We start from the raw sequence: 72,089 nt of genomic DNA, 5'->3' as shown, positions 1-72,089 counted from the left end.
GCTGGAAGGACCTAATCGAGGAAGTCGATAAGGACCCATGGGGTCTGGCTTTTAAAATCGTAACTAAGAAATTAGTGACGAGGCAAAAGACCCCCGGCCTGGACAATCCCGATTGGGTCAGAAAGATAATAAGTTCTTTGTTTCCTCCTGCGGAGCCATACCTTAGAAGGGACTGGAGTTTTTCCAAAGTCGAAGAGGAAAAACTCTTCACACTTAGTGAACTGCAAAAAGCAAGCAAAAGATTGAAAACAGGCAAGGCGCCTGGAATCGATGGGATAAGTAACGAGATCCTAAAGTTGGTAATCGACACTTCACCCCAGATTCTGCTTCGATGCTTCAATCTTTGCCTTGAAGAGAGTTCTTCCGCGACTGGAAGCGACAGAGGTTAGTCCTCCTAAGGAAAGGTGAAAAACCTCTAGATAAGGTTTCATCGTACAGGCCTATATGCCTGTTGGATACGATGGGTAAACTTCTAGAGGATATGGTTCTGCAGAGAATGCAAAGCCACTTGACCAAAGAGAATCGTCTATCCGATCACCAATTTGGTTTCCGTAAAGGCAAGTCCACAGTTGATGCCATCCAGGCAGTTGTGGACATAGCCAAAGCAGGAAAAAACAAGTTGGGACCTGGGAAAAAGAAGAGCTTCTGCGCGTTGGTAGCAATTGACATACGCAACGCGTTTAATTCCGCAAGATGGAAAGATCTCATCGAGTCGATGGAAAAGAAAAATATGCCGCCCTACTTGTTGCGGATAATGGATAATTATCTTAGCGACAGGTGGGTTATATATGAGGGAGACACCTGCACTCTCAGGGAAGAAATGCAGCGTGGGGCTCCTCAAGGCTCGAGGGTGGGTCCATTTGTATGGAATGTATCTTACGATGATTTTCTGCGAATGGATCTACCCGAAGGTGCGGTGATCATCGGCTTTGCGGACGACGCGTTGTTCGTGTGCACTGCCGAAAGTGAGGAGGCTCTTGGGACATTGGTGAACGAATGTCTGCGACTAGCAAAAAGCTGGCTGGATACCAGAGGTCTTGAAATGGCCCTGGAAAAGACCGAGGCACTGCTGGTCACAGACAGACGTGGTTATGAGCTCCCACGAATCGTGATAGACTGATTCGAGGTCAAGTGGAGTAAGCAAATTAAATATCTTGGTGTGGAGTTGGATGGAAGGTTAAACTTCCACCACCACATGGCTACGGCGTCAAATAAGGCGATCGAGTGTGCGGCTAATCTTTCACGGTTAATGCCAAATGTAGGCGGACCCCGTGAACACAAACGGAGACTGGTGGCAAGTGTCGCCCACGCTAAAATGCTCTATGCAGCACCAGCGTCGGCCCCATCCCTGAGGTGCAAAAGATGTGTGATCATCTGTGAAAAGATACTGTCGGCGCAGAGATCGATAACAACGCGTATCATCTCTGCATATAAGACGGTATCTACGAGTGCTGTGCAGGTCCTTGCATGTGTCCCGCCAGCAGATCTTTTGGCGAGGGAAAGGGAAGAAATGTTTCTCTTTTCTAAAGAAAGAAGTTCCTTGGATGAGGAATTAAGACCAAGCAAGGGCCTGATCCGCAAAGAAGCGAGGCACAGGCTCATAGAAAGATGGCAAGAAAGATGGGATGGTGAGGAAAAAGGTCGATGGACTTATCGCCTTATCCCGGCACTCGCCACCTGGATAAATAGGAAACACGGTCAGGTTTCCTATTATATGACTCAGGCGCTCACAGGTCACGGGTGTTTTAACTGGTACCTGTGTCGCTTTAAATTACGCGAGGACGAGGTGTGTGCATATTGCCAGTTCCCTGAGGACAACGCGGAGCACACCCTCTTCTCATGCAAGAAATGGGACTTGGAGAGGCAGGCCATGTTCGAAGGTGTAAACAGTCAAGTTACACCGGAGAACATGGTATCGCTGATGACCCAGTCAGAGGAGAATTGACGGCAAGTCGAGAACTTCATAATCTCGGTTATGTCGAGGAAGGATCTCGACGGCCGCCAAAAAGCGTAATTTAAACAGCTTTTAATTTATTCGTTTGTTTTTTATTAATTTATTTTGTGATTTATTTGTCCTTATACATTTTTTAATTGTTTGTGTTTTTTATTCATCTTTGTACAGTTTTATGTTTTCAATTTTTTATACGCATTTATTTTTTCTTTTTTTTATATATCTGTTTATAATTTTATCTTCTGACTTTTTACACTTAATTACACATTTGTTATTTTTAATTATTGTTGTGCTGTTAATTCCGCTTTATATTGAAATAGTTTTAAATTTTTAACTATTAACGCAGGATGACCGCAGAGAAAAGCAGAAAGTCGCATTAGCGACAGAGTTGGAGCGCCACCCTCGAAGGCTAAAGTCTTACGACAGTTCCGAGGGAGGGTAAAGGGCTCCAGAAAAAGGGTTACGGGTTTTAGTGGGTCGGGCTGGCAGTAGGTCGCCAGTTTATTAAATTTACTATTTAATATATTTATTTTTCTTTTTTTTATCTCCTTTCGTTTTATCACACCAACCCCACATAACCTTGGAGTGCGGAATCCAAGGTATCTGTAGGCAGATTTCGCAAAAGTCCCTAAGCAAAAAAAAAAAAAAAAAACTTCCACCACCACATGGCTTCGGCGTCAAATAAGGCGATCGAGTGTGCGGCTAATCTTTCACGGTTAATGCCAAATGTTGGCGGACCCCGTGAACAAAAAAGAAGACTGGTGGCGAGTGTCGCCCATGCTCGAGGGTGGGACCATTCTTGTGGAATGTATCCTATGATAACTTCCTGCGAATGGGTCTACCTGAAGGCGCGGTCATCATCGGCTTTGCGGACGATGCGTTGGTCGTGTGCTCAGCCGAAAGCGAGGAAGCCCTTGGGACATTGGTGAACAAATGTCTGCGTCGAGTTAAAAGCTGGCTGGATGCCAGAGGTCTTCAAATGGCCTTGGAGAAAACCGAAGCTCTGCTCGTCACAGACAGACGTGGTTATAGTTTCCCACGAATCGTGATAGACGAATTCGAGGTCAAGTGGAGTAAGCATATTAAGTATTTAGGAGTGGAGCTCGATGGAAGGTTAAACTTCCATCACCATATAGCAACGGCCTTGAACAAGGCGATAGAGTGTGCGTCAGACTTGGCACGACTTATGCCAAACGTTCGCGGACCACGTGAAAGGAAAAGGAGACTGGTGGTTAGTGTTGCCCACGCTAAGCTGTTGTACGCAGCAGCAGCGTGGGCTCCCTCACTTAAAACAAGAAGCAAAACCATTTGCGATAATATGCTGTCTGCGCAGAGATGTGTTACTACCCGTATCGTCTCTGCGTATAAGACGGTCTCGACGAGTGCTGTGCAAGTCCTTGCAAGTGTCCCGCCGGCAGATCTTATGGCAAGGGAAAGGGAGGAAGTATTTCTTCTTTTTAAAAGAAGAAATAATCCCGAGTACCCAGAGGAAGAAAGACCTAGCAAGGACCGCATCCGCAAATACGCGAGAAACAGACTTATCGAGACATGGCAGGACAGATGCACTTGAAGCACGCAGCCGACCTATCTACTGCTTGGCAGTCTCGACCTATATGGCCATAGCCAAGGCACCTGTGGCACCTTGTGACGATAACTCTTCTACTTATTCTGCAGGACACAAAACCGATTTTAATCTGCCCTATCTTCTCCAGCCTGTTAGCGTCCTCTTGGGAGGTGACCACGACAGCGAGCTTAATACCTCGCTTATTTGGTCCGAGGACCGTCACCTTCCTGCTTCCGTAGATAGTTTGTCCAGGGCTTCTTTGACATCCTCCTGTTCGGTAAGGGTGTCCATGTCGCGGATCTCCAGCACAGTCTGCCGATCCGCCATCTGAACCTTACCTAGATCGCCGATCACCTTTGTCACCTCCTCGGTGAACAACTTCCTGTTCGAAGACCCCCCAATTTTAATAAGGAGGTCTCCCTTTTTAGTGGGTACAGCTCCCACAAACCTTGTCTGGCTGGCCTCCAAGTCAGCCTCTTTTCGAACCTTCGCCAGCACCTCGGCAAAGGTAGTTCCTTCAGCCACTTTGACGACCATTGTGGCTCTTCCCTTCTTATCTGAAGTTGTCTTTGGTGCCGTTTTCATCTCCTTGCCTTTGGATCTTTTAGGAGGTCCCTCCTCCCTTTTCCTTTTTGGATCCTTCGCAAGCTCAGGATCACTTCTCTTTCGCTTCTGAGCATCCAAGACGACGTTTCTCAACACGATCGCGTTACAGCGATCTCGTCTAACTCTACAATCTTGTCTGGCCTCTTCCGACCAAGTCAATCCCTGGTAGAGACTCTCATCCTTTTTCGTAGCTGCTACGTGCTTCTCCTTGATCTCCTGTATGAGCGATTTCATGCTTTTGAGTTCGTCCTTGATTGTCATATTGACATTCTTCTGGACCTCGCAGGACTTCATCATCTTGTTAACCTCTTCCTCCATTGCTAGAATGCATGTTGCCTCTTCCTCCCGCAGCTTAATGCATTCATCCCGATCTTGGTTGCAGCTTGCAATGTCCTTTGCCGAGGCATTACTGAAGACAGAAATGCAGCTGGCTTGACTCGTCACGCTGCTCGTACTCCCTCGTCTCTCCGACCTGTCCACGATGATCTGTGGCACTACCAACGCGTTGTTGCCCTCCTGCATCCTTGGGCCACTGGCCACCGCCCTCACGCTCGAAAGCGCTTGACGATCGGAACCAGTAAGGGATTTAGCCGTAGCATTACCCCGCAGGTACTCTTCCTCGTTTTTACAATCGCTCATGATGGATGTTTCTTGTTTGCTGGTTTTGGTCCGCGTCAAGTATTTGATTTCCTCGATACCACCTATTTCTAGGAAGCTAACCTATCCGCCACCTGGCACGCGTCCGATAGAGGACCAGCAACCCCGCGCAAAAGAACAGCTCTAATGCGCCCCAGGTAGAACAAAAGTTCCAATTAGAACAAAAGTTCCAACCGGGCACGGAAATAATAATAATAATAATAATAATAATAATAAGTGGGTCGGGCTGGTAGTAGGTCGCCAGTTTGTTAAATTTATTATAACATTTATTTATTCTTCTTTTTTTATATTTCCTTTTGTTTTTTTATCATACCAACCCCACATAACCTTGGAGTGCGGAATCCAAGGTATCTGTAGGCAGATTTCCCAAAAGTCCCTAAGCAAAAAAAAAAAATAATAATAATAATAATAATAATAATTAAAGGCAAGTCCACGGTTCATGCCATCCAGGCAGTTGTGGACATAGCCAAAGCAGGAAAAAACAAATTGGGACCTGGGAAAAAGAAGAGCTTCTGCGCGTTGGTAGCAATTGACATACGCAACGCGTTTAATTCCGCAAGATGGAAAGATCTCATCGAGTCGATGGAAAAGAAAAACATGCCGCCCTACTTGTTGCGGATAATGGATAATTATCTTAGCGACAGGTGGGTTATATATGAGGGAGACACCTGCACTCTCAAGGAAGAGATGCAGCGTGGGGCTCCTCAAGGTCCATTTGTATGGAATGTATCTTACGATGATTTTCTGCGAATGGATCTGCCCGAAGGTGCGGTGATCATCGGCTTTGCGGACGACGCGTTGTTCGTGTGCACTGCCGAAAGTGAGGTGGCTCTTGGGACATTGGTGAACGAATGTCTGCGACTAGCTAAAAGCTGGCTGGATACAAGAGGTCTTGAAATGGCCCTGGGAAAGACCGAGGCACTGCTGGTCACAGACAGACGTGGTTATGAGCTCCCACGAATCGTGATAGACGGATTCGAGGTCAAGTGGAGTAAGCAAATTAAATATCTTGGTGTGGAGTTAGATGGAAGGTTAAACTTCCACCACTACATGGCTACGGCATCAAATAAGGCGAGCGAGTGTGCGGCTAATCTTTCACGGCTAATGCCAAATGTTGGCGGACCCCGTGAACAAAAAAGAAGACTGGTGGCGAGTGTCGCCCACGCTAAAATGCTCTATGCAGCACCAGCGTGGGCCCCATCCCTGAGGAGTAAAAGATGTGTGACCATCTGTGAAAAGATACTGTCTGCGCAGAGATCGATAACAACGCGTATCATCTCTGCATATAAGACGGTATCTACGAGTGCTGTGCAGGTCCTTGCAAGTGTCCCGCCAGAAGATCTTTTGGCGAGGGAAAGGGAAGAAATGTTTCTCTTTTCTAAAGAAAGCAGTTCCTTGAATGAGGAATTAAGACTAAGCAAGGGCCTGATCCGCAAAGAAGCAAGGCACAGGCTCATAGAAAGATGGCAAGAAAGATGGGATGGTGAGGAAAAAGGTCGATGGACTTATCGCCTTATCCCAGCACTCGCCACCTGGATAAATAGGAAACACGGTCAGGTTTCCTATTACTTGACTCAGGCGTTCACAGGTCACGGGTGTTTTGTCTCGTACCTGTGTCGCTTGAAATTACGCGAGGACGAGGTGTGTGCATATTGCCAGTTCCCTGAGGACAACGCGGAGCACACCCTCTTCTCATGCAAGAAATGGGACTTGGAGAGGCAGGCCATGTTCGAAGGTGTAAACAGTCAAGTTACACCGGAGAACATGGTATCGCTGATGACCCAGTCAGAAGAGAATTGGCGGCAAGTCGAGAACTTCATAATCTCGGTTATGTCGAGGAAGGATCTCGACGGCCGCCAAAAAGCGTAATTTAAACAGGTTTTAATTTGTTCATTTGTTTTTTATTAATTCATTTTGTGATTTATTTGTCCTTATACATTTTTTAATTGTTTGTGTTTTTTATTCATGTTTGTACAGTTTTGTTTTCAATATTTTATACGCGTTTATTTTTTCTTTTTTTTATATATCCGTTTATAATTTTATCTTTTGACTTTTTAAACTACTTAAAAGATTTTGTTTTTTATTGTTGTTGTGCTGTTAATTCCGCTTTTATTTTGAAATAGTTTTAAATTTTTTAACTATTGACGCAGGAGAACCGCAGACACAGAACAAAGTCGCAGCAGCGATAGAGTTGGAGCGCCTCCCTTGAAGGCTTAAGTCTTACGACAGTTCCGAGGGAGGGCAAAGGGCTCCAAAAGAAGGGTTACGGGTTTTAGTTTAGGGCCCATCCTGGCCAGATGGTAGTACCTTGTTAAGGCCCGATTGTCCCTCGACACGGGACAAAGAAATAAAAAAAAATGAATGAAATGGACAAAATTTTAAATGAAATACTCCAAGTGGGTACCTCGAAAGAGGGTAATCCCACCACCGATTCTGATCGGGTGCAAGCCCCGATAGTCGGTGTAGATGGCTCCAAGGATTTTGGAGGGAGCCAAATAGATAGCCAGCTGACATGCTACGAATCAAATGTCGCAAATCAGTTCCTGGCTATTCCCGGGATTTTTAAGAGCGTGCACCAGGCATTCAAGCGCCAAAAGAACGTCAGTCGCGACATCCAGGATGGCGTGGCGGTTTTAGAGAGTGCGTTCTTAACAATTTGTAGGAATCTGCGTTTTATCCCTGAACCGTTCAGGGATCAGGAGCCACGGACTTCAACTGTGGGAACTCTAAGGCAAAAGAGGAGTGCTGCTGCAACTCTTGATAGTGCAGCAGCTACAGATTCTAATAAGGGAAAGAACGTAAATAAGCGCCCCAGAGAAGGTATTAGCCCGGATAAGAGTCCCCAACAAGTGACTCGGAGCGAAAAGAGGATTAAGCGAAAGGATGCTCTACCGCTTAATTCTGAGTCACTAGTTGGAGAAAAAAAGGCGTCCTCAAGTAGTCCTAGCCAGACGTATGCTAAGACCGTCTTAAAAGAAGGAGCAGACAATAAGGACGGCTTTAAGGTTGTTGGAAAAAGAAGGGAACGGGCTCCAAGAAAGAAGCCCCCAGGCGAGAAAACAGAGCTCTCAAAACGCCCTTTGAAGCTTAGAACCACGGAAGCGGTAAAGATCACGGCAAGAGACCCAAAATCTTATGAGGGTATCTTGCCGCTGATAAAATCAAAGGTTAAACCAGAAGACACTGGTACCGTGATTCATAAAATCAGGAGAACCTTTAAACAGGAGGTTCTTGTGATAGTGAAAAAGGGTGGAGATCCCTTGAAGTTTGCGGAAGCACTGTCCTCGGCTCTGCATGGCGCCTTGCCATGCGAGGTCACTGCCCTCGTAAATAAAAGGTCTCTTGAGATCAAGGAGCTGGATGAAACCACGACGGAAGATGAGGTGATTTCAGTTCTGAGAGATAAGCTGGGCAAACCTGATCTGAAGATAGAGTGCCACCTTTTGACGCGCTTTAGAAGTACTAAGGTGGCTCTAATCCGCTTAGCAGAAGCAGAAAGTGACATTCTGCTTAAAATTGTCAGAATCAAAATCGGCTGGATAAATGCTCAAATTCGCGAGCATGTTGAAGTAGCTAGGTGCCAAAAGTGCCTAGGTTACGGACACAGAACCCTATTCTGCCAAGGCCCCGACAGAAGTAAAAGCTGTCGGAGATGCGGCGGAGAGGGACACCTCGCGAAGAGCTGTAACGTTAAGCCGAAGTGCCTTACATGCTTGGACCTGGGAAAGCCAGAAACAAATCATGAGTCCGGAAAGAGAGCCTGCCCGGTTTACTGGGAAGAACTGCAAAAGATTAAAAGGGCAAATCCTTAAAATTTTTGCAGGTCAACCTGCATACAAGTAAGGATGCACAGTTGCTCCTAATGCAAACGGCAAGGGAAAATGAGGTCGATATCCTGTTCTCAGTCTCGATGGGAGACACACGAGGAGAAAAAAGACAGGATGTTCCTTGTCGCAAAACCTCCTCGTGGAATATGAAGAGACTCGAGAAGGAAAAGTTCGGCCGGTCCCTAAGATAAGCCCTTTTGATTGAGGACTTGGGCTGGGTAAAGAGGCCGAGCAGTCTGGATGGGAAGGTGCGAGCGGTGAGAAACATGATAGTCACCGCTTGCAATGCGTCAATGCCACGCAAAGGCGCCATTCCCGTAAGAAAATCCTTGCACTGGTGGTCAGAGGAGCTAGTCTCCTTGAGGAAGGAATGCCTCAAAGCAAGAAGGACATATACCCGATCTAAGGGAGATCCCTTGCTGAAAAAGGCTTTCAAGGAGGCGAAAAAGAACCTCAAGAAAGAGATCCGCAAGTCGCGACGCCGTAGCTGGAAGGACCTAATCGAGGAAGTCGATAAGGACCCATGGGGTCTGGCTTTTAAAATCGTGACTAAGAAATTAGTGACGAGGCAAAAGACCCCCGGCCTGGACAATCCCGATTGGGTCAGAAAGATAATAAGTTCTTTGTTTCCTCCTGCAGAACCATACCTTAGACAGGTCTGGAGTTCTTGCAAAGTCGGAGAGGAAGAACTCTTCACACTTAGCGAATTGCACAAAGCAGGCAAAAGATTGAAAACAGGCAAGGCGCCTGGAATCGATGGGATAAGTAACGAGATCCTAAAGTTGGTAATCGACACTTCACCCCAGATTCTGCTTCGATGCTCCAATCTTTGCCTTGAGAGAGGAGATTCTTTGTCCTTATACATTTTTTAAAATTTGTTTAATGTTTGTATTTGTCTTTATACAGTCTTATGTTTTCAATATTATACGCGTTTTTTTTTCTTTTTTTTATATATCCGTTTACAATTTTATCTTTTGACTTCGTACACTTAATCAAACATTTTTTTTGTATTTATTGTTGTGCTGTAAATTCCGCTCAGACTATGAAATAGTTTTAATCTTTTTTAACTACGGACGCAGGAAAACCGCAGAGAGAAGAAGAAGGTCGCATTAGCGACAGAGTTGGAGCGCCACCCTCGATGGCTAAAGTCTTACGACAGTTCCGTGGGAGGGTAAAGGGCTCGTGAAAAAGGGGTTACGGGTTTTAGTGGGTCGGGCTGGCAGTAGGTCGCCAGTTTATTAAATTTACTATAATATATATATATTTATTTTTCTTTTTCTTTATATTTCCTTTAGTTTTATCATACCAACCCCACATAACCTTGGAGTGCGGAATCCAAGGTATCTGTAGGCAGATTTCCCAAAAGTCCCTAAGCAAAAAAAAAAAAAATAATAATAATAATAATTCCGTGCCCGGTTGGAACTTTTGTTCTACCTGGGGCGCATTAGAACTTGTTCTTTTGCGCGGGGTTGCTGGTCCTCTATCGGACGCGTGCCAGGTGGCGGATAGGTTAGCTTCCTAGAAATAGGTGGTATCGAGGAAATCAAATACTCGACGCGGACCAAAACCAGCAAACAAGAAACATCCATCATGAGCGATTGTAAAAACAAGGAAGAGTACCTGCGGGGTAATGCTACGGCTAAATCCCTCACTGGTTCCGATCGTCAAGCGCATAGCGTGGGGACGGTGGCCAGTGGCCCAAGGATGCAAGAGGGCAACAACGCGTTGGGAGTGCTACAGATCATCGTGGACAGGGCGGAGAGACGAGGGAGTACGAGCAGCGTGACGAGTCAAGCCAGCTGCATTTCTGTATTTAGTAATGCTTCTGCGATTGACATTGCTAGCTGCAATGAACATCGAGATGAATGCGTGAAGCTGCGGGCGGAAAAGGCAGCAAGCTTTCTAGAAATGGAAGAAGAGGTCAGCAAGATGCTGAAGTCCTGCGAAGTCCAGAAGAATGTCAATAGGACAATTAAGGATGGACTTAGAAGCATAACATCGCTCATACGGGATATGAAGGAGAAGCACGCAGCAGCGTCCAGAAAAGATGAGAAGTTCTACCAGGGGTTAGCCTGGTCAGAGGATGCACGAAAGGACCGAAGAATGAGACGTGACCGTTTTAATGCAGTAATGCTTAAAAACGTTGTCCTGGAGTCTCAAAAGCGGAAGAGAAGTGATCCTGAGAGTACGAAGGACCCAAAAAAGAAGAGGGAGGAGGGACGTTCTAGAAGGTCCAAAGGTAACGAGACCAAACCGGCACCAAAGCCAAATCCAGTTAAAAAGGGAAGAGCCACAGTGGTCGTCAAAGTGGCTGAAGGAGCTACCTTCGCCGAAGTGCTGGCGAAAGTTCGAAAAGAGGCTGACCTGGAGGCTGACCAGTCACACAAGGGTTGTGGGAGCTTTACCACTAAAAAGGGAGACCTGCTCATTAAAATTGGGGGGTCTTCAAACAAGAAGTTGTTCACCAAAGAGGTGACAAAGGTGATCGGCGATCTGGGTTGCAGATGGCGGACCGGCGAACTACATTGGAAATCCGCGATGTGGATGCCCTTACAGAAAAAGATGTCGTACTGTGTGCCCTGGAGAAAATTTCTACGGTACCAGCAGGAAGTAGGAAGGTAGGAGTGCGGAGAAGCTGGCCATAAGGCAGCAGATTGTAAGAAGAGCCCATGCTGCTTCTTATGCCAGGAAAAGTTCGGCGAGAAGAAAAATATCCAGCATGTCGCCGGATCAGGAGGTTGCAAGGTCTTCAGAACTGCCCTCGAGGAAGCAAAGAAGACTTTGTCAAGGACAAGGAGGAAATAATGCCAGAACAAGAGCGGCAAGAGACGGAAGACGATGTTGACCGGAGGAGTCCAGTGCTCAGCTGTGTGTGGGTGTGGGGGGGGAGGAAATCATTTAGTTTTCCTCCCACCCACGTTCCGACAAAGCTAGAGCGGATTATGGCCCAGTTAAGGAGTAGGACAAGGGGACCACCATTTTCGAAGTTGAAGGCCTGACGGTAGTTCCGCAGGTGGATCAAGTGTCCCAAATTAAGACGGGAGTGGTTTTTAGTGGGTAGACCAGAACAAGAGCGGTCACCCCCACATAACCTGGAATTCATTACCCAGGTATCTGAATTCGCAGATTTTCCACTTCCGACTACAAAAAAATAATAATAATAATTCCGTGCCCGGTTGGAACTTTTGTTCTAATTTTTTTTTTTTTGCTTAGGGAATTTTGGGAAATCTGCCTACAGATACCTTGGACTCAGCACTCCAAGGTTATGTGGGGTTGGTGTGATAAAACAAAAGGAAATAAAAAAATAGAAAAATAAATATATAAAATAGTAAATTTAATAAACTGGCGACCTACTGCCAGCCCGACCCACTAAAACCCGTAACCCTTCTTCTGGAGCCCTTTACCCTCCCTCGGAACTGTCGTAAGACTTTAGCCTTCGAGGGTGGCGCTCCAACTCTGCCGCTAATGCGACCTTCTTCTTCTCTCTGCGGTTTTCCTGCGTCCGTAGTTAAAAAAATGATTAAAACTATTTTATAGTCTAAGCGGAATTTACAGCACAACAATAATAAAAAAATCTGTCCGCGCAAGCGCAGACACATTCTCATCCGCGCTTCGCGCGGGGGCTCGCTTCGCTCGCAAGTTTCAGCGCGCCTCGGGACGCGCGAATATTGATCGTCGCGCTTCGCGCGCAAATTGCTCGCTTCGCTCGCAGTGGTCTGCAACTGTTGTGCATTATTTGTGTTCTTGTTATTATTTCCTATTATATGTTTAATAAAACATTTTTTCTTAAAGTTACTACGACTTTAAGGATTACATTCTCATCACATGTTTTTCTTTGATGATGACTGCGAGATTAAGTGGATTAAAATGTATGTTTTTGGTAGAGATGTGCGAAAAGCTCGAAATGTCGATCCGAGCCAAGCCGAAATTTTTTCGAGCCGAGCCAAGCCGGCTCGATGTATCAAGTACTCGACATTTTCGAGTACTTGAGTGACTTCAAGTACTCGAAAAATTCGAGTACTCATGTAAATTCGAGGACTTGATTAAATTTGAGCACTAGAGTGAATTCAAGTATCCCTTCCCTGTCACGCAATTTAATGCTATTTCACATGCAAAAATACAGTAGAGTATATAGTAGAGACCCCCCCTGCCCCCAAAAACGTGACATCATTTGTGAACGCTCCCTAAGCTGACTGACCCAAAAACTTAAAAAAAAAAAAAAAAAGTAGTTTCTGACGAAAATAGCTAGTTTACGAACTTAGCCTTCATTTTTGCACCAACTTTAAGTGCGTTAAATTTAAAAACGATCGGATAAGTTTTTCAAAAGTTATCATGGGAACAACATTTTGTGTCTACAGACAGACATACAGACAGACACCATCGCCAAACCATGTTTTTTTGGGTTCAGGGGACCCCCAAACGTAAAGATTTCATACAATTAGCAAAAGTCAAAATTTGCATAAAACTAATACCTTCTCATATGATGAGAATGTAATAAAAATTACTTTTTTTGAAAATAACTCGAAAAGTATAGGGTTTGGCGAAATGGTGTCTACAGCAAAGTTGTAGCTGAGAATGAGACGAGAAAAAAAGTCTCTAGTAGCAAGTTTCCATATGGAATAGATTCGGAGATAATTGAGTCAGAATATCGATTTTTTGCCAAAAAAGTAATAATATATATATATATATATCCTCGTTCTTTAAAGACATGATTGACTCGGGCGAAACGGGTGCTGATTAATTCTGGATGGATTCTCTCTCTCGATCCTGATTCGAACCTTCACGTGTGAACTCCACCAAATCAATTAATTTGTTAATCGCCTTCATACGATTCTGAGTTGTTCCACTATTTCGACCCACGCTGCCAAGTCAATCTCTCCCGCCCATTTTACAACAACGCGCCACACTAAATAAAATGTACAAAATTGATAATTGAAAAATTTAAATAAAATAAAATTACAAAACGAACAAAATTAACAATTAAGAAATCAAAAGAAATCCACAAAATTTAACAAACAAAATACCGAGGCGCAGGAATTCATCCCATAAGACATTTGATCACTTGGCCATAGGATAGAAAGGCATTTGATAGAATGGTCATTTGATCGATAATAAGTCATTTGATAGAAAAGTCATTTTATAGAAGAGTAATTTGATAGAATGGACATTAGATAGAAAAGTCACTAGATAGAAAGGTCAATTGATAGAAAGATCAGTTGATAGAAAAGTCATTTGATAGAATGGTTATTTGATAGAAAATTCATTAGATCGAAAAGTCATTTTATAGAAAGGTCAATTGATAGAATGGTCATTTGATAGAAATATCAGTTGATAGAAAAGTCAATTGATAGAAAAGTCATTTGGTAGAAAGGTCAGTAGATAGAAAAGGTATTAGAAAGAATGGTTTTTTTTATAGATAAGTCATTTGTTCGAAAAGTTATTTGATAGAAAAGTAATTTGGTAGAAAGGTCAATTGATAGAAAAGTCATTAGATCGAAAAGTCATTAGATCGAAAAGTCAATTGATAGAAAAGTTAATTCTTAGAAGAGTCATTTGATAGAAAAGTCATTTGTTCGAAAAGTTATTTGATAGAAAAATCATTTGATAGAATGGTCATTTGATAGAAAGATCAGTTGATAGAAAAGTCATTTGATAGAAAAGTCATTTGATCGAAAAGTTATTAGATAGAAATGTCACTAGATAGAATTTTTTTGTTGTACAAGTTTCCTTTCCTATGTTATACTCAATCATAGTCTCTATTTACCATTTGTTCTGAGTGTTTAGAAGGTTCAATGTTTACTCAACAGGTGGAACCACATGTTAGTTGGGAAGATATATATGAGGTATTTTCTATTTCAAAACCAAAAAGTACTCTGTTAAACAACTTTAAGTGCTTGAAAAATTTCAAATAATTATTTCTCCTAATTAAATAATATAGTATTTAATTATAATAAAAATTAATTTAATCATTTGTTTTCATTAAGTAAATATTTATTTGATAATAAAAAAATGTGTGTTTTTTTTAAATAGAAACTCATGTATAAAAAATTTTTTGGAATTCTGTCTCATTAAAACGAGTTCGACAAATTGGACATATCCGGTATTTTTTTTCATTATAGTAATATTCCCAACAATTATCACAAAGTGATACATGACCACATCTATTTAAGCAATAAGTTGGTAAGGCAGATTTACAGGTGCAGCATCGCGGGATGAAATCTAGATTTCAATTCCAATTTCAATTTCAATTTAATTATTTTTCCATAGGAATTAAGATTTTAAAAAGTTTCCAAACCTTTTAAAATTTAATAAATTATGAAAACATTGTTGTACTGTCACTTTTTCAAAATTATTTTCGTCATTTCAGTTCAATTATTGTAACTTATAAAAAATTCAATTATTATTGTTTAAAACTTTAACAGAAATTAATTTTTAATTAAAAATTCTAGAAGAATTCAATTATTTGTATACAAAAATAAACATAAATTTATTAAATACCCAAACAGTATATATGTAATATTACCTTAAAATGAAGGCAACACAGTAAATCGTTAGGTATTAAAATAACACCAAAAAGGATTAAAATAATCGAATTTAGTGTTATTTTAATCCATTTTGGTGTTATTTTAACACCTAACGATTTACCGTGAATATTTCTTTAGATTCCCCTGGAGTATTTCAAATATCTAATCTAATATTGCCTTTAATTAAAGGTCATATAACATGCTCCTTGGGTAATTGAATGTTTATTAGAATTTTATTCATGTAAAAAATTTTATAAATAAATTTTTTTATTATTGAATTCCTTGAGGAACAATTTATTAAAATAGTTCATGTATTAAAAATCATTGTATGTATTAAAAAACATTTTTTGAAAATAATTGAAATTTGCCATGAATTTTATCCCAATTTTTTAAAATAACTAAAATTTTCTTTTTAAATCTGAATCAGTGAAATTCCACTGAAAATCAGTCAAATTTCACTGATTTAGTTTTAGAGAGTTTGCGAAGAATTTTATTTACAATAAAGACCACATTATGCGGACTTATGGATACAGCAACGTTTATTGTTAAAAAATTCAAAGCTTCTGGTATTAAATTGTTATAAACTTTATCATTAAAAACAAAAAAAATATTTAAAATTTGCCCGGATAATTGAAAATCCGGATAATGGGGTCTCTAATTGTAATTATGAAAATAATTTAATTCTTTCGAAGAATAGCGTTAATTCACAAGAAGGTCTTACACATTTTGGGACCATTTTGTTATATTTTAGCTGCACACTGAAGGGGTTAATAAATTATAATTATAAATAAAAAATTCTTTCTTTACAATATAATTATATTTTATATATTTAGTTATAAAAATAGTTTCTAAAAAGTATCAAATTAACAACGCCGTTTCCGTTCTCACGAAAACTGCATGCAATCAGAAAAGTCAGCATAATGCAAAGTCCAATGGGCCTCAAGAACATCCCTACTTCTAATTCTAAAAATCCTTAGTTGACAAATTTACCCCACTTTGGCATTAGGACAAGGAGTAGAGGCTTGTCGCAATATTTCCATCGCTGCTGTACAATTTTCCTCTTCAAGCGATCAACACCTGTCCTGGCTGCGGCCTGACAGATCTGTTGATCGCAAGAAAGTAGGAAATGCCGCGACTAAGCCCGTCTGCGCGTCGGACCCCCGCGTATAACATATCAAGTACAACGCGAAAGGCAGACGAAAAATTTAATAGAATCTTTTAACCGACGGAGTCCAGTGAGAGCTGTTTTGAGTGAGATTCCAATTAATTAAATATTTAACAATTGTGAATCTTGTTTCTTAACCCGGCCAGTCCGTACGTGTAGTACCTGCGCCGTCTCAATGCAGTGGCCCCACATAATTCGCGAGTTCGCGTAAATAAAAATTGGTCGCATAGACGACTTAATTTTCGACTTTCAACTTGTGTTTTGCCCGATGGAGGATCCCTGTTTCTCGACTGGCCAGTCCGTACGCGCAGTACCTGCGCCGTATAAGAGAAATTATGCCCTGTCGGTAGGATTAAGGATTTTAGCGGTAAGTCTGTATCGTTTCAATAATTTAATGTTACTTTCAACTTTAATTCTCTTTCAAACATGTGCAAGTTTGTAAATTTCTTAATATCTTGTTAAAATAAAATTTTAATGTGAATGCCAAATCTGATTTTATTTATTTTAAAACTCCTGAAATAAATAAAGTAAATTGAAATAATTATTTATCAGAGTTAAAACAAAGCTATTCCGGTAACTTTTAAAATTGGAAAAACGATCCCGCATAATTAAACAAGGTCTTTTAAACTTTGGCAGCTTGGTGCCTCCCCAAACCACAGAACTACGAGCCATCTCAAAAGCTCGGTATTTTTAAATAAATAAATATTTCAGGTTTGTAACAAACACAAAAAATATAAAAACAAAAATATGTCAAAACATAAAAAAAATAAACAAATAGGTGCCGACTAAGGACCACCTGTTTGGTGCCGACTCAGGACAATCACCAATGTATACAAATTTCACATCATTACACAAACAACAAAATTTTAATTGAAAAATTGACATAACCCATCAGTTACAACATTAAATGAAGAAACCAGAACAATCATTTATTTGAAATTTCCAAAATATTTACTTATCTGCAGCTACTTCCGTGTAAAGGAGGAAAATGATATTCAGTTTGTGGAAAAAAATAAAAACGTGCTCACGATGAGTAGATTAAACAAGAATAGAAATTTTGTGCATAAATTATGTCCGTGTCTATTAACATGTAAAATCACAAAATTTTCGAATCGACATGTGAACCATCTTTGCAAAAAAGGGGGGTGCCGACTTTACCCACAGTGCCGACATAAGACCACATTCCCCTAATATTCCCAACAATTATCACAAAGTGATACATGACCACATGTATTTAAGCAATAAGTTGGTAAGGCAGATTTCCAGGTGCAGCATCGCGGGATGAAATCTATAAAGAAAAAAAGGTAAATAATTACTATTAATTATTTTTCCATAGGAATTAAGATTTTAAAAAATTTCCAATTCAAACCTTTTAAAATTTAATAAATTATGAAAACATTGTTGTACTGTAACTTTTTCAAAATTATTTTCGTCATTTCAGTTCAATTATTGTAACTTATAAAAAATTCAATTATTATTGTTTAAAACTTTAACAGAAATTAATTTTTAATTAAAAATTCTAGAAGAATTCAATTATTTGTATACAAAAATAAACATAAATTTATTAAATATCCAAACAGTATATATGTAATATTACCTTAAAATGAAGGCAACACAGTAAATCGTTAGGTATTAAAATAACACCAAAAAGGATTAAAATAATCGAATTTAGTGTTATTTTAATCCATTTTGGTGTTATTTTAACACCTAACGATTTACCGTGAATATTTCTTTAGATTCCCCTGAAGTATTCCAAATATCTAATCTAATATTGCCTTTAATTAAAGGTCATATAACATGCTCCTTGGGTAATTGAATGTTTATTAAAATTTTATTCTTGTAAAAAATTTTATAAATAAATTTTTTTATTATTGAATTCCTTGAGGAAAAATTTATTAAAATAGTTCATGTATTAAAAATCATTGTATGTATTAAAAAACATTTTTTGAAAATAATTGAAATTTGCCATGAATTTTATCCCAATTTAAAAAAAAAAACTAAAATTTTCTTTTAAAATCTGAATCAGTGAAATTCCACTGAAAATCAGTCAAATTTCACTGATTTAGTTTTAGAGAGTTTGCGAAGAATTTTATTTACAATAAAGACCACATTATGCGGACTTATGGATACAGCAACGTTTATTGTTAAAAAATTCAAAGCTTCTGGTATTAAATTGTTATAAACTTTATCATTAAAAACAAAAAAATATTTAAAATTTGCCCAGATAATTGAAAATTTGGATAATGGGGTCTCTAATTGTAATTATGAAAATAATTTAATTCTTTCGAAGAATAGCGTTAATTTTTTTTAAATAATATGAAATATTACGCCCGCCAGCGCGCGAAATGTGGCATTCAATTTATTGTTATTGTTCAAATTACAAAATTTTTTACTTTCAAATATGAATTTTTGAATAATTTTATAATCAAAAATTTGTAAAATTCACTTATTAAGTAGATAATTAATTTGTTTATATTTATAATATTTAAAATATTTTCAAAAATTTTAATATGATTCTTTGTAAGAATTGGATTATTTTTTTTATAAATAATAAGATTCTTTGAAAGAATGCAATTATGTTTATAAATCTCTTATTATATTAAGTTGAAGAACGACCGACCGACCGACCGACCGACCGACCGACCGACCGACCCTAGCCGTATATATATGTATATCTTTTAAAAATAATATTAACACAAATGTATACATATTCACAATGTCACGCATGCGCAGTAGTGTTCTGTCAATGTTACGCATGCGCAGTAGTGTTCTGTCAATGTTACGCATGCGCAGTAGTGTTCTGTCAATGTTACGCATGCGCAGTAGTGTTCTGTCAATGTTACGCATGCGCAGTAGTGTTCTATCACTGTTACGCATGCGCAGTAGTGTTCTATCACTGTTACGCATGCGCAGTAGTGTTCTGTCAATATTACACATGCGCAGTAGTGTTTTATCACTTTTACGCATGCGCAGTAGTGTTCTGACAATATTACACATGCGCAGTAGTGTTCTATTAGTGCCACGCATGCGCAGTAGTGTTCTGTCAATATTACACATGCGCAGTAGTGTTCTGTCAATATTAGGCATGCGCAGTAGTGTTCTGTCAATATTACGCATGCGCAGTAGTGTTCTGTCAATATTACGCATGCGCAGTAGTGTTCTTTAAATATCAGGCATGCGCAGTAGTTTTCTATGAATATCAGGCATGCGCAGTAGTGTTCTATCAATGTCAGGCATGCGCACTATTGTTCTATGAATGTCAGGCATGCGCAGTAGTGTTCTATCAATGTGAGGAATGCGCAGTAGTGTTCTATGAATATCAGGCATGCGCAGTAGTGTTCTATGAATATCAAGCATGCGCGCATAACACCCACACATGTATACTCACACATATACACTAATCACATGTACATGTATACTCACACATGTTCATAAATTACATACACATGTATACTGCTCATATGCAGATATAAACTCCTACATATACACAAATCACATATATGTATAGATTTAATAAACGATTGATAATATAAATTGTTGAATTTTTTAAGGTTCGTTGATGCACGTAGTGTCTGTTGAAATTTTTTTAAATATACGTAAATACCTCACTTGCTAATGCTGCGCTGTCTGTGTTGTAATGGAACTTATTTATTTACTTGTGTATTTACTTATTTATTTCAGGGTTGCCACAAGACATCGATTTTAAAATTCCATGACTTTTCCAGGTTTTCCAGACCATTTCTTAAAAAATTCCAAACCAGAAATAAAATTGTTTTGGTATGTTTTTAGCTAATTACGACAAAAAGTATAAAATCCTTTAAGTAAATTGTTAACAAAATAAGTTATTAATTTTTAATTTCATTATTAACAAAAAATTAAGTTAAAATTTGTAAGGTTATTTGAGATACTCTCCGAAGAAAGATGAGGAGCAAATCTTTTTAAATTTAAAAATTTAGTTAAGTTTAGAATTTTTCACAATTATTAAACCAGTATTTTAAAAAGCATTTTAATAACATTTTATGAAACTGAAGTTACCTACGTTTATTCAATGACAATTTTTTCTTTGCTAATTATTTATTTTAATGTTAGAAGCCTTTTAAAAAATTTTAAAAGATCGAAGTCGGGGAAATTATTAATTTTGATTTTTTACACAGATTTTCGAAAAATCCATATATTATTTAAACAAAATTATTATTTCCTCACCTCATAAGCAATTTTTTCTTTTACAAATTATTTATTTTAATGTGACAAGTCATTTAAAAAAATTGTAAGAGGATCTAAGGAAGGCAAGGAAATTAGTGATTTTTAAATATTTTTTCGTAGATTTTCCAAATATCCCGAAATTTTAACTAAATTATTATTTCCTTGCTTCAGAAGCAATTTTTTTCGATTGCAATTTTTTAAAGGGCTTCTTACATTAAAAAACAATTAGCAAAAGAAAAAATTTTCATTGCATAAAAGTTGGTAGCTTCAGTTTCATAACATTTTGGGGTTTCTAAAATGTATTAATTTAAAAATTATTTAAAGGAAGATAGAGACCAAAAGAAACTAAAATTTAGAAATGCCATATTGATTTCAATTGTAAGCACTAAATTTAAAATCAAAAAGTTGTATGTCAACTTGAAAACTTGAAATTTTTACGACTCAAATACAAAAAATTGAGCTTTTAGTATCAGGCTTCATAAAATTCCCTGACAATTCCAGATTTTTCAGGTTTTCCATGACTGAAAAAAAATTCCATGACAATTCCGGGTTTCCCAGGTTTTCCAGGTCCGTGGCAACCCTGTATTTGTTTGGCAGACATCAACAATAATTTTTTAAATGGATAATCAGTGAAAAATGACTTATATTTCTGTAAGTTAGTGTTTCACTTCGATCCGCGAATTTCATTTTTTCGAGCGATTATTTGGTTATCGTCTTTGGTTTTCAAACGATCATCTTGTTTATTCTTTTGTTAATTGTCAAATCGTATCGTCTAATTTTCTAATTGTCATCGACCGAACTTCTCGACTGCTTCTCGACTTTCCCATAACTGACAACTAAAAATAATACAATAATAACCTATTTTTTGAAAAAAATCGATATCCAAAAACATTTAAATTCTTTTTTATTAATTCTATTAAAAACTAAAATTAAATTCATTTTAGTGAATTAAAATTATTATATCAAGTTAAAAATTAATTCAAGGTGTCTAGTGAATTATTATTTTTAAATTCCCGGACCAAAAATAAATATTCCCGGATTGATTTTTTAAAACAGCAATTACTATAAAATTTAAATATTAATACTTTTAATAAAGAAATTTTTAAGAAAATCAATTTTAAAAAGTCAATAGACATCTTTATTTAGAGAAATATATATAATATTACTTGTTATATATTACTTAATAAATCTATAACATTGTAATAGTTGGATCTAAATTTAAAATTAACCTACTTTTTTATTTTTCTATTAGTTGGGCTTTTTTGCGGAGTATTATTATTATTTTTAATTGTGTATTTAAATAATAAAAATTAAAAATAATTATTTTTAATTTTTATTATTAAAAAAAAAAAGTTGTCTGTTCATTGAACAAGACCTACATGTCTTATAGTATTTTGGCCCCCTGAATACGAATATGAAGTCAGAATTGCTCCATCACCCTCTGTTTTCTTTTAAATCGAAAAAACTACCCTTAAGTCTAAAATTCAAGAATTAAAGTAAAAAAAAATAAAAACACGGCTTTCTTCGGAGTAGAAGAATATATTTATGCGTTTTCTTCTTTCAACAACTCAAATAATGTCAAAATTGCTCCACCACCCCTACTTTTTTTTAAATCGAAGAAAGTACCCTTAAATCTAAAATTCAAGAACTAAAGTGAAAAAAAATGAAATAACCGGTTTTCTTCGGAGTAGAAGAATATATTTATGCGTTTTCTTCTTTCAACAACAAATAATGATAAATTAACTCTGATTCTGCTTTTTAGTTATGAGAACAAAAATAAAGGAACGTATGCTTTTGCTAAAAACTAATTGTTTTTATTGTTGTTAGTATACTCTGGGTTCATACTTAAAGGGGTAGTTTTTTTAATATAAATCAATAAGAGGGTGATGAAGCAATGCTGATGCTTTTTTAAAAAGTACATAAATATATTCTTCTACTTTGGAAAAAACCTGTTATATCATTTTTTACTATAATTCTTGAATTTTAGATTTAAGGGCAGGGGGTGATGGAGCAATTTCGTCATTATTTCTAAATTGTTGAAAGAAAAAAACGCATAAATATATTTTTCGACTTCGCAAAAAAACTGGTTATTTCATATTTTTTTACTTTAGTTCTTGAATTTTAGATTTAAGGGTAGTTTCTCCCATTTAAAAGAAACAGGGGTGGTGGAGCAATTTTGACATTATTTCTGAGAGGTTAAAGGAAGAAAACGCATAAATATATTCTTCTACTCCTAAGAAAACCGGTTATTTCATATTTTTTTACTTTAGTTCTTGAATTTTAGATTTAAGGGTAGTTTCTCCCATTTAAAAAAACAGGGGTGGTGGAGCAATTTTGACAATATTTCTGAGTGGTTGAAGGAAGAAAACGCATAAATATATTCTTCTACTTCGCAAAAAAGTGGTTATTTCATTCTTTGACTTTAGTTCTTGAATTTTAGATTTAAGGGTAGTTTCTCCTATTTAAAAAAACAGGGGTGGTGGAGCAATTTTGACATTATTTGAGTTGTTGAAAGAAGAAAACGCACAAATATATTCTTCTACTCCGAAGAAAGCCGTGTTTTTATTTTTTTTTACTTTAATTCTTGAATTTTAGACTTAAGGGTAGTTTTTTTGATTTAAAAAAAACAGAGGGTGCTGGAGCAATTCTGACTTCATATTCGTATTCAGGGGGCCAAAATACTATAAGACATGTAGGTCTTGTTCAATGAACAGACAACTTTTTTTTTGTGTGCCTGTGATTGTAATCATGCCTAAATTAAAAAAATTTAACATTTTTAGGTATAAAATAATTTTTTAATAAACATTAATAAAAATTTAGTTTTCTAAACATTATTCAAAAGTAGACGAAAGAACAAAGTTTTGTCCTCTTGATGTAATTTTTCTAAATTCAATAGATTAAGTTATAGATAATTAAAAATAAGTATACTTAGATTTCTTTGAATAATTTTTTAACACAATTAAATTTTTCAAATATGTCTACAATAGAAACCTTTTTGAATAGTTGAAATTGTGCAAAATTTAATTGAAAATAATTAATTTATTTCAAGTATTTTGTTACAATTTTTTGAAGAATTTTAATTGCAAATTTTGAAAATAATTGAATTACCAAAAATTAAAAAAAAAATTTTAAAGGTAAATTAGGATATAAGAATTATTTTAAGAAATTCAATTATTTTCGAAAAATAACATTATAATATTTTTAAAAACTAATATTATTAGAATTTTTTTATAGTAATTTTTTAAGATTTAATTATCTTCGAATAATGTAAATAAACATTTATGAAAATTTACTTCAATAAGACGAGCGAACATGACAGCTTGGTTATCAAAACAAAAAGAAAATCGTTTTTTGTTCGTTTCTCGGATCGTGTTGCTCGAATGAAACACTACTGTAAGTGTAATTTTCAACTGACTTTTAGTAAAATTATTTGTTTGACAGAAATTTACAATATTAATAAATAAATCACAATAAAATAATAATCAGTGAAGAATGACTGATATTTTAGTACTTTTCAACTGATTTTCAGTAAAATTCCACTGATTATGAATCCAAAGTCACTTTTTAAAAATACAAAATGGCGAATCCAGGATAGCGGACGAAAATGAAAGGTTTGGTAAGAGAATACGTAAAAATAACATTTCGTATAATGTACAATGACATTTTTTGTAAATGTCACTTCATAATTTTTGTCTTATTACACAATGATTTTAAATAAAATAATTTATATTTTTATAAATATTAATAATTTTTTACATTTTCTAACCACTATAAGGTTTTAATTTTATAAATGTTCAAATTCTGGTTTAGAAAGAAAAATTTATATTATTATACAACTATATTGTCTAGACTTGCAAAAACCCAAAGTCTAGACTTTGTTGTAACAATATTGTTACAATATATATTGTAACAATATTGGTGACGGTGACATGCGTAAGAATAGTGCAGTAAAAATTTCAAAAAAACACCCTGATCATTACCTACAGAAAATCCTATTAGTAAGAAAAGAATGGACGTATCTTCGCCCTTTTCTTACTAATTATTCAGAGAATCAGGCTAACATTCAAAATCTAACCTTCTAAGTTTAGTTATTTCAAAAAAATTATTTTATTGATGCAAATAAATATTTATTTTAATTAAAAACTATGCATTATTTAATCAAGTAATTTTTATAATTGATTTAAAGCAATATTTATTAAATTAAATTATTCTATTTAATTGACTTAAGTAATTTGTATTTGGTTCAAATAACTATTTAATAGATACCATAAATTAAAATATTTATGTCCAGTAAATATTTACTTAGTTCAAATAAAAAAAAAAAATAAGTAAAAACTAATAAGTTTAAATACAACCGAACGAGCGTTAGCGAGTGAGGTATATGTTGCTAGTAGTAAATTATTTTGCAAAAATTCAATTATTTTCTAAAATTTTAATAAAATTCTTCCTAAAAATTCAATTATTTTCAATACAATCTTTATTAAATTCCTCCAAAGAATCTAAATTTTTATTAAAATAATCACATTATTTTTTAAAAATTCTAATAAAAACCTTTCCGAGATTACAATTATTTTCATAAATATTAAAATTTTTCAAAGGAATTCAATTATTTTGAAAAAATCTAATAACATTCTTCGTAAAAAATCAATTATCTTCATAAAACGTCAATTATTTTGAAGATTTCAATTATTTTCTTAATTATCAAAATTCTTAGCGGGATTTTAATTATTTTCAAAAATTTTAATGAAATTCTTCGCGAGAATTCAATTATTTTCATAAAAAAAATAAAATCCTTCGTAAGAATTCAATTATTTTCAAAAATTTGAAACAAATTCATGTCAAGAATAATCTTTTTGATGTAAAATTCATCACAAACATAAAATTATTTTTTATTAATAATAAAATTCTCTTGAAAAAATCTAATATTCCATTATAATTATTAACAGACACGATTAATTAAAAAAGTTTATTAAAATTAAGTTAATTAAAATTACTCAAAAAAGAACATTATTTAAAAAAATATTTAAAGAAATTCTTCAAAAGATCAAAAACTCTAATATAATTGTTTAAAAAGAGTTTAATTTTCAGTCACTGATATTAATAAAATTTTAATAGTAAAATTATTAATTACAATTATTAAGAAACACGATTATTTTAAAAACTTGAAGAAAATTGTTCATAAAATTTAATTACTTTCAAAAGTTTTAATTAAAATTATTAAAGAAACTCTATTATTAAAAAAAAAAAATTCAAAGAAATTCTTTAAAAGAATTTAATTATGATTTTTAAAAATTTTAATAAAATTTTTCGCAAGAATTTGATTATTTTCATAAATAATGAAATTTTTCGAAGGGATTCAATTATTCTCAAATTTTTTGTCAAAATTCTTTGTAAAAATTTGATGATTTTCAATAAAATAATTTTAAAATACAATAATTTTAAATATAAATTTAAATTTAAAAAAAATTGCATTATATTAAATGATTTGTAAATAATAAAGATTTCATAGTAGTTCCTTTAATAATTAAGTTATTTAAAATTCTTTTTACAAATTAATAATATTTTCATAGTTTATGGAAAAAACACCATAATTCAGATTCTTTTTACAAACTTTAGAATTTAAATCCTTTTTTTAGTACTTTTAATAAAATTTTTTGACTTTGCCTGATTTCCCTGAGCAATTTTATTTTCCCTTATTTTGGCAACCCCGTTTTTGTAATTGATAAAAGTAAAGTCTTACCCGAAAAATGAAAAATTTCAAAAATTGATGAAAAATTAAAAAATCTTCTTTGAATAAGCCAAAAATTTAATAATTGTTTTATAAATTAATTTTTTGTATCTAAATGACTTTAATTATACCTCTTTTACGTCGCTTGTTTGTTTTTTTTCCATCGGCCACGGAACTTTCTGCTTCATCGATATCACCATTTTCTATTAAAGGATCCTCCTCCGATAAATCTGATAAGTCTTCGTCTCCTTCACTTACTAATACTTCAGAAACAAATAACGCTTCTGGTATTTCTTCAACATCAGGTGAGTATTGAATGCTCACTGCAAAGTATTCCACTCTTCCCTGAGAACAGGAGTAAGCTGCATCACTTAGAAAATCCATCGGAGTGGCAAAATGATTGTTTCCGTCCAATAAGTCCCACAACCTTTCAATTTGAGCACTAAACTCCTTTTCAAGGACTGCTGGAACATGCATGGAATATTTCTTTCTAATATGATTCCTAATTGAATGATCATTAACAATCCTTAAGTGAAGTTTCGATAATTTCTCTGTAAAATATATATTGTTATATTAATTAAATATAAGTCAAAACAAAGAAACACTGATTATGAAATATTTATAATTTTGTTTTTAAGAAATTAATAAATTAAAAAGGTAAATTTTTTATTTTTATTGAAAAGTATAATATGTACCTGTAAACTGCCAAGGTGATGATGGATCGGTCTCTAATTTTGTGTTTAAAAAATTTTCATAATCAGCCAAGACTTTTGTGGTGCACTTAATTTTATTGTACACTGAAATTTTTCCTCTCGATAAATCTTCCAAATAGATTTTCTCATAATTTAGTAAGATTTGCTCGACTGCAACTAAAACCTCATGGCTTGCATTAGTTTTCAAATTCTCGTATGACGCAAGCATTAAATTTGAGGGTAGAAGTGGTATCACCACCAAACGTAGTAAAAAATGTTTGATATCATTTTCTCCCTCTTGAATCACATGATGTTCCGCATTATTTTTAATTATCAATTTGTAAATATCCTGTAAATTATATTAAGCGACTTACAAAGTGTTTTTTATATAAATAACAATAATACTCACAAAGCAAAAAAAAACTTTTTAAAAGTTGGAATTAACTAGACTATAACCTTTGCAATACAGTCAGGTCTCGCTAAGTGTCGTCACTGGGAATTTTTTGAGACCGTCTGTCTCAGTAAGTGTCAGTGGCCTAAGCCACGCCCCTTTAATAAAAGTGGCCATTTCATTGGTTTATGTTGCAAACCGGTTTGGGGAAGTCCATTTTTAGCATTGGAGAGGGTAAAAAAAAGTGGGAAAAGTGACACTTGTTGGGTCTTGAACGATGACACTTTGTGAGTCATGACACTTACTGAAAACGACACTTGGCGAGACCTGACTGTATTGAGTTTGTGAAGTTTATGAAACATGAATATTTTTCAATGCTTAGTCAACTTTTGCTTCAAACAATCAAAACAATTCACTATTTAAAAAATTAATTTAAGTTTCATAAGCTTCGTAACTAAACATTCTAAAGGTTTCAGTCAAAATTTCAAATGTTTAGAAAACTTTTAGTGTTGTTTAGGTATAATTACAATTCTTAGTACCTCCTGATAATTAAATAAATTTACATGATATTCCACTTCGGGAAAAATGGCCAACAAGCCTGAAAGGAAATTTTCATTTTTACTCGTTATAATGTTTTTGATGTTAATAGCTGGTATGACATTCTTTATCGTTTCGAATGCAAATTTGTATTCTTCTGAGGTTTCTCCCTCCATTATGACATATACACATGGAAAAACCTATAAAATATTTTTTATTGATTAAAATAACTATAATTAATTAAATTAAATATACAATTTCAAAGGATTGACATTGAAATTAAATTTTTTCTTCCTTAATTGCAAACTTTCTCTTTTAATAAATTTTTTTTTTTTAAATAATTTTAGACAAAGTTCTTTTGAGAATTTTCAAATCTATTTATTATTGTTTTTTAATTCAATTTTATAAAATTTCGATTATTCGGAAATTCTATGTATCCTGATGCAGTGAAAGAGACCTTTCGTCCAAAAAATTAATTTTAAGTTATTTTTTATTAAATTTAAGAATTTCCGAATAATAGAAATTTCGTAAAATGGAAAATACTTTAAAATTATTTATAAGAATTTGCAATGTATTTATTTTTGCAATTATTTAATTACAAAAAGAAACAATGTATGAATAATTGATTGTTTCTTAACATTGAATTCTTATAAAGCGATGAGTTCTATTTTTTATAAAAAATAATTAAATTTCTAAGAATTTAATATGTTTGTGTAGAATTTTATGAAATTTTGTTTACATAATTGAATTCTCTCTTTCGGGAAATTCTCTCTAAATCTGAATATGTGTACATTTACATATCGAGAGGATAATTTACAACTTAAAACACAAGAAATAAAAAATGAAATTTATTTCTTAAATGTAAATCAACTGATGTTACAAATTTGTTATAGTATGAAACGTTATGAAATTGATTTTAATTGTAGTCATCGTATCAGAATTAAACCGTGTACAAAATTTTTAAAAAATTTAACTGTCTGCAAATGATTTTTCTCTACAAGAATTAAAACCGAAATATTAAAAAAGATCTAGTTTGCCATTTAAATGGTTTAGAATTAAGCGATATTTGTAGACATTTTAATTTTTTTTATCAACCTCTTCTTACTAGACAATTAACTTTATAATATCTTATACGTTTTTTTTATGTAGAAATGGAAGAATTTTAAAAAACATAAACTATGTTATGATTTTGTTATTATAATTATAGAAATTTTTTATAATAAAAGAAATAATACTTACGTGTAGTGTGTATTCTCTATTTTTAAAAGAGTCATCATTTGTGTAGACCAAACCGCTGAAGGAATACATTTCTTTGAAAAATGGACATAGAAATTTCCATCGCTTGACAAAATTTCCATAAAGTGTTCATCAAAAATTAATGCACAAAAATATTCGAATTCTGTGCAATAATGATACTTTAAAATTGCATTTTCCGCGCCCAAAAGTCGTTTATATTTGTCCAAATTTATTTTTTCACAGAAAGATTTAATGCTATGGACTTCTTCAGGCACAGCAGCTTTTCTTTTCCTGGACATCGTTCGTTGAACTTTAGCAAGTGGTACACCAACTGTGGCATTTGGATGGCTGAAAATAAAGAGTGTTTTTTGTATTTATGTATTTTTATACATAAAATTGCTAGTTTTAGCCGGCTTAAATAAATAAACTTTTAATTGATAATAATTGAATATCAAATATAAGAATAGTATTGAAAAATATAAATTAATACTTACAGCAAGCTAATATCATTATAAATTTTTCGGATTGATGATAACTGCGTTTCAGCGCTTCTGATGAGTTCTTCCTTAAATGCTGTTTCACTTTCAATCCTTACATTTGGTAAGTGACGATGTTTTTTTGTGAGCTTAAATGGTTCGTGTTTTGGAATTTTGCCACGTCCGGGGCATTTGTCCTTTCTATAATATCAACAGCGCAGATATCTAAAATATAGATTAAATATTACCATATTATAAATAACAATAATTAAAAATTAAATCTTTACGGAAATTCAATGATTTTCAAAACAATTTTATATGAATTCCTCGGAAGAATTTAATTTTTTAAAAAAAATTTAACACATTTCGAAAAAACTCTATTTTTTTCTAAAATTTTAATAAATCCTACGAAAAAAATTAATTATTTTTATAAATAGTAAAATCCTTTGCAGGAATTTAATTATTTTCAAAACAATTTTAATTGAATTCCTCGGATTAATTCAAATATTTCTAAATATTTCCACAAATTTCAATTATGTCCTGAAATTTTAATAAATTCTTTTAAATAATTCAACTATTTTTAAAAATAGTAAAATTCTTCACAAGGATTGAATTATTTTCAATTCACTTTTAATAAAATTCTTCTTCATAAAATTCAATTGCTTTCAAAATTGTCAATTAAAATTATTAAAGAAACTTTAATAGTTTAAAAAAAATTCAAAGAAATTCTGCAAAAGAATTTAATTAGGATTTTTAAAAATTAATAAAATTCTTTGTGAGAATTCAGTTATTTTCCTAAATAATAAAATTCTTTGAAGGAATTCTATTATTATCACATTTTTTTAAAATTCTTTGTAAGAATTTTTTGATCTTTTGAAGAATTTCTTTGAATGATTTTTTAAATAATGTTGTTTTTTGAGTAATTTTAATTAACTTAATTTTAATAAACTTTTTAAATTAATCGTGTCTGTTAATAATTATAATGGAATATTAGATTTTTTTAAGAGAATTTTATTATTAATAAAAAATAATTTTATGTTTGTGATGAATTTTACATCAAAAAGATTATTCTTGACAAGAATTTGTTTCAAATTTTTTAAAATAATTGAATTCTTACGAAGGAATTTATTGTTTTTATGAAAATAATTGAATTCTCGCGAAGAATTTCATTAAAATTTTTGAAAATAATTAAAATCCCGCTAAGAATTTTGATAATTAAGAAAATAATTGAAATCTTCAAAATAATTGACGTTTTATGAAGATAATTGATTTTTTACGAAGAATGTTATTAGATTTTTTCAAAATAATTGAATTCCTTTGAAAAATTTTATTATTTATGAAAATAATTGTAATCTCGGAAAGGTTTTTATTAGAATTTTTAAAAAATAATGTGATTATTTTAATAAAAATTTAGATTCTTTGGAGGAATTTAATAAAGATTGTATTGAAAATAATTGAATTTTTAGGAAGAATTTTATTAAAATTTTAGAAAATAATTGAATTTTTGCAAAATAATTTACTATTTATAAACATAATTGCATTCTTTCAAAGAATCTTATTATTTATAAAAAAAATAATCCAATTCTTACAAAGAATCATATTAAAATTTTTGAAAATATTTTAAATATTATAAATATAAACAAATTAATTATCTACTTAATAAGTGAATTTTACAAATTTTTGATTATAAAATTATTCAAAAATTCATATTTGAAAGTAAAAAATTTTGTAATTTGAACAATAACAATAAATTGAATGCCACATTTCGCGCGCTGGCGCGCGTAATATTTCATATTATTTAAAAAAAATTAACGCTATTCTTCGAAAGAATTAAATTATTTTCATAATTACAATTAGAGACCCCATTATCCGGATTTTCAATTATCTGGGCAAATTTTAAATATTTTTTTGTTTTTAATGATAAAGTTTATAACAATTTAATACCAGAAGCTTTGAATTTTTTAACAATAAACGTTGCTGTATCCATAAGTCCGCATAATGTGGTCTTTATTGTAAATAAAATTCTTCGCAAACTCTCTAAAACTAAATCAGTGAAATTTGACTGATTTTCAGTGGAATTTCACTGATTCAGATTTAAAAAGAAAATTTTAGTTTTTTTTTAAAAATTGGGATAAAATTCATGGCAAATTTCAATTATTTTCAAAAAATGTTTTTTAATACATACAATGATTTTTAATACATGAACTATTTTAATAAATTTTTCCTCAAGGAATTCAATAATAAAAAAATTTATTTATAAAATTTTTTACAAAAATAAAATTTTAATAAACATTCAATTACCCAAGGAGCATGTTATATGACCTTTAATTAAAGGCAACATTAGATTAGATATTTGGAATACTTCAGGGGAATCTAAAGAAATATTCACGGTAAATCGTTAGGTGTTAAAATAACACCAAAATGGATTAAAATAACACTAAATTCGATTATTTTAATCCTTTTTGGTGTTATTTTAATACCTAACGATTTACTGTGTTGCCTTCATTTTAAGGTAATATTACATATATACTGTTTGGGTATTTAATAAATTTATGTTTATTTTTGTATACAAATAATTGAATTCTTCTAGAATTTTTAATTAAAAATTAATTTCTGTTAAAGTTTTAAACAATAATAATTGAATTTTTTATAAGTTACAATAATTGAACTGAAATGACGAAAATAATTTTGAAAAAGTTACAGTACAACAATGTTTTCATAATTTATTAAATTTTAAAAGGTTTGAATTGGAAATTTTTTAAAATCTTAATTCCTATGGAAAAATAATTAATAGTAATTATTTACCTTTTTTTCTTTATAGATTTCATCCCGCGATGCTGCACCTGGAAATCTGCCTTACCAACTTATTGCTTAAATACATGTGGTCATGTATCACTTTGTGATAATTGTTGGGAATATTAGGGGAATGTGGTCTTATGTCGGCACTGTGGGTAAAGTCGGCACCCCCCTTTTTTGCAAAGATGGTTCACATGTCGATTCGAAAATTTTGTGATTTTACATGTTAATAGACACGGACATAATTTATGCACAAAATTTCTATTCTTGTTTAATCTACTCATCGTGAGCACGTTTTTATTTTTTTCCACAAACTGAATATCATTTTCCTCCTTTACACGGAAGTAGCTGCAGATAAGTAAATATTTTGGAAATTTCAAATAAATGATTGTTCTGGTTTCTTCATTTAAGGACGCTGCACGGTGGGAAATATTTAAAAGTACGCATAGGCGTAGCGAGCGATTTCTCCTCAACTTCCACTCTTTTCCCCTTTTTTCGTCCCTCTTGGTGAAATTTTTTGAATTTGATAATTAATTAAAAAAAATCCAGATTGAAAATGAAAAAAGGGCGATTTAGGAAAAAATAATATTTAATAGAGAATATTCAACAAGTTTTCTTATGACGATTAGATGTTTCTATGGGCGTGAATATCAATCCGCGTTTTCCAAAACATAGCAAACTGACAGCTCAATATGGGAGGTTAGCCATGGCCGACTATATCAGGTTGCACCGTTTGCGTAGTACAGTAGAAATGAACGTGAGGAACAAAAATATTAAATGTCAATTATACTCTCATTGTTTACTATTACATTTATTATTTGTTTATTTATTTATTATTGTTATTATATCTATTATTATTTATTATTTTACTTACTTTTTTAAAATATTATTATGGAAAAGTATTAAAACAATAAAGGAAAATTTTTTATGAAAAAATTATTAAACAAATAAAATTTCTAAACAAAAAAAAAGTAAATAATAAAAAATTATGAAATGTATAATTTTAAAAATTTTTTATTGTTATTTTTATTATTGATATTTTTAAGTATATGAAAAATCTAATTTAAATATTCCACAAAATTAGTTTTAAAGTAATTTTTTATAAGGAATTCAACGGTCATAAAATAAAAGCGGACAGAAAATATTTTGACCCTTTTTCAATTATCATTTTTCTTAAAAATTGGTGGATTTCGAAACACACGCGTAATTTGGTAGAAAATATGTTTTTAAATCCATGAAAAGAATTCCAAATGAAATCGATGATTTTCATAATTACCTATAGAAGTATTGTTTTGAAAAAAATCTTTGTTTTTAAACTGAAAATTCTAAAAATAATATTGTTATTCAATTTTTCTATATGGAAAATTATTTGTTTACTTATTTAATTTCTGATCAAAATTTAATCTTAATTTTTCTGTATTTCTATTTTTCATCAATAAAAATTATGATATGAAATTATTTAGAAAAATAAATGTCAAAAAATGCCCTTTTTTAATAAAAAAAAAGCTGCAATGTATTGAAAAAAGACGAAAATTTAATAATCTACTTCAAAAATTGTTAGAAAAAAATTGCAAACATCAACGTCGTTTTCTCAAGACAAAAATGGTTTTCATAATTAGAAATAAATTCTGAGTACCTCCGTGTTTCAGAAAAAGGACTTTTTTCATAAAAAAGATCCAATTTTATGACAAAAATTATGTTTAATAATATTTTCATAAAAAATTTACATTACTTTGTTTTATACTTTTCCATTATAATATTTCTAAAAAGTAAGAATAATAATAAATAATAATAGATAAATAAACAAATAAATATAATTATTTATATAATATTAAATAATAAAAGTAATGACTTATTATTTTTGTTGATCATCTACGTCCCTGCATTACCATAGCGTAAATACTTTCAACACGAAAATGGTGCAACCTGTTATGGTCGGCAAAGGCCTACATCGAGCTGTTGCTTTGTTTTGTAAAACGCGGATTCATATTTACGCTCCTAGAAACATCTAATCGTCATAAGTAAGTTTGAATTATATTCTCTATTAAATATTATTTTTCCTTAAATCGCCCTTTTTTTCATTTTCTGTCTGAATTTTTTAAAATTAATTATCAAAGTCGAAAACTTCCCCTCTTTTGGTGTAATTTTTTACTTTGATAATTAATTTTTAAAAATTCAGACAGAAAATGAAAAAAAAAGGCGATTTAGGGAAAAATAATATTTAATAGAGAATATAAAACAAATTTTCTTATGACGATTAGATGTTTCTATGGGCGTAAATATCAATCCGCGTTTTACGAAACATATCAAACTGATAGCTCTATATGTAGGGAGAAGTTGGACATGGCCGACCATAACAGGTTGCTCCGTTTGCGTGGTACAGTAGGAATGAACGTGAGGAACAAAAATATTAAATGTCAATTACTCTTATTGTTTACTATTATATTTATTATTTGTTTATTTATTTATTATTGTTATTATATCTATTATTATTTATTATTATACTTACTTTTTAAAAATATTATTATGGAAAATTATTAAAACAATAAAGGGAAATTTTTTATGAAAAAATTATTAAACAAATAAAATTACTAAACAAAAAAAAGTAAATAATAAAAAATTATGAAATGTATAATTTTTTAAATTATATTAGTTACAAAAATTTTTTTAAACAAAATTATTTCAAATACCAAGATTAATTTTTTTTATAGACAATTTGAAAATTAATACACTGGGAATAATATTGACACATTCAGAAAAAATAAATTTTAATGGATAATTTTTTTTTTATTATTTATCAACTATAGTTTATTTCTAAGAAAATTATACATTTCATAATTTTTTATTATTTACTCTTTTTTGTTTAGAAATTTTATTTGTTTAATAATTTTTTCATAAAAAATTTTCCTTTTATTGTTTTAATAATTTTCCATAATAATATTTTTAAAAAGTAAGTATAATAATAAATAATAATAGATATAATAACAATAATAAATAAATAAAAAATAATAAATATAATAGTAAACAATAACAGGGTTCCTACAGAATCTGGAAATCATGGAAATGGTATGGAATTTTTAAAAGGCTTCTGGAAATCAGGGAAATAATGGAAAAGGCCTGGAACTTTTAAAAGTTTCTAAATTTTTTCTGTTTTCCATTTTTTCTCTTGAATAGAAATTCAAATAATAACAAAGCTAAATGGCATAAAAGAGAAGAAAAAATATTGAATTTTAAAAAATTCGATTTTTCGGATTTTTGATAATTTTCTATAATTTTAGATTTTTTACCAAAGAGTCGAGACTATTAAATAAGTAAAGTATTTTCCAAGAGCCCAAAAATAATGAAGCTAAATCCCATAAAAGAGAGGAAAAAATGTTGAATTTTAAGAAATTCGGATTTTTGAATTTTTGATAATTTTCGATAATTTTAGATTTTTTACCAAAGAGTCGAGACTATTTAATAAGTAAATTATTTTCCAAGAGCCCAAAAATAATGAAGCTAAATTTTTTATAATTTTCGATTTTTTACCAAAGGGTCGAGACTATTTAATAAGTAGGGTAAAGTGCGGATAGATGCCCCCCCCAATTCGAAAATTACATCTAAATTCAACAAATATTAATATTTTTAATTGACTATTTGATTTTTACACACTATTACTATTTATTATTAACATATGTACCTAAGGACCAAATACCTACAATAAATAATAAATTAATCAGAACGAAAATACAAAAGGTCTGTATTTAGCCATATATCCCACCTGGGTGGGTAAGACGCCCCCCGCGGTAAGTTATTATCATTTATTACAACTATTATTATAAAAAATGGAAAACGTCGATCTAATATGTTTCTCTGATTAAATTGAAACAATTAAATAATTGAAAATATTTTCTTACATATTAAATATCCTCGATTTTTGTAATGAGGAATTTTGTCCAGCAGTTTGAAAATTTTTGGACATTTTCAGCAATCTGAAATTTTTACATTATTATAACTATTAACCCCGGGGTGCCAGCGAGCTGGTACTTTACAGTAAAATTGTTATGGCCAATAGGTATAAAAAAAACTAATAATCCATAAATATAGTTTCTTTCATATTGGAGATCTGAGAAAGGGGGCATCTATCCGCACTTTTTCCTAAAGTATTTTTCAAGAGCCCAAAAATAATGAAGCTGAATCCCATAAAAGAGAGGAAAAAATGTTGAATTTTAAAAAATTCGGTTTTTTGAATTTTTGATAATTTTAGATTTTTTACCAAAGATTCAAGACTATTTAATAAGTAAAGTGTTCTCAAAGAGCCCAAAAATAATGAAGCTAAATACTATCAAAGAGAAAAAAAACTGTTGAATTTTAAAAAAATTGGTTTTTCGAATTTTTGATAAATTTTGATAATTTTAGAATTTTTACCAAAGGCTGGAAACCATTAAATAAGTAAAGTGTTTTTAAAGAGCCTAAAAATATTGAAATTAGATTTAAAATTCTATTGGAATTTCGTAAAAATTTGACCTGGAAATCATGGAAAAGGTATGGAATTTTAAATTCGGATTTCTGTAGGAATCCTGAATAAGAGTAATTGACATTTAATATTTTTGTTCATCACGTTCATTCCTACTGTACTACGCAAACGGTGCAACCTGATATAGTCGGCCATGACTATAGTCATGGCCGTATAGTCTCCACCCTTTGGTAAAAAATCTAAAATTATAGAAAATTATCAAAAATTCAAAAATAAACATAAAACATGAAAATATAATAGCTTTTTTGTCGATATTTTACATTCGAAAGTTTCATTTACATAATGAAATGCAATTGTTAATAATACTTAAATGAGATCTTTCATAAGAATTTGTTTTTTAATAACAGGCTCATAATTTTGAGAAGTTAAATTGACACCTTCTTTCTCCTTATTATTTTTTAAAAAACTATCAATAACTTTTTATCAGGCATCTAATTTTTAAAAATGAAACGTAAACATTTTTTAGTAATTTACTAATAACAACCCAATGGGAAATGCCAGTGTAGTGCCGATGTTCACCACTGGCTTAGTACTCAGACGATTGTTCGGCGTAGTCTAGCCGAGCCTCGACAATTAGTGCTGGCGCAGTACAGAATTTTTGTTTCGCCAAAGCTTGGACAAGCCACGGCGGCAAGTGCTGGCTGAGTATAGAAAAATTGTTCACGACGCTCTTTGCCAACATTGCTTTTTTGACATAAACTTGAAAAAAATTATAAAAAAAGTTTATGAATGTTTATAAATATAAATTTATTGAAAAACATTAATATTTTACTTTTCAGTTGTTCATTTTTTATTTTTATTAAATTTAATAATAATAATAATTTAACATAATTTTCTAATTTTGTAAATAATAAATTATTTAAAGAAATTAAAATTATAAACAAAATTTAAACTTTAGTCTCAATAATAATTTGGTTCTTATTAAAATACTATTATACTTCTTACTATAAATAAAAAATTATTAAAAAATTGCCACTTGTAAAATGTTATTAAATGCAATAAGTAAAGTAATTTAATTTAATTATTAAAAATTTAGTTTAATTTTTTTGATTTCAATTTATTATTTCTAACGTATCCCTATTTTTTTCTCATCTTTGACTCAATAATTGTATGTCTGAATGATACTGAGATATTAATATACTTTACTGTACACATGTGTCGTTAGCATAGTGGTTAGAGCGATAGTCTGTTAGTCCGTAGGTCGTAGGTTCGATTCCCCTCGTCAGCAATTTTGTTTATTTTTATAGGTTTGCGATATTTCTAGATTCCAATCGTTAGGTACTAAAATATGAAAATCTAACCAAGCTGAAGTCCACAACGTTGATCAACGAAAAAAAATTGTTTATTTAGTAAATTAATTAAAAATAACGTAGCAATATTGACACAAAAATATTTAGAAAAAAAATATTGATGTTTATATTTTGATAATAATTACTTTACAATTAAATATTAAATTAAAAATAATACTTGAATGCATTAAACAAATTTTTTTCGTTGATAAACGTTGTGGACTTCAACTTAGTAAAATCTAATGCACACTTACTGTAATTGTTTATTATTTAATTTTTTAATGTTATAAACAATTTTTTGTGTACTTCATTTACTATATCCATTGTTAGTGTCCATCTTTAATACAATTTCTTCAAGAAGAGAAATATTTTATGAATAATAACTATTTATTAATATTATTTACCATTTTGTTGTTAAATTATTTATAATTATTAATTTACGACTAATTAATAACAATACGGCATTTATTGCAGCAATATTCTCAGCCAGCACTGTCTGTCAGCACTGGCAGGCAGTACTTCGCCAGCGTTAGACAGCGTTATCATCCCAGAGTTATGCCAGTGCTGTCTGTCAGCGTAGCTGCCAGTACTGACAGTGCTGGCGCAGTACTCCACCAGTTGTAAATTTCCCATTGGGAACTATCAAAATGGAAAAAATGGATTGTTTTAGTCATATAAATTTTTTTAATTTTAGAATCCACATAGCCATAATTTTGTACAATAATAAATTATGAGCAATTTAATTCCAATAAAAAAAATTATAATTTTTTTTCTAGATAGATCTTAAATCTTTATAAATGATTTTTTTATTATTGAACAACCGACTTAAAACACTGTATTATTGAAAATACAATTAATATTTTTAAATTTGACATAAAGTTTGTAAACATAATATAATAAATAATCACGTTAAACAAATATTATTTTGGATTTTTAATCAAACAATTTATATAACCAAAAGAATTAAGTTTTCATTCTTAATTGATTTTTTCTATACTTGATGGAACTTTTATAAAGTCAAAAAAGGTATTACTATTAAATTATATAGTTAAAAAATTTAGAAAAATTTAGAATCTTTATAAAGATAAAGATTTATCTTTATCTTTATTTTTAGAATCTTTAGAATTTAGATTCTTTATTTAGAATTTCTTTAAGAAGCTTAAAGAATAATAAAATTAGATACGAAAAATTCGAAACGTTAAAAAGTTGTAATTTAATAAACATCCACTATTAGTAATTATTATAATATATTATAATCACGCGTCCAATAATAAATTTAATTTAATTTAATTAAAAAAAATTAAAATTAAAATTTAATTTTTTGAAATCTACGAAATTCACCAAAAAAACTAAAATTCTTGAATTCTGTAAATTTTTTTTACCTTTTTTGGAAAAAAGTAGCATTTAGTAACTTTTTGACAAAATAAGTAGCAAAAAGTAGGCTTGACCAAAAAAAGTGGAAAAGTGTGTCACTTCGAAGCCTGGCTTCATTATTTTTGGGCTCTTGGAAAATAATTTACTTATTAAATAGTCTCGACTCTTTGGTAAAAAATCTAAAATTATCGAAAATTATCAAAAATTCAAAAATCCGAATTTCTTAAAATTCAACATTTTTTCCTCTCTTTTATGGGATTTAGCTTCATTATTTTTGGGCTCTTGGAAAATACTTTACTTATTTAATAGTCTCGACTCTTTGGTAAAAAATCTAAAATTATAGAAAATTATCAAAAATCCGAAAAATCGAATTTTTTAAAATTCAATATTTTTTCTTCTCTTTTATGCCATTTAGCTTTGTTATTATTTGAATTTCTATTCAAGAGAAAAAATGGAAAACAGAAAAAATTTAGAAACTTTTAAAAGTTCCAGGCCTTTTCCATTATTTCCCTGATTTCCAGAAGCCTTTTAAAAATTCCATACCATTTCCATGATTTCCAGATTCTGTAGGAACCCTGTTATTGTTTACTATTATATTTATTATTTTTTATTTATTTATTATTGTTATTATATCTATTATTATTTATTATTATACTTACTTTTTAAAAATATTATTATGGAAAATTATTAAAACAATAAAAGGAAAATTTTTTATGAAAAAATTATTAAACAAATAAAATTTCTAAACAAAAAAGAGTAAATAATAAAAAATTATGAAATGTATAATTTTCTTAGAAATAAACTATAGTTGATAAATAATAAAAAAAAAATTATCCATTAAAATTTATTTTTTCTGAATGTGTCAATATTATTCCCAGTGTATTAATTTTCAAATTGTCTATAAAAAAAATTAATCTTGGTATTTGAAATAATTTTGTTTAAAAAAATTTTTGTAACTAATATAATTTAAAAAATTATACATTTCATAATTTTTTATTATTTACTTTTTTTTGTTTAGTAATTTTATTTGTTTAATAATTTTTTCATAAAAAATTTCCCTTTATTGTTTTAATAATTTTCCATAATAATATTTTTAAAAAGTAAGTATAATAATAAATAATAATAGATATAATAACAATAATAAATAAATAAACAAATAATAAATATAATAGTAAACAATAAGAGTAATTGACATTTAATATTTTTGTTCCTCACGTTCATTCCTACTGTACCACGCAAACGGAGCAACCTGTTATGGTCGGCCATGTCCAACTTCTCCCTACATATAGAGCTATCAGTTTGATATGTTTCGTAAAACGCGGATTGATATTTACGCCCATAGAAACATCTAATCGTCATAAGAAAATTTGTTTTATATTCTCTATTAAATATTATTTTTCCCTAAATCGCCTTTTTTTTCATTTTCTGTCTGAATTTTTAAAAATTAATTATCAAAGTAAAAAATTACACCAAAAGAGGGGAAGTTTTCGACTTTGATAATTAATTTTAAAAAATTCAGACAGAAAATGAAAAAAAGGGCGATTTAAGGAAAAATAATATTTAATAGAGAATATAATTCAAACTTACTTATGACGATTAGATGTTTCTAGGAGCGTAAATATGAATCCGCGTTTTACAAAACAAAGCAACAGCTCGATGTAGGCCTTTGCCGACCATAACAGGTTGCACCATTTTCGTGTTGAAAGTATTTACGCTATGGTAATGCAGGGACGTAGATGATCAACAAAAATAATAAGTCATTACTTTTATTATTTAATATTATATAAATAATTATATTTATTTGTTTATTTATCTATTATTATTTATTATTATTCTTACTTTTTAGAAATATTATAATGGAAAAGTATAAAACAAAGTAATGTAAATTTTTTATGAAAATATTATTAAACATAATTTTTGTCATAAAATTGGATCTTTTTTATGAAAAAAGTCCTTTTTCTGAAACACGGAGGTACTCAGAATTTATTTCTAATTATGAAAACCATTTTTGTCTTGAGAAAACGACGTTGATGTTTGCAATTTTTTTCTAACAATTTTTGAAGTAGATTATTAAATTTTCGTCTTTTTTCAATACATTGCAGCTTTTTTTTTTATTAAAAAAGGGCATTTTTTGACATTTATTTTTCTAAATAATTTCATATCATAATTTTTATTGATGAAAAATAGAAATACAGAAAAATTAAGATTAAATTTTGATCAGAAATTAAATAAGTAAACAAATAATTTTCCATATAGAAAAATTGAATAACAATATTATTTTTAGAATTTTCAGTTTAAAAACAAAGATTTTTTTCAAAACAATACTTCTATAGGTAATTATGAAAATCATCGATTTCATTTGGAATTCTTTTCATGGATTTAAAAACATATTTTCTACCAAATTACGCGTGTGTTTCGAAATCCACCAATTTTTAAGAAAAATGATAATTGAAAAAGGGTCAAAATATTTTCTGTCCGCTTTTATTTTATGACCGTTGAATTCCTTATAAAAAATTACTTTAAAACTAATTTTGTGGAATATTTAAATTAGATTTTTCATATACTTAAAAATATCAATAATAAAAATAACAATAAAAAATTTTTAAAATTATACATTTCATAATTTTTTATTATTTACTTTTTTTTTGTTTAGAAATTTTATTTGTTTAATAATTTTTTCATAAAAAATTTTCCTTTATTGTTTTAATACTTTTCCATAATAATATTTTAAAAAAGTAAGTAAAATAATAAATAATAATAGATATAATAACAATAATAAATAAATAAACAAATAATAAATGTAATAGTAAACAATGAGAGTATAATTGACATTTAATATTTTTGTTCCTCACGTTCATTTCTACTGTACTACGCAAACGGTGCAACCTGATATAGTCGGCCATGGCTAACCTCCCATATTGAGCTGTCAGTTTGCTATGTTTTGGAAAACGCGGATTGATATTCACGCCCATAGAAACATCTAATCGTCATAAGAAAACTTGTTGAATATTCTCTATTAAATATTATTTTTCCCTAAATCGCCCTTTTTTTCATTTTCAATCTGGATTTTTTTTAATTAATTATCAAAGTCAAAAAATTTCACCAAGAGGGACGAAAAAAGGGAAAAAGAGTGGAAGTTGAGGAGAAATCGCTCGCTACGCCTATGTGTACTTTTAAATATTTCCCACCGTGCAGCGTCCTTAATGTTGTAACTGATGGGTTATGTCAATTTTTCAATTAAAATTTTGTTGTTTGTGTAATGATGTGAAATTTGTATACATTGGTGATTGTCCTGAGTCGGCACCAAACAGGTGGTCCTTAGTCGGCACCTATTTGTTTATTTTTTTTATGTTTTGACATATTTTTGTTTTTATATTTTTTGTGTTTGTTACAAACCAGAAATATTTATTTATTTAAAAATACCGAGCTTTTGAGATGGCTCGTAGTTCTGTGGTTTGGGGAGGCACCAAGCTGCCAAAGTTTAAAAGACCTTGTTTAATTATGCGGGATCGTTTTTTCAATTTTAAAAGTTACCGGAATAGCTTTGTTTTAACTCTGATAAATAATTATTTCAATTTACTTTATTTATTTCAGGAGTTTTAAAATAAATAAAATCAGATTTGGCATTCACATTAAAATTTTATTTTAACAAGATATTAAGAAATTTACAAACTTGCACATGTTTGAAAGAGAATTAAAGTTGAAAGTAACATTAAATTATTGAAACGATACAGACTTACCGCTAAAATCCTTAATCCTACCGACAGGGCATAATTTCTCTTATACGGCGCAGGTACTGCGCGTACGGACTGGCCAGTCGAGAAACAGGGATCCTCCATCGGGCAAAACACAAGTTGAAAGTCGAAAATTAAGTCGTCTATGCGACCAATTTTTATTTACGCGAACTCGCGAATTATGTGGGGCCACTGCATTGAGACGGCGCAGGTACTACACGTACGGACTGGCCGGGTTAAGAAACAAGATTCACAATTGTTAAATATTTAATTAATTGGAATCTCACTCAAAACAGCTCTCACTGGACTCCGTCGGTTAAAAGATTCTATTAAATTTTTCGTCTGCCTTTCGCGTTGTACTTGATATGTTATACGCGGGGGTCCGACGCGCAGACGGGCTTAGTCGCGGCATTTCCTACTTTCTTGCGATCAACAGATCTGTCAGGCCGCAGCCAGGACAGGTGTTGATCGCTTGAAGAGGAAAATTGTACAGCAGCGATGGAAATATTGCGACAAGCCTCTACTCCTTGTCCTAATGCCAAAGTGGGGTAAATTTGTCAACTAAGGATTTTTAGAATTAGAAGTAGGGATGTTCTTGAGGCCCATTGGACTTTGCATTATGCTGACTTTTCTGATTGCATGCAGTTTTCGTGAGAACGGAAACGGCGTTGTTAATTTGATACTTTTTAGAAACTATTTTTATAACTAAATATATAAAATATAATTATATTGTAAAGAAAGAATTTTTTATTTATAATTATAATTTATTAACCCCTTCAGTGTGCAGCTAAAATATAACAAAATGGTCCCAAAATGTGTAAGACCTTCTTGTGAATAAATTTTCATGACACTATGTACTAAGGGGTTTTTGGGGTCGCTGATTACGATTCCGGTGTTAATTTTCAAAAATTCAAAATGGCGGATCCAATATGGCGGACACGATATTAAAAAATTCATTGGATTCGCTTAAAATTAGTTACTTGGAGGTTTTCGTGGTCGCTGATTACGAATCTGACATTAGTTTTTTAAAATTCAAAATGTCAAATCCAAAATGGCGAACACGATTTTGAAAAATTCATTGAATTCGCTTAAAATTCGTTACTCGGGGGTTTTCGTGTTCGCTGATTACGAATCTGGCATTAGTTTTTTAAAATTCAAAATGGCGGATCCAAAATAGCAGACACAATTTTGAAAAATTCATTAGATTCGCTTAAAATTTGTTACTCGGGGGTTTTCGTGGTCGCTAATTACGCATCTGTTATTAGTTTTTCAAAGTTTAAATAGTAAGAATTTTTAAAAGAATTTATCCACTTTAGAAATTTTTCAAAATTTTTGGCGGAAATTTTGTATGAAAAATTATTTATTTTAAAAATATGACTTCAGAATCGTGATCAGCGACCCCAAAAACCCCTGAGTAAGAATTTTGAAAAGAATTTATCTACTTTAAAAGATTTACAAAATTTTTGGCGGCCATTTTGGATGAAAAATTATTTATTTTGAAAATCTAACTTTAGAATCGTGATCAGCGACCCCAAAAACCCCCGAGTAAGAATGTTTAAAAGAATTTATCTACTTTTGAAATTTTTCAAAATTTTTGGCGGCCATTTTGGATAAAAAATTATTTATTTTGAAAATCTGACTTCAGAATCGTGATCAGCGACCTTAAAAACCCCCGGGTAAGAATTTTTGCGAATATACGTTAAGATGTTTTCTTGTTCGGGCCATGACGTGTATACACGTCATCCACTGTTTGGGCCAGTTTTTTTCATGACGTGTATACACGTCATCCACAGTCAAGAGGTTAATAGTTATAAGTGTTTAATATAAGTTGTATAAATAACGTTATATTGATCCTACATTTTATAAGTTACTAGTATATGTACTTTGCATTCATAATTATACATATACACATATACATGCAACTTACAGTCCTCCGGCATTTTATTGTTAACAATAAGTTACAATAAAATGTTAAGCTATTATCAAATTATTTTCTGTAAATTTGGAATAGTGCATAAAACGAATAAAATATATACGCTTCATAAAGCGTTGAGTCAGCCTCCAAATGCATGTGCATTTGTTATGATATTCTAGTCCCTAAGTTTGTAGGCCCAAAGGGGAAAAAGGAAGGAGAGACAAGAAAAGACAATAGGAGAGACAAGGCAATGAGCAGAGGCATGTGTAGCATGCTTGTATGTGTGCCCGTAACGCGAAGAACTCAAGGGTGTGGTCGTGTTAGATCTTGTAGCCATTGGAATCAGTGGATGTGCACGTATACACCCTGGTCGTCTCAATCCATGTGTGAAATGCATTACTTTTGATTATTTTCAAATGGAGGTTTCATTTATTATATAAAAATTTTAGAATTAATACTGTTCATAAATTTATGCATCTAATTTATAAACAGTTTATAAAGTATTTAATAATAAACATGTTTTACTATTTCTGTCCTATGTTTTGTAGCTTTATTAAACGATAATAATTAAAATAATATTAGCTGTTAAGTACCTTGTACGCAACAGTGTTTTTTCTCTACAGATATGGGGCGCAGCTTTAAGCGCAAGTCTCCGGTGCAAAATATTAGTTGCATTAAACGCGCGTTAGCAGCAATGAAGCTCGGTATGTCTTGTAAACGAGCTATACATATATATGGAAAAAAATTTGGAAAAAAAATCAAAACGAATCATTAACGGAGAATGACGGCACGATACCAATGGAAATAAATTTAGAGAATCTAGTTGTTGTAACTGCTGGCCATAAGATGGTGAATAATTACTTTTTTTATATCTCGGTCGAAAGTACATACTTCCCTCTTCGATTTCGCAGCAGAAAGTAGAACATTTGTGCATTGGTTGATCTTCGCACTAGCCATCTGTTAGAGCGGGGGAAAATAATTTATTGTCCTAAATGTTTTAAATATGTTTTAATTCAGCTTTTAAACGTAAACATTATGGTCTTTTTTCTTATATTCAAGCAAAGAAAAGGGTGCCGACTTAGGAACACTATTTTAAGAAATTGACAAAATGCACCTTTTCACTCTTCATTGGATTAAGATTACAAAAGCCATTCAATATCGTTCTCAACAACATATACTTGTAGGAAAACGATCGCTGAACACAAGTAAAAACTCACCAGAGTCAATAAATTCAATTTTCTTATTATTTTCATCCAAATATCTTAGTATGCCGACTTAGGACCACTCTCCCCTACTATAATGAAAAAAAATACCGGATATGTCCAATTTGTCGAACTCCTTTTAATGAGACAGAATTCCAAAAAAATTTTTATACATGAGTTTCTATTTTACAAAAACACACATTTTTTTGTTTAAAACCAGCGACTTTCACGAAAAATTCGTATTGTAATGTATTACAAATTGAATAAAAATGTTTATTGTTTAATTTTATAACATTATTTTTGTTTTTTTCAAGCATTTCCTACAGTTACTACTACTACTACTACTACTTTTATATATTCAATCTGATTTTAAAACAAATTTTTTTAATTAAATATTTAAATTCTCCTATTTGCATTCTGATAAGAGTTCATTTTAAAAAAAATTGTTATTTGAAATTTTATAAAATAATTTAAGTATATGGAATGATTGTAGTTATTATTTTTAGAAATAATTAAATTTGAAAGGGGTTTACATTGACATTATATGAAATTTTAATTCATGTGGAAAATTAATTAACGATAAGTCAGATTTCAATATTACTTTAAAAGTTTTGAAGAAATTAAATTTTTTTAAATTAAATTTTAAAGTATTTTTGTTTTAATTTTTTAAATTGATAATGCGCGTCAAATAATACTATTATTAATTAATTAATTAGAAAATAATAAATTAAATATCCATGGGAAAATTTTTAATTACAAAAGTAATTTTTAATATATATTCATTCAAATAATAACCGATTTATTGTTTATTATCAAAAAAATATTAACTTAATGAGAACAAATGATTAAATTAATTTTTATTATAAATAAATACTATATTATTTAATTGGGAGAAATAATTATTTGAAATTTTTCAAGCACTAAAAGTTGTTTAACAGAGTACTTTTTGGTTTTGAAATAGAAAATACCTCATATATATCTTTTCAATGTAACACGCCGTATTCTGAAAGAGCGCGAAAACATGTAAAATTCAAATATCTTAGGTACATAAAGGTCCAATTCACAATAAAGGGTTAAGAAACCCAACTCCCACGATGGAATTTAGTTTAAATGATAAAGGGAAAATTAATGTTGAGTCAATAGTTTTCAACTTATTCAATATTTATTAAGACTTCTACTAGAGATGTTTTTCGTACAGAAATAGAATTAATACTGATGCTCTCAACTTTCGTCTCAAGCCCGAAGAATTTCGTCGAAGTGTTCCTTCAATATCCCCACTTATTTTACTTTTCGCAACTTAGCCAATCGTACTAAATTATTTGGTAAAATCAGCCCCTTTTGGAATTTCCCTTTTCCCACTCCAACTTTCTCGAAGACAATATTGTGGAGCGGGCGGTCCCGGGTCCTTTAGGTGCACCGCCCTTATTTCTGAGTGCTGATAGGTTTTAATTTTGTGAAGTTAAAAAAAGGTTAATTTAATATATAAGAAAGAAAATTATTATAATCATTAAATTAGATAATTAATAATTTTAATTATACATATATGTACATATATATATATATACATACACATATACATGCATACACACACACACATACATATAGATGATAACTTTTGCTATATTGACGATAGAGTATATTAATAAAGTAAAGAAATTATTTTAGTCAATTCTTACAAATAATAATTTACAATAATACATCTCAAATTTCAACCATATTTTCGTAATGATAATTCTAAATTAAAATGTTACTCAACATTTCTTTTGTTGATTTGTCCTTTGTGTCATTTGCCAATAGTTAAATAAACTTTCAGTTAAACAATAAATTTCGATCCTTTTATAATTAATATTTCTTTATATTATATATTATCGATATATAATATAATAAATTTCTCTATGTTAATTTAATTTTGATAATTATATTTTAATCGTTTGCGAATTTGAATTTGAATTATGCCGCATAATTTGTAAAGATACGCTCCTGTTTAGTGTCAGGATCGTCACATATGGGTTGTGCAGTGAGAAATCTTTTATCTTTTTCTATTTTAAATTCAACAAAAGGAAAACGTTTTACTCCGGATTATTAAAATTCATAAATTCTAGAAAGGTTTTTAGACCCAAATACCCTTACTCATAAAATCTTTGCAAAACCTTTTTTTTTGGAATGGTTAAAATTAAATTTAAAAGAGTAACTATAACAATACCTTTTATATTCTTCTTCAAAGTTCAAAACATGTGGATGTGTTTTTCTTAGCTATTCTATGTTATATTTTTTTATTGCTGAGTTAAGCTTAAGAAATTTTGGAGCTGATATACAGATGTCGAGCAATAAAATTTCGTTTCGAGGGATTAGGACAAGGAATATTGCTTTACGCATTACCTCCTACGTGCTATTGTCCTTTGGGTTTTTCCCGATTAAGTAAAGAAAACAACTGTAGTTTGAAAAGCGTCAAGATAGATGTAATGAATAAATCTAAGTATTAAGCGTTCATATTATCAAATTTTCCCTCGACAAATTTTATCAGTCGCGAGAAATTGTTGATTGTTTCACGCATGCGCTCATGTGATAAAAATAGGGACATGTTACACTTCCCCCCTTAAACAAAAGGACGCTCTTAAAAGTGTTCTTTTTAATTTTTATTCTGATTAATTTTTATGTGGGGATTGATTTCTTGAATTTTCTATCAAATTTCGAAATAGATAGGTTTATATGTACCTAAGGAACGCGTGTTTAAGTCTATTAACGTGAAACTTCTTCGTTTGTTTTTGAGTAATTTGTAATTCAACGTTAAGATCGTCCAATACGCGTACAATTTTAAAAGGTCCAGTATAGTGGTCATCGAATTTGTCACTCCTAATGTCGATTAAAACATAAACGTATTGGTTAACTTCGAATTTTTGCTCATTTATTTTGCGGTCGTAGTATTTTTTACACCGTCTTTTTGCTGCCTCCAAACGAGCTGATGCGAGTGATTCAGTTTCTGTTATTCTGTTAAAAAGTTCGTCCACTATTTGTACGTAAGTCATTGGTATTTGTTCGTCAGCGAATTCTGTTGGAAAACGGACTTTTCTGCCGAAAACGACTTCGTGGGGGGGTTAATCCCGTAGACTCATGTACCGAGGTGTTAAAAGAAAAAATAGCATACGGAAGCCATTGATCCCAATTTGCGCGTTCGCCGTAATTTCTCAGGTACTCAACAAAGGTATGGTGGCTTCTCTCTAAAGCGCCTAAAGATTGAGGGTGATAAGCGCTCGATTTGTATTTCCGAATTTTGAAAATTTTTGCAATGTTATCCATAATGTCGCTAACTAATTGTGTACCTTGGTCAGTTTGAATTATCTCGGGACAACCAAAGATGCAAATTAGATTTTCTGTTAGAGCTATCGCGATGTGAGGGGAGTCGATTTTTGAGAGAGGAATTGCCCCAGAATATTTGCTTAAACAATCTTGCCAAGTGAGCATATATTGGTTTCCCGATTCTGTAATAGGCATCGGACCCACTATATCAATCTGTACCTTTTCGAAACTTCTCGTGGGGGTATCCGTAATACGCATTGGCATCCGCGTCTTTACTCTCGTTAATTTTTGTTTTTGACATATTTCGCAAGTTTTCACATAATCGCGAACTTCCTCCCTCATTCCTTGCCAAAAAAAACGTTCGCGAATTCGTTCAAGTGTTTTAAATTCTCCCTTATGACCGCCGGTTGTAGAATCGTGACATTCTTTGATTATCTCAGCGCGGTTTTCTTGCAATGGGACTTTGATTTCACCTGTGCATACGGTAATTTCATTCCCGCCCTTACCGAAGTGAGTTCGAAAAATACCCTCAATTAGCGGCCAAGATAATCTGTCGAACCCGTTTCCCTTTTGCGAAAGGCTAAAAGTTTTTGTGTTAGTAGCCAGCATTGCTTCTTTTAAGGTAATTACCGCGGATTCTATATTTTTTATAAAAACTTTTGAATCGAAGTTTTCCTTTATATACAAATTATACACCATTCGATTTTTATAAAGATTTGACGAAACGTATCCGATAACAGCCTGTGGATCTTTCAAATTAGAGAGTTGAATGAGATTATTTTCCATCAATTCCCTACCTAAAGGGGTTGTCAGAACCCCGTCGCAGGAAACAAAATTAATTTTATGGTCATCCCTCATCCATAACTTGTCTCTACTAATTTGAAAAAGTGGTGTAAGAACCTGATTCCCTAGTCTTGAATTTACAGGTAAAATTTGAGTTGCTAATACAGAGGCGCTTTCCTTGCTTTTAAGTACAATCTCTACCCTTTGGTTTTCGGACTCAATGTTTATAATATTTTTAATATCTCCCCAGATGCCCTGTAAGCTATTACTCTCAGATTCACTTAAAACATAGTCCTCATCATCTACACTTAGTACAAGTTCCTCAGGTTGTTTGTCGGTTTCGCTTAAATTTACCGCGTGGCCAGCTGGTCCACTAGATACCCTTGAAGGATAGCTACCTGCCCGGGTAGCTCCTTCCTCTCTCTTCCTCTCATTACGCTTCCTTTTCTCTACTTCGCACAAACCTTCAATTCCGTCAGTCATGAAACTCCCTTCTACTAATGCACTTACGTGACCGGAATTGAGGAGGGGGGAGTATGCACCTGTGCCACCGCAATCATCAGCAGGTGTTTCCTCGTGGCCTTTGAGTAACCCTGATTCAGGTATAACGCGGTAAGACAAGTGACATCCCCCAGAAACAATCTCATTTGTTTCTATTTCTCCCCCTTTCCAGCGGAGCTCATTTAGATCAGATTGAGGCTGAGGTATCAAACTAACTCCCTGAGTGTCTCTCTCGTTTGTGAATAACTCATTATCCACAGAACCTGCACTAAGGTTATTGACTCCCTGAATAGGTATTCAGGGAGTCAATAACCTCCTTTGTTTTCGATTGCACTATTTTCCGAACAATTAGCAAGGGAAACTTGGTCTCTACAACAACTAATGAAAACTCTTTCAATGGGATACTCATGATATAGAGCTTTACTTTCAGTCACACAACCAGTGTTTAGTTTGTTGTTGTTTGAAACCTCACTGTCAGTGCGGCTCAAATCACTTTCTCCAGTAGTTTTATTAGAAACTTGACAATCTATTGGGTTACGAGAAAGCGCGTCTGCATTCGCATTTACTCTGCCTGGCTTATACTTTATTTCATAATCGTACTCTTGTAATTTTATTTTCCAACGCGCCAAACGAGAACTCATAGTGGGATCCTTTAATTGGTTCAACCAAATGAGAGAGCGATGATCGGTTACAAGTGTAAATTTTTGACCGTACACGTAGGGGCGAAAGTGTTTTACCGCGTCTATTATAGCTAAAAGTTCCTTTTCTGTTGTTGTGTAATTTTGTTCCGCGGCGTTTAAGGTACGAGAATAATAGGCGATAGGCGGGTCCTTTCCAACTTCTCCTTGACTAAGTATAGCACCAATCGCGAAGTCGGATGCGTCGGTGGTGATAATAAAAGGTTTTGTGAAATCTGGATACTTCAATAGGGGTTGAGAACAAAGAAGTGTTTGCAGATTTTTAAAAGCCTTATCTGTAGTTTCCGACCAAACAAATGGCACGTTCTTTTTTAACAATGACGTTAATGGTTTTGAAAGACCCGCGAATCCAGGTATAAATCGACGGTAGTATCCTGCTAAACCGAGAAACTGTTTAACGTTTTTGCGACCTTTCGGCTGGGGAAAATTTTGCACGGCTTCGATCTTTTTAGGATCTGGTTTGACACCATTTTCCGTAATAATATGGCCTAGATACCCGATCTCTTTGTTCAAAAACCTACACTTATCAGGCTGCAAAACAAGTCCTGCTGATTTTAAACGACCCAGTAATTTCTCTAATTTCTCGTTGTGCTCTTTTAATGATTTCGCGTAAATTACAATGTCATCCATGTACACGAATAATTCAACGCCTTGCAGACCGGAAAGGACAAGGTCCATTAACCTTTGGAAAGAGGCTGGAGCTGTTTTGAGACCGAAGGGCATTCGATTAAATTCGAAATGTCCGAAAGGGGTTGAAAATGCTGTCTTATGACGATCTTCGGGATCAATTTTAATTTGATGGAAACCAGAGGCGAGATCTAGTACTGTGAAATATTTAGAGTTTCCTAACTGGTCCAGGATTTCTGAAATGGAGGGCAGAGGATAAGCATCCCCAATCGTTTTTTCATTAAGCGCGCGATAATCTATAACCATTCGCCACCTTTTATTTCCATGCGAATCTTCTTTCTTAGGTACAATCCACACGGGTGAGTTGTACGCAGATTTTGAGGGCGAAATTGCTTTGTTAGCTTGTAATTTACCAGTTTCTTCATTTATAACCCGCTTATGAATAGGCGGATATCTATAATTGTTTTTATTTACCGGTATATTGTCTACAGTATTTATTTTATGTTTTAAGACGTTTGTGCACCCCAACGAGTCACCCTCCACAAAAAATTGAAAAGGGAATTTTTTTACATTTTTTAGAATACTATTTTTCTCTTCATCATTCAAATTAGACAAGTGCAGTTCTTTAATTAATTTGTCAAAGCGTCTTGTTGCGTCAGTTTTAGTCTGTTTTGTGGTTGAATTTCCCTTTTTACCTTTTGGAGTTTCGTCTATAACATCAAATTCTTTCAACGTGACAGGAGGGATTGACAGTTCTACATCCCTGGTACCGGTGTTTATGCAATAGGTGCTGGCCTTTTTATTTTTTACGCTGACTAACGCTTCTCCGAGAAATACCATGGGACCCGTAGGAATCAGAGGTAAATACCCTTCCTTTAGATTATTGTTTGTGATTGGTAACGAAACTAATTGTTTGGACCGTGCTTTAATTGTTACTACTGTACGTTTTTGAGATTTTTGGAGTGGAAATTGCCCCGATTTATTTTTTAACATGTGTGTATTTAGATTAATAACACAGCCACACAAAAAAAAAAAAGTTCTGATCTGGGGGTCTCACTATGTAGACTTTATGTTTTTTGGGTCGCTGAATCCGAATCCGAGGTCCATTTAACTTCATCAGATCAGGATTTTGACATAACCTCAAAAGACCAATATGGCGGACACATTTTTGAAAAGTTCATTGGATTCGCTTCAAATTTGTTACTCGGGAGTTTTTGGGGTCGCTGATTACGAATTTGAAGTCTGATTTCAAAAATTCAAAATGGCGGATCCAATATGGCGGACACGTTTTTGAAAAATTCATCGGATTCGCTTGAAATTCGTTACTCGGGGGTTTTTGGGGTCGCTGATTACGAATTTGAAGTCAGATTTTAAAAATTCAAAATGGCGCATCCAATATGTATGTGTCAGCCATATTGGATCCGCCATTTTGAATTTTGAAAAACCGACATCAGATTCGTAATCAGCGACCCCAAAAACCCCAGAGTAACGAATTTCAAGCGAATCCGATGAATTTTTCAAAAACGTGTCCGCCATATTGGATCCGCCATTTTGAATTTTTGAAATCAGACTTCAAATTCGTAATCAGCGACCCCAAAAACTCCCGAGTAACAAATTTGAAGCGAATCCAATGAACTTTTCAAAAATGTGTCCGCCATATTGGTCTTTTGAGGTTATGTCAAAATCCTGATCTGATGAAGTTAAATGGACCTCGGATTCGGATTCAGCGACCCAAAAACATAAAGTCTACATAGTGAGACCCCCAGATCAGAACTTTTTTTTTTTTGTGTGGCTGTGTAACCGAACTAGATAGGAAAGGCATACCCAGCATGCCATCAAAGTCGACGGGAAATTCATCTGGAACTACTTGAAACGAGTAACAAAATTTATTTATATTTAACGAAACTTCTCCCAATGTTTTAACCCCTTCTTTCGAGATTCCGTATAAATCGTAAGTTACCCTTGCGTTTATTTTTGTTTGATCTGAAACGTTTTTTAGTTTTATGAGATTTAATTCCGCACCGGTGTCAACAAGAAATTTACCCTTCCCCTCTGTTAAACTTTTACTTATTAAGTCGACATTGGGTGAGTCTACCTTTCCTTCTGCACTACATGTCAAAATTACTCTACGTATCGGTGTTGTATTTTCTGAAAGCTCGTCATCACACCATTCAGACGAGCTTATTCCCCGTTTAAATCGTCAGTCTTGTTTTCGCGATTCTGAGAAATTTTATTTAGTCGAGTTCGACAAATGTCATAAACATGTGTTACATCCTGTATATTTTTCACTTTTATTTTTCAAATTATATTTTTCAAATAACTTAAAATGGGCCCTATAAGAGTAACATTGAACAGACTAGACAAACATTTCAAAATTATCTTTTTTCTAAGAAAATTCGTTCACACAACATTTTTATCGCTCACAGATTGTACCGTGAAAAAGGCAGTTCAAATTTCATCCTTCTTAACAGTCAATTCTAACCATGCTAAAAAGAAATACATTTTCCGAACAAAAGTCAAAGTGTTTCCAAATGTGAAAGGAAACCATAAATTGTAATATAACCTATGACCAGATGTCTGAAGAACGACCTTTTTAAGGGTACGGTCGAGAGTGCATACATATACACATTCTAAAATGTGTTTAAATAATAGAAACGTTAATTTTCATTTGCAAATGAATAATAAATAAAACAATAAATAAAAATGATAAATAATTAATATTTTAATATTATCAATATTGTGTGTAAATAAATATTTATTGTTTATAAAATAATTAATAACAAATAAATATCCACAAATAATAATTATAAACAATAAACCAATAATAATTCACAAATTATTAATAACAATTTATAAAAAATAAATGATCATAAAATCGAAATAAATAATTAAATAATGCGACAATTACGTTAAAAATTACGATAAAATTAAAATTCAAAAACCTACATACATTTAAAAATTATAAACAATTAAACTACGCTATAACAAATATTGTAAAATTATTATTAATTAGTTCATAACAATATTTTGTAAAATCTCAAAAACGTGAAATAATATCCCTACTATTTTAGAAAGACACTGACCTAGGGTACGTCCCTTTAAGACACAACCTACATAAGTGGGATGGGTCTCGAAGACCCAATCCAGAAACGACAAAATCAAATCTTTTAACTTTTTACCAATCTAATAATTAGTCAGCCTCTTTTTCCATCTCCCTAAAAATATTTTCCAAAAATCTAAAAACTCCCTAAAATCCTAGTGGGGACAAACCTTTAAAAAAACAGCATCCCCAAGAGGATAAAATGTCAAACAGTATCCTTACAAGACAACTAGACACAAGTCAGTTAAAATGCCACTATAAGTATTCAATTCAGCCTTAAACATACATACAATCTTAATCTCAGTTTTCAATTCTCAAATTTTAAAACTTACAAGTTCAAGTTAACCTAATAAAAAGTTATCAGTGTTTTAATACAAGTGTCCGTTTTTCTATCAAAATTCAAATAATTTCATAAATATATCGAAATCATAAATCGATATATCGATACATCGATACATATAAATCGATTAATCGATTATTAATAATCGATATTACGAGGATTCCAAATTATTTCACGTTTTTTGAGGACAACGATATTATTCATAAATAATAAATAAAAAGTGAGTACAAATTCAAAATATTCTTATTAAATTCATCTTTCTCTTCTTAACTTTCTCAAATCTTGTCCAATTCCCAAATCCAGGTTCTATAACTGAGAATTATAAAAATTAAATACCTTTTTAAACTAATTGTGACTCCTGAAATTGTTACCTATGTTATCGAACCCTGTCATCTTATTTTTCTGTATTTAATGATTTGGATTCATCCTTTATAAATTAAAATCCTAAACATTTCAAAAACAAAATAAAACTCGAAAGTGTCCCGAACTATTAAGCGAGAGCTTAGGTTCTAATCACTAACATGATTCCATTTATTAAATATTCATTTATTTAATAAATTGAATTTAAAATAATTATGTTTAGTCCATAGGACGTAACATACTTAATTTTTTGGAGGCCCCGGAGGGATTATTCGAGTTTAATTTTGTTAAAATTTCTTCTTTTCTTCTATTTTTTCTATACTATCTAAAATGTTTTCAAAAAATTCTCTTTCTTTTTGTCATATTCGTTCTCAAGTTCATGACACTAAGTCCAAATTTATTAAATTTTAAAAAATAAAATTCCTTAATTCAAGATTAATTCCTTTTTAAATTTAACACTAAATCTAAAATACTATTTTCGACAATTTTTCCTCTTATTTAAATTTTTAGTCAATATATTTTAACAAAAATTGAAATAAAATCAAGAAAATGGCTTAAAACTATATCATTGACGCTCCTGCCTGCCACTCAACGCAGCAAGCGAAGTTAGTTCTATCATATACAATGACGCTCCTCCTCAATCATAGCAACCACGTGTCTACGGGCCCATGCATAGTAAGACGCGCACCACGTCGCGCGCATTGCAGGCCCTGCATTATCTCTCTCTCTCTCTTTTCTTTCTTTCTCTCTCACTCCTTGACTCTTTGAGTCAGGCATGACGTAGACAACCGTGCATTGCTACGCTGAGTTAAACCTTCATTGTATTGAACATTAGAGCGTTACCTCACACAAGTGAAGTCCTTTTTAATTTGTTGTCATTTTTTAAACCTATGTTGGCTCTTACTAATACCATATTTAGTATATTTCAAATTTGAATGGTATTTCTAGTACAATTTTTAACAATATTATAAAAAAAATCATTTTTTTCAAAGAAATAAAATTTTAATTCTTCTTTTCCAAAAACAATATTACAAAAAATCTAATTATTTAAAAAAGGAACAACTTTTCCAAAATTATTCTTATATCCAAAACATTTTGTCCAAAATTAAAAAAAAAAAAAAAAAATTTATAAATAAATTTTTTAAAATATTTGCTTTCAAATCTCATACTTCAAAAAAGTTCTATTAACAAATTTCTTATTTATAAAAGAATTTTAAAAAATTTCTAATCAAAAATTATATACAATTTTCTTATTTGCAAACATTTAAAAAAAAAATTCTTAATCAATATTTAAAAAAAAAAAAAAACTTATTGAATAACAAACTCCAAATTTCAAAAAAAATTTACAAAGAAATTTTTATTTTACGGAACAAAGATTCCAAGATTATTAAAACTAAGATTTTAATAATATTTTCAAGAAATTTTTATTTTACGGAACAAAGATTCCAAGATTATTAAAACTAAGATTTTAATAATATTTTCAAGAAATTTTTATTTTACGGAACAAAGATTCCAAGATTATTAAAACTAAGATTTTAATAATATTTTCAAGAAATTTTTATTTTACGGAACAAAGATTCCAAGATTATTAAAACTAAGATTTTAATAATATTTTCAAAGAAATTTTTATTTACGGAACAAAGATTCCAAGATTATTAAAACTAAGATTTTAATAATATTTTCAAAGAAACTTTTATTTACGGAACAAAGATTCCAAGATTATTAAAAATAAAATTTTTAATAATATTTCTGATTTTTTTTATTCAACTAAATGTTGATGTCTTTTTATTCAACCAAAAGGGTTGATGTTTCTCCTTCAACTAAATGTTGATGTCTTTTTATGCAACCAAAAGGGTTGATGTATCAAACAAAAACAAACAAACAAACAAATTTTTTTTATTCTTATTCAACCAAAAGGGTTGATGTTTCTCCTTCAACTAAATGTTGATGTCTTTTTATTCAACCAAAAGGGTTGATGTCTCAAACAAAAACAAACAAACAAACAAAATTTTTTTTTTTAAATTCTTATTCAATTAAAAAAGTTAATGTCTTTAAAAAAATTTTATTATAAAAAAAAATTTTTTGATTTAACTATATGTTGTTGTCTAAATAAAAATTGTCCAAATGCGAATATTGATTAAATAAAAACTAAAAATTCAACTCTATGTTAATGACTAATTAAAAACTAAAATTTTTTTATTAAACTAAAATATGAAATAAACAACAAGTGTTCTAAATTTCAATTCTAAAACAAAAATGTTCATTTATTAATTTCAAACAAAATTTCAATTCTTTATCTTAAAATCTCAATTTAAAAAAAAAAGTAATTAAATAAATCCTAAAATCCTTTTTCTATGATCCTATCTATCCATAACCTTTGAAAATAATCAAGAGTTGAGAAATTTGTTTCTAAAATATTTTTGAAATACAATTTTACAGTTAATACGCGCGGAAGTATTATAAGATTAATATTTCCTAGTGCTTCTGCTGCCTTTAGCATCTTGATTATTTTAAACCAAAGGAAAGAAAAATTAATTTCTATTTTTATAATATTAATTAATTTTATTAAAGTTCTGTCTCTCGAGTGGATCATATTTATTTCCATTTTAGAAGAGTAAGAACTACTTTCTAATCCAATTTTATCCAAATTACCTAATGTTCATTCTATAATAACAAAACAAGATTAATTTGTATTCTTTTTAATACTAATTAATTTGGTTTAAATTCTGTCTCTCGAGTAGATTATGTCTATTTTAGAAGAGTAAGACAAAAAAAAAATTTTTTTTTCTTATTTGAATGAATGATAAAAACTCCAATTTTTCCAAAATGTCCAGATTGTTTGAATTTTCAAACATTGTGAATCTTAAATAATAAAATCGAATTTTTTTTATCAGAAATTCAAAATGTAATTTAAAAAAAACAGATTTTTTTTTTATTATTTATCTGAAACATTAGTAGTGAATCTAAGATTAAAATTTAAAAATGTTTAAAATATTAATGAAATAATGATTCTAGTATCACACATTCAAATTTCAGTATCCATTAGTACTCAAAATTTACAATATATAGTCAAATAAAAACTAATTCTTTTTGGTAAAAAGATCAAATTTTTTTTTCCAAAATGAAAATTCAAACAAAGAAAAAGAAAATTTATTTCTTTTGTAAAATTTTTAATATCAGTGTTGATATTAAAACAATAATTCTGGAAAATTAAAATGATTAATATCATTTTTTTATAGTAAAAAAAAATGTGAATATAAATATCGAGACATTAATTATGGTTTTTATACCATATTTTAATTACTTCTTTTACGAAATTTAAAATAAACAATTACGATTCATTTATTACAATTTAATTTAAAAAAAAAAATGTTTAGATACAACTAAATATTTCCACATAATCCATTTCAATCTATTCATATAATTTTAATTTCTAGATAAAAATGTTTCTTTTGTATTTCAAAGAAAATTTTTGAATAAATTGAGTTTTGTTAGATTCATAAAAATGTTTATAAATAAAAAGATGGAATCTATAAAAATTTTATACATGAGTTTTTCATTATGAACAAAAATTTGAATAATCTGATAGATTAAATAACTTCTTAATAGTTTCTCATGCTTTCAGATCTATTTTCTAATCCTAAACCAGAGTAAAGAGTAAGCCTTGCTCTAGGTTAAATAAAAATTATAAAAAAAAAACGAGAGTAAAGAGTAAGCCCTGCTCTAGGTTAAATAAAAATTATAAAAAAACCAGAGTAAAGAGTATAAGCCCTGCTCTAGGTTAAATAAAAATTATAATTCAGAGTAACGAGTACGCCCTGCTCTAGAATAAATTATATAAACATAAGGTTTATATATCCAATACAGACATAGATTTTGCGAAAGAAAAGAACTGTAGAAATTAGTATATTTACAGATACAGAAAATTTTTTAATCAAATAACCAAAATTTTTAATACAAAATAGAAGCGATTAATTGAGAAGTTGCAAAAGATAAAATAATTTTGTGTTCTGATTAAACAACGAATCATGCATATTAAATGTGCATAAATAATTTTATTAATATAAATAATTAAAATAATTAGATTTTTTTTTATTTTACAAACACCGTGATAGCTTGGTGCATTTATGAAAATTAACTTCATATCTCAAAATATCAGTATTCATAAATTAAGGTTCGTTTCCTTTTTATTGCGCAGCAATGCTTGTAATAAATAATTCTTCTGTTGTTTTGATTATTTTTTTTTCTCTCCTACTTGTGGTTACAAATTAAATATAGTATATTGTCCATTTGTAAAAATTAATTGTAATCAAAGAGATTGTGCAGGCAAGGTTGCATTTGTTAATGAATAAAGTTTCAATTACTTTGAGACACAACATAAAGATTGTGCAGGCAAGGTTGCATTCATTACAAATAAAAGTTTCGATTACTATCAGACACAATGTGAATTACAAATTAATTCTTTTTAATAATTTCTTCCTTTCTTAAAACCAAAATTATTTTATCGAAATTGAATTGTTTTGAAATGGAAAAATTTAAAATAAAGCAAACAGTTTAAACTTTTAATAAAATAATATTCAATGAATTGTAATAATATGAAGTTGTAATTGATTGATTAGCTTAATCAAGAGAAACAAATAAAAAAAAAATGTTTCTTGTTTCATTTAAATGTTTATATACATATATTTTTATAGATTCTGAGAATGTCTCTTAATATGATTTTTATATGCTACAGATCAATCTATATTCAAACTTTTATATTAACCTTGAATATACTTATAAATTAAAAATTTAGGTCAAGAAAAACTTTTAATATTGTATAAATTCATAAAAAAACACATCAAAATCTGTAAGGAACCAATGCAAACAATCATCTTAATCTTCAACAAGAAATACAATAACTCAACACAAATCATCATTTAATACTGGAAAATAAATTGTCTGTACTACGTAAACATCAAATGTTTTAAATAATTATTGTTAAAATTTTCTTCTTATTATCTTGCAAATTAACAACACTAATTTTTTTTTTGAATTTTATCGAATGTGTAAAAGTTTAATAGATATAATTTTATGTATACGTCCAATTTTATCAAATATGAAATTTATTTGTTTACTCTAATGTTCATTCAATTGCGATTTTCAAACAAGTTATAATGAGAAAAGATATTATCTGTATTTTCAAATACTTTCAAAGAATATCTACGTTTTTTATATGTATTTGTAAGGTCCAAATTACATTGCAGTAGTTGTAATAGATGTGATTCAGGTAGTCAAATGTGTATCTGTTGAAATAAAGGTTCAACATGGAGGAAAGTGTTATATAGAAGTTGAAGTGAGCAGAAATAATGGATCTTACTAACTGATATCAAGGACTCATTTTGAAGATCATGGGAATAGAAGTTAAGTGTAACTTTTATCATCATACCACAAAATCATCGAAAAATGGTACAAAACATAACCTTATTTGTGGACGCACAAATACCTGCTGTACTTGTACCAGCATCTTCAAATACTTTGGAATACATTAACCGGTTATTTTATATTCCAAAAGGAAGTTAAAATTTTTGCGGGAATAAATGAAGTTTCTCGTAAAACAATCGTCCATACTCAACGACTCGGCCAAATCAATGAGGGGACCACCAGCACTATCTTCGAGTGAAGGCGTTATAGGACCCTTTTCAACGAGGAAGTAATCGAGAAATTGCAGAAAATTCCTGGGATGAGCTGTGTCATGCATTCCCTATTTTTGAGCACAGTCAATGCAGAAGTTGTACCAGTTTTAATCATCTCTTAATATATTAAAATGATATAAAACACCATTATCTATAGATGGTCGATGAACAAGTTAGCAGCCATCTGTAGTTCTACAACCCACCATTCAGTGCGACTGATGTCAACTACCAAAATTTCAACCAAGAACCTCAACAACAATCGTATCAACAAGATCAAACTAAAACTACACTATACTCTATATTATCACACCTACTTCAGAGAAAACTACATCTATTGAAGACGAACATTCCAAAGGATTCTTCAACCTTTCTTCATAGGATGCCATTTGTCTATATGTGTCATCTCAAACAATGAAACCTAATTTGGTTCCCTAATTTTCAAAATTGAATTTATGTAAATCTATTTCTTTTAACCTCAAGAAAATTTTCTCATAACTTCTCATTTTTCTTGTATTATATCTTCAAATATCTGTAAAAATATTGTATATGTGTGTTCAACATTGCTCAGGTTATGGTTATTTTCGTCTTGCATCCTCAACTAACCATTTTACGATGGGGGTGTTACATCCTGTATATTTTTCACTTTTATTTTTCAAATTATATTTTTCAAATAACTTAAAATGGGCCCTATAAGAGTAACATTGAACAGACTAGACAAACATTTCAAAATTATCTTTTTTCTAAGAAAATTCGTTCACACAACATTTTTATCGCTCACAGATTGTACCGTGAAAAAGGCAGTTCAAATTTCATCCTTCTTAACAGTCAATTCTAACCTTGCTAAAAAGAAATACATTTTCCGAACAAAAGTCAAAGTGTTTCCAAATGTGAAAGGAAACCATAAATTGTAATATAACCTATGACCAGATGTCTGAAGAACGACCTTTTTAAGGGTACGGTCGAGAGTGCATACATATACACATTCTAAAATGTGTTTAAATAATAGAAACGTTAATTTTCATTTGCAAATGAATAATAAATAAAACAATAAATAAAAATGATAAATAATTAATATTTTAATATTATCAATATTGTGTGTAAATAAATATTTATTGTTTATAAAATAATTAATAACAAATAAATATCCACAAATAATAATTATAAACAATAAACCAATAATAATTCACAAATTATTAATAACAATTTATAAAAAATAAATGATCATAAAATCGAAATAAATAATTAAATAATGCGACAATTACGTTAAAAATTACGATAAAATTAAAATTCAAAAACCTACATACATTTAAAAATTATAAACAATTAAACTACGCTATAACAAATATTGTAAAATTATTATTAATTAGTTCATAACAATATTTTGTAAAATCTCAAAAACGTGAAATAATATCCCTACTATTTTAGAAAGACACTGACCTAGGGTACGTCCCTTTAAGACACAACCTACATAAGTGGGATGGGTCTCGAAGACCCAATCCAGAAACGACAAAATCAAATCTTTTAACTTTTTACCAATCTAATAATTAGTCAGCCTCTTTTTCCATCTCCCTAAAAATATTTTCCAAAAATCTAAAAACTCCCTAAAATCCTAGTGGGGACAAACCTTTAAAAAAACAGCATCCCCAAGAGGATAAAATGTCAAACAGTATCCTTACAAGACAACTAGACACAAGTCAGTTAAAATGCCACTATAAGTATTCAATTCAGCCTTAAACATACATACAATCTTAATCTCAGTTTTCAATTCTCAAATTTTAAAACTTACAAGTTCAAGTTAACCTAATAAAAAGTTATCAGTGTTTTAATACAAGTGTCAGTTTTTCTATCAAAATTCAAATAATTTCATAAATATATCGAAATCATAAATCGATATATCGATACATCGATACATATAAATCGATTAATCGATTATTAATAATCGATATTACGAGGATTCCAAATTATTTCACGTTTTTTGAGGACAACGATATTATTCATAAATAATAAATAAAAAGTGAGTACAAATTCAAAATATTCTTATTAAATTCATCTTTCTCTTCTTAACTTTCTCAAATCTTGTCCAATTCCCAAATCCAGGTTCTATAACTGAGAATTATAAAAATTAAATACCTTTTTAAACTAATTGTGACTCCTGAAATTGTTACCTATGTTATCGAACCCTGTCATCTTATTTTTCTGTATTTGATGATTTGGATTCATCCTTTATAAATTAAAATCCTAAACATTTCAAAAACAAAACAAAATAAAACTCGAAAGTGTCCCGAACTATTAAGCGAGAGCTTAGGTTCTAATCACTAACATGATTCCATTTATTAAATATTCATTTATTTAATAAATTGAATTTAAAATAATTATGTTTAGTCCATAGGACGTAACACATGCCCTGACCTTTTACAGTAAGAACATGATTTGTTTTTGTAACAATCGCGAGAAATGTGACCCTTTTTATTACATTTATAACATTCTCGTGTTTCTTTAACAGGTTCAGGACAATCTCGAGCAAAGTGACCGGTTTGTTTGCAATTGTAACATTGTTTTCCGTTGTTAGGGGCTGTGTCGGTTTGATCCGGTTTTTGATCGTTAGTCTCGTTACCGTTGTTGCTATCAGTTCTATTGCCACTACGATTTCCGCCACGTTTTCCGCCGCGTCCACGACCTGAATTCGCTCCGACAGGTCTAACGCGAGCATTGTTGGAATTTGACCTGAAACGATTTTGAGTGTTTTTTGTTCCCTTTGCTAAGTCTTCTTCTTTACTGCTACTATTATTCGCGGTATCTGTTTTTTTTCGGTACTACGATCCAAACTATTGACAAATTCGACTTCCCATTCAGCCTGTTTGGCTAGATTAATAGCCTCTTGTAAAGACGACGGCTTTTCGTTCTTTACTCGCCAAACTAAATCGCGTTTTAAACCTGTAATAAAATTTTCTCGTGCTGTAGTGCGAGCGGATTTTATTATATAATGAGCTTCTTCCCGAGAAGGATTTTCTTCTGCTAATTCGATTAAACTCGACAGGATTTTACTGACTCGCGATCCGTACTGCAGCACAGTCTCGTCATCTTTTTGTACGACTACTGCAAGGGCCGCATTTAATTGATTTGAACTCCTTCTTTCGGTAAAAGTATTTTTTAAATGTTTTAATAAATCTTCGAGAGAGTTCAAATCGCGATCCTGCAGTGCGTCATACGCGTTTCCTGTAATTCGGGAGCGAACCATTAGAAACAAATAATGACGGTCTTTAGCCGCTATTGAATTTTGAGCAAATAAGCAGTCGTTAACGAATCTACCAACGGGAACATTTGATCCATCAAAATTTTTCGGTAAAAATTCTAAAGCGGCTCTAAAGTGGATTGGATTTATGGGGTCATGTTCAGGAAGCGCAAAGATTCCGGAACTACTTGAGTTTGAGAAAGCACGACCTGTTGAATCTAATGAATCCATGGGAACCGGTTGAATACCGGATTGAAAAAGCGATATAGAATTTCGATATGGATACTCGAGATCTCTATGAGAGTCAGAATCAGAAATATTTCCATCGACATTCATTTCTTCCTCAATTACCCGGTTTTCTATATTAGTAACACCTTGTCGCGAGATACGTGCAACCTTTGCCCCCCTGTTGTTAGTACTCGTTTGTTTTCTTTTTGTGCCCCTACTTGAACTTCTAGTTGGGACGGCTTAATTAATATTCCCCCTTGTACTTGACAGACCTCCCTGTTTTCTACTACGCGTATTCATTTTTTTGTATAAGTTTTTATTTCCTAATGTGTATGATTTTAGAAGAAATTGTAAAGTGTTAGAATTAAATTTCGTGTGATATTTAGAATGTACCCTTTTAATAATATTTGAAATTAAAATTTAAACTCGAATTTTAATAGATAAAAGAGTGTTTAAGAGAAAAAGATAAAATATATATATATAGTGAGGATTACAATCCTCCTTTCTTTTAACACAAAGACAATGGGATTGGCTTATGACAAAATAAAAGGACAAATCAACTTACTACTTAGAAGTTCTAGATGATGGTTGATCTCTGAAATTACGGACACTCACTAAATATTATAAAAATCTAGGTTTCACAAGTTTTTGTTTTTAAAAGAGAAAAGATTTCTAAAGTCACTTCACACTTCACACGCGAATCAACCTCTTCTGAATCATTAATCCTCCAGTTCCCTGATGATTATTTCCTGCCCGGAAATCTCCACACTCCTTGGTACACAAATTCTTTTGCCTGCAGCAATCCAGGGGAATAACTGCGGGTCCCTGAAATCGCTGTCACCAACACCCGGTACGAAATATCGTACCCTCGAGCCCTCAGGTTAAAAAACCCGCCAAAAACCTTGAGAGGGGATGTCGTGGCTTTTCTCCAGTTCAAACTCCTGTCCTCGTCCTTGGTTGTCCTCTGCTCCGGATTGGTCGTCTTCTTCTTCCGCAGGATCAAGTCTTCCTTAGATCTTCCTACCTTCTTCCACTTGATGACCTTTCTTTCGATAGCTACCCTATAATCACCATATACTCAAAAGGCGGGTCGATAGGTAGAAATTAATGATCTAAATCTGGTCCTTCTCCATACACTCGCGGTTATCCGATAAAATGATCACACTTGATAACCAATGATGATCCTCTGATGATAGTTCCGACTATATTGTTGAACGTCAATATTTTTCACATTAATTCTGAATAACGTTGTTGTTCTTTAATTACTATTCCCTTTCATTACTAGTACTTTAGAATTCCGATCGCGGAAAGTTTGTGGTATCCCACTTCTGACACCAAAATTTATGTAACACGCCGTATTCTGAAAGAGCGCGAAAACATGTAAAATTCAAATATCTTAGGTACATAAAGGTCCAATTCACAATAAAGGGTTAAGAAACCCAACTCCCACGATGGAATTTAGTTTAAATAATAAAGGGAAAATTAATGTTGAGTCAATAGTTTTCAACTTATTGAATATTTATTAAGACTTCTACTAGAGATGTTTTTCGTACAGAAATAGAATTAATACTGATGCTCTCAACTTTCGTCTCAAGCCCGAAGAATTTCGTCGAAGTGTTCCTTCAATATCCCCACTTATTTTACTTTTCGCAACTTAGCCAATCGTACTAAATTATTTGGTAAAATCAGCCCCTTTTGGAATTTCCCTTTTCCCACTCCAACTTTCTCGAAGACAATATTGTGGAGCGGGCGGTCCCGGGTCCTTTAGGTGCACCGCCCTTATTTCTGAGTGCTGATAGGTTTTAATTTTGTAAAGTTAAAAAAAGGTTAATTTAATATATAAGAAAGAAAATTATTATAATCATTAAATTAGATAATTAATAATTTTAATTATACATATATGTACATATATATATACATACACATATACATGCATACACACACACACATACATATAGATGATAACTTTTGCTATATTGACGATAGAGTATATTAATAAAGTAAAGAAATTATTTTAGTCAATTCTTACAAATAATAATTTACAATAATACATCTCAAATTTCAACCATATTTTCGTAATGATAATTCTAAATTAAAATGTTACTCAACATTTCTTTTGTTGATTTGTCCTTTGTGTCATTTGCCAATAGTTAAATAAACTTTCAGTTAAACAATAAATTTCGATCCTTTTATAATTAATATTTCTTTATATTATATATTATCGATACATAATATAATAAATTTCTCTATGTTAATTTAATTTTGATAATTATATTTTAATCGTTTGCGAATTTGAATTTGAATTATGCCGCATAATTTGTAAAGATACGCTCCTGTTTAGTGTCAGGATCGTCACATATGGGTTGTGCAGTGAGAAATCTTTTATCTTTTTCTATTTTAAATTCAACAAAAGGAAAACGTTTTACTCCGGATTATTAAAATTCATAAATTCTAGAAAGGTTTTTAGACCCAAATACCCTTACTCATAAAATCTTTGCAAAACCTTTTTTTTGGAATGGTTAAAATTAAATTTAAAAGAGTAACTATAACAATACCTTTTATATTCTTCTTCAAAGTTCAAAACATGTGGATGTGTTTTTCTTAGCTATTCTATGTTATATTTTTTTATTGCTGAGTTAAGCTTAAGAAATTTTGGAGCTGATATACAGATGTCGAGCAATAAAATTTCGTTTCGAGGGATTAGGACAAGGAATATTGCTTTACGCATTACCTCCTACGTGCTATTGTCCTTTGGGTTTTTCCCGATTAAGTAAAGAAAACAACTGTAGTTTGAAAAGCGTCAAGATAGATGTAATGAATAAATCTAAGTATTAAGCGTTCATATTATCAAATTTTCCCTCGACAAATTTTATCAGTCGCGAGAAATTGTTGATTGTTTCACGCATGCGCTCATGTGATAAAAATAGGGACATGTTACATCAACTAACATGTGGTTCCACCTGTTAAGTAAACATTGAACCTTCTAAACACTCAGAACAAATGGTAAATAGAGACTATGATTCAGTATAACATAGAAAGGAAACTTATACAACAAAAAAAATTCTATCTAGTGACATTTCTATCTAATAACTTTTCGATCAAATGACTTTTCTATCAAATGACTTTTCTATCAACTGATCTTTCTATCAAATGACCATTCTATCAAATGATTTTTCTATCAAATAACTTTTCGAACAAATGACTTTTCTATCAAATGACTCTTCTATGAATTGACTTTTCTATCAATTGACTTTTCGATCTAATGACTTTTCTATCAATTGACCTTTCTACCAAATTACTTTTCTATCAAATAACTTTTCGAACAAATGACTTTTCTATAAAAAAACCATTCTATCTAATTGACTTTTCTATCTACTGACCTTTCTACCAAATGACTTTTCTATCAATTGACTTTTCTATCAACTGATATTTCTATCAAATGACCATTCTATCAATTCACCTTTCTATCAAATGACTTTTCGATCTAATGACTTTTCTATCAAATAACCATTCTATCAAATGACTTTTCTATCAACTGATCTTTCTATCAATTGACCTTTTTATCAATTGACCTTTCTATCAATTGACTTTTCGATCAAATGACTTTTCTACTAAAAAACTTTTCTATCAAATAACCATTCTATTAAATGACTTTTCTATCAATTGACCTTTCTATCAAATGAATTTTCTATTAAATAACCATTCTATCAAATGACTTTTCTATTAAAAGACCATTCTATCAAATGACTTTTCTATTAAATAACCATTCTATCAAATGACTTTTCTATCAAATGACTTTTCTATAAATTGACTTTTCTATCAATTGACCTTTCTATCAAATTACTTTTCTATCAATTGACTTTTCTATCAAATGACTTTTCTATCCAATGACCATTCTATTAAATGACTTTTCTATCAAATGACTTTTCTATCAATTGACTTTTCTATCAAATGACTTTTCTATCAAATAACCATTCTATCAATTGACCTTTCTATCAAATGAATTTTCTATTAAATAACCATTCTATCAAATGACTTTTCTATCAATTGACTTTTTGATCTAATGACCTTTCTATCAATTACATAAAATACATGTATTAAACTGTAAGTGGTGCGAATTTGAATAAAAAACATTAATAATTAACTTGTTAGGAATTTTTTTTTCAAAAAGTTAACTCCCCACCCCTTGAAGTTAGGTCGGATTTTTTTTCGAAAAGTTTTGTAAAAACAAATGAAATCAAATGCCCTTTACAAGAAATCGATAAAGTAAAAATTAGCCGAGTTATTCGATTTGTTTATGTCAAAAAAACATACCCTTTTTTAACATCTATTACTATGCACTTAAATAAAAAAAATCAATTTTCCATTTAAATGGAATTAAAGTTAGACTCCTTAACTGTACTCTCCAAGAAAAAAAAACGAAATTCGCAGGTCCAAAAGTGGGGAAATTCCGTTGAAAAATTACATGTTTTTAGTTAACAAATGGAATTATGCATAAACTATTTACCCGATCAAGTTGATTTTTTTTGGGATTTATTCAGCCTCGCAAGGGGAATATTTCTAAGAAGTTAGAAACAAATTCGATTAATCATTAACAAAGTTATTAAACAATTAAGGAAGTGCTATTTTTAATGGTTTAAATTCATTTGCAACTAAACTAATTAAGCTTTTTTAACTTGCGACCAATCATTTGAAAGTTATTTCCAAGCTCTATAACTTTCAATCACAACTTTTTTCCCTAAAATTTAACCGGAAGTAACAGTCATCGAAAAAGCATGTTTTTCGAACTTTGACGATTCTATGTTTCTATGTTTCCGGAAGATTGGAAGAGGGTTTTGATTAAGCCTATTGGAAAGGTGAAAGTTCCACAGCAGCCGGGGGACTACAGACCTATTGCTATTCTTTCTTCATTGTCAAAGGTTCTTGAGAAAGTTGTGTTTTACCAGTTGAATGAATTTGTTGAGACAAATGATGTTCTTAGCCCTTTTCAGTCTGGTTACAGAAAAGGGTTCAGTACACAAACACTCTTGGCTGGTGCAACTGATGATATATGTAAAGCGATTGATCAAAAGAAGGTAACTATAGTGGTGTTCTTTGATTTTAGTAAAGCTTTTGACTCGGTACCTCATACTATCTTGCTGTCGAAACTCAAAGCCATAGGTTTGTCGGGATCAGTCATAAGATGTATAACCTGTCAATAATTCTTTTAATAATTCGTCGGCTTAGTGGAAAACTGTACCATTTCAGGTATTCGTTATAAACTGTACCATTTCGGTAAATTGTTTTAAAACATACCATTTCGAGAAAAAAAGTTTTTTGATTTTTTTCCAAGTTTGTCAACACTGCTGCTAGACATAAAATAAAGTTATGCTTTTTTAAAAAACGGTATCTTAAATATACTCTTGTTCATCTTTTCAAAGTATTAATTCAAAATTTCTAATAATTTAAATTAATTGCTTGTTAATCATTAGAAATTCTTTAGTGCAACGCTTTTATAGATCTTTATCGAAATGGTATGTTTTATAACAAACTTTTGAAATGGTATAGAGTATAACGAATACCTGAAATAGAACAGTTTTCCACTAAGCCGACGAATTATAAATGATTTTTAATTGACTTTAAATCGAGCTAGGGACCACTCGACTACTGACAGGAAATAAAGGCGATCTTGGTAATTAAATGTGGGCGCCTGGCTTTAGAAATTAATTATTTGCCATATTTATATTATTTTATATTACCCGGCCAAGTGGATTCGTAGGATGACTTTTAATAATAAATAAATAAACAGAAAGTTAAATTTAATATCACACAATTCGATTTATTCTAATAAAGTAAAACATTAATTCAAATTAATAAAATAGAAAATAACAAAGTATCAATGGTTAAAGAATACTCAAGCATACAAGATTTTATATTTAATTTAGCTTTAATAAGATTCTTTATTGACACTTTGACTTACCGCCATTTCAATATATTTTCCGGCGAATGTTTTTATTTAAAACTTATTGCTCAACTTATTTCTTTATTCTTATAAAACTTATTGACTTACCAACTTATTGACTTTATTGTCGCTATATTGAAGCGTCGGCCATGGCAGTCAAAACATGAAGACCGTGCTATACATTTTTCTCGCCTAATTCGCCTATTCAAAACCCATGTGGTGGCGACCCTGCCGATAAGTATGAAAATTACCTTTTTCGTACTTATAGGATTAACAGGTCGCAGCCTCGCAGGCGCGTTGTACAAGTTAATGAAGAACAATTAATCTTGGATATGTGTGCAACTCGGACCAAATGGAGCAGTGAAATTAACAAAATAATAATTATAACAATTATTATTGGTGGTCCCGGTCTGCTTCATCCTCAAACTGTTTCTCCTGACTCTACTCGCTCCAACTGAGAGTCAATTGCAAATAGTACCTCCGCGCCAAATTAGCTGAGTTTGATAGGCTGAAAACATTATTGAAAGGCAGTGACAAGTAATATTTAATTTGGATTGCTCTTGGATCCATGAGATGTATCTATTTATGAATTGCTTTAAATTGATTATTGCTTTAATTATTTTGTACAGTTTATTATAATTTTCTCCTTTTTTAAATTACAAAATATAGAATATTAAGGAGAGCTTCACATTTTTCCACCATGGTCGAAGACAAAATTAAAAGAGCAAAATTGCAACGTAACAATGCCCCCTCCCAGACCATGAAAGTGGGTGAAGTCAAAATGTCATTCTTTATTCAATTAACTGCAACTGGCAAATTCATGATTAAACGAATTATTTAATAAATTCGTAACATCTCTTGGATACAAAAGCATTCCTCCAATTCTTTTTTTTTTTTGATTTGCAAAAAGAAATTATGAAATGA

At 31.1% G+C, this 72,089-nt stretch overlaps 1 protein-coding gene across 1 annotated transcript; it reads right to left on the bottom strand.

Annotated features, from left to right (window-relative positions):
• Window positions 1-15,962: 15,962 nt before the first annotated feature.
• Window positions 15,963-29,229, bottom strand: LOC122505038. The gene is made up of 5 exons (XM_043616449.1): window positions 29,085-29,229; window positions 27,848-28,045; window positions 26,921-27,266; window positions 26,357-26,776; window positions 15,963-17,582 (listed from the first exon to the last, which is right to left on the bottom strand). The coding sequence occupies exons 1-5, from the start codon at window positions 29,151-29,153 to the stop codon at window positions 17,482-17,484; spliced, it is 1,134 nt and encodes a 377-aa protein (XP_043472384.1). The 5' UTR covers window positions 29,154-29,229; the 3' UTR covers window positions 15,963-17,481.
• Window positions 29,230-72,089: the final 42,860 nt, after the last annotated feature.

This window comes from Leptopilina heterotoma, unplaced genomic scaffold (assembly GCF_015476425.1).
Source record: "Leptopilina heterotoma isolate Lh14 unplaced genomic scaffold, ASM1547642v1 Lhet_335, whole genome shotgun sequence".
NCBI classification, from domain to species: domain Eukaryota; kingdom Metazoa; phylum Arthropoda; class Insecta; order Hymenoptera; family Figitidae; genus Leptopilina; species Leptopilina heterotoma.
Note: the sequence above shows the minus strand (reverse complement) of the source record. Positions and strands in the feature narration are given on the sequence as shown.

Coding starts and splice junctions, on each gene's coding strand:
- LOC122505038 (XM_043616449.1), bottom strand. CDS start 29,153: ATGTATTCCTTCAGCGGTTTGGTCTACACAAATGATGACTCTTTTAAA. Junction 26,777..26,920: donor ATCACCTTGGCAGTTTACAG/GTACATATTATA, acceptor TATATTTTACAG/AGAAATTATCGAAACTTCAC. Junction 17,583..26,356: donor AAACAAGCGACGTAAAAGAG/GTATAATTAAAG, acceptor TTTTCTTTATAG/ATTTCATCCCGCGATGCTGC.